The 72,089-nt window shown below is 39.7% G+C and overlaps 2 pseudogenes; one reads left to right on the top strand and one right to left on the bottom strand.

The window, feature by feature from the left end:
• The first annotated feature begins 38,881 nt into the window (after nucleotides 1-38,881).
• Nucleotides 38,882-39,556, top strand: LOC148691518 (uncharacterized; annotated as a pseudogene).
• A 1,045-nt stretch (nucleotides 39,557-40,601) lies between these two features.
• Nucleotides 40,602-49,838, bottom strand: LOC148691517 (uncharacterized; annotated as a pseudogene).
• Nucleotides 49,839-72,089: the final 22,251 nt, after the last annotated feature.

Here is a 72,089-nt window from a genome sequence, read left to right as displayed (position 1 = left end):
CATGTTATACTTGCATACAAAATGACTTCTAGTTGCTTTTCAATAAACCATGAATTCTCAACACCCCAGGTTAATTAGGTCCGTTTAAATTAACCGTCAAGTTTTCCTTAAGTTAATGAATTGGATGATTGCATACGACAACCCAAAGCATTCCCCACAAGTTCCCTACATGAATTGCATAATAGAGATACAAGCAAGAATCATTAAGTTCTTTGAAAACCATAAGTGTTGACGAGACATTCGTTACTATGATTGCATGAAACTTATGCCAAGAATTTACTTAACGCGATTGTTTATAAGCAACCTTCACTACTTGTGAATATAAGTTCATAACTATTAGGTGAAACTCACTTATATTCTAGCGTCATATTCATGCATGAAAATTAAGCGTGCACTCTCAATAAACATACATAAATAGGTTATCAATCAAATAGTTAAACAAATTGAATCCACAACTTATGAAACGCAATTAGAAGTAATCAAATCATATATAAACATGTATTTCGAATCCCCCCTAGCCAAGGGGGGGTTTAGTTCCTCATACGTACAAGACAAAGAGAATTGAAATTAAACATTGTAATCGAGGAAAAGCAACACCTAAAAATTCCAACAACTCAACTTGAATTGTATGAACGTTTAGGCACTCTTCTCCTCCTCTTCGTTGTGGCACAAGGTCTAAGGATAGGTTGATGGTTGGATAGTGTTTTGGAGGGATGGGGAGTGGTGGAAATGGAAGGAGGATGCTGGAAAATGGAAGGGGGACTCACGGCTAAGGAATGGATGGGAGAGAATGGATGGGAGAGCATGTGAATTGCAGCTAGGAATGATTAAAAGGGTGTTGCTAGGTTGGAAATGCATGTGGAATTGCAAGGAGGAAAGCTGAAAATGGCATAAGGGATGCACGGTACAAGGCTGTTTTGGTGCTTGAAATGCATGTGAATGCATGTAACTAGGTTGGAAAGGTGTGGAATGTGGCTGCAATATGAAAAGAATGACTAATTAATGTATGTAGGGTGCAGCTAAGTTGGAAAGGTGTGGATTGTGGCTGCAATTTAGGGAAAGGAAATAGGTTTAATGCATAAATAAAAGGGCAAAGTGGCTGCAATGATGAAGAAAAGCTGGAATTGGTGTGGAAGGCACGGCAATGGTTGTGTTTGGTGTTGGAAATGCATGTGTTTGCATGTGAATGTTGTTTGTGTGAAGTGTGTGTGAATGCATGTGGATTAAAGAGTGAATGGTGGCTGCAATGATGAATACATGTGGCTGAAATGAAAGGGAAATGCAAAGGGATAGGAGTGCACGGCAAAGGTAAGTGTTTGGTGATGGGTGCATGTGTTGGCTGATTTTTGCATGGCTTTGATGGATTGTTTGATTGGGCTAGAGGTTTTGCATGGCTCAAAGGATTGTTTGATTGGGTTAGGCCCTTTGTTTTATGTCCGAAGTGCATACAAGGCCTTCAATTTCGTCCAATCCTTTTGCTCCAAGCATATGCTATCCATTCCAAGCCCAATTTTGCTCCAAAATGCTCCAAAATGCACCTTTTTGCTTCCTTAGCCATTAGGACCTAAAAACAAACGAAAATAGCTTAAACTACTAAAACAACTATGAATTAACAACATAAATGCACGAAAACAAGCTAAGTAAGTCGCCTAAATATGCTCCTATCACTCCTCTCACTCAATCACTCCATTATATTTTATTACAGTTTTCTTACCTACAGTATGGGGGTGGTCCAAGCAGCATAGAGGAACAAGTTGATCCAACACTATCCAGATCCAGTGTATGTAAGAACTTCTTGTATGGGTATTACAAACATCAAAAGGATGCACTAATATAAGTATAATGAGTTGTATTTAAGTTGGACTCAATTAAGGTTTTGTAACGGGACTAAAACCTTCTTGTATGAGTATTACAAACATCAAAAGGATGCACTAATAACTGATGACAATCACTTCCTTAATGGGTGGAAGTAGTTGACATGATATATAGAATCAGGATTGGTCCCTCTTCTCGGTATGTTGGTGGTTTAGTTTGAAGGAAAAATTTTGTCCTAGCTAAGAACATGTAAGAACATTTGAATACATATGCAAACTAATAACACTTTAAAGTAGGCATGCATTCAAAAACAATTCATAATACCCATGACTTTCAAAGCCTAGTATATGGTGAACCATAAGACTCTTTAACAATATTAAAGAGAATAAGAATTTAGAGATTCTTTACCCTTGAAGCTCATCCTTGATTGCACAAGGGATTCACCCAAGTGGAGGGCCTTCAAGTCACCTCCTTTCTCCTTGGATCTTCCTTGTGATTTCCTCCCTTTTAGTGCTCCTTTCCTTCTTTGAGGATTTGAGGATTTGTTCTCCAAAACACCAAAGGTTAGGTGTCTCTAAGTCTCCACACCAAAGATGTAGTGTGAAGATGAAATGGATGACTTAGGGAAGAAAAGATTGCTAGATGTCCCTCCCCTAAGGTGGCCGGCCTCTATGTAGAAAATGAGAGAAAATGTCTCACCCAAATTCTATTAGAAAGCCCTAATTTGAAACAAAGCTATAATGTTGATTTTATACTTCATTTCATGTGAGTGGCAAACTTGTAATTAATACAAGTTTGCTACCCCTCACCCTTATGGCCGGCCTCTATGTTGTTATTGGGCTTAATTGCCCATTTTGTTTTAGTTGTCATACAACTTAAACATAATGGGCCTTGTGGACCAAAACGTTTTTTTTGTGCCCCGAAGCCCAAAACTAACTTAAACGCCCAATACGAACGTTTCGTATAATTAATTAACTATTTAATTAATCTTGACCATTCTTCAATTAAACCAATTAATTGCTTATCCATTTCATATAATTTCTTCACTTATATCTTTACTCGGTGTACGATCCATTAGGTTCCAATTAGCGAGGTAGTGGGCGATGTTACTCTTAACGATCGATTGTGAATTGAAACCACATTTCAATTCTCCCTTAAAATTAGTGTTTGCTAATCTTTAGGGCTTCCATAAACCATGGGTGACGCCTAGCAGCATGTCATGGTTACCCAAGCTAAGTAGAAGTGGTTGGAGAAACACAATTGTCGTCTTTGTTTTGAGTAAAACCAAACGATTTGATTTCAGTATCAAAACGAATGTTCCAGCTCCTGGAGGCTTGCTTAAGTCCATAAATGGACCTCTGAAGTTTGCATACCTTAGTCTTTTCAGACTTGGACACGAAACCTTCGGGTTGAGCCATATAAAGCTCTTCCTCTAAGTAGCCATTCAGAAAGGCTGTCTTCACGTCCATTTGCCATATTTCATAATCATGGTACGCAGCTATAGCAAGCAAAATCCGAATGGACTTAATCATGGCTACAGGAGAGAAAGTTTCTTCATACTCAATCCCTTCTCGTTGCCTGTAACCTTTGGCTACTAGTCTAGCCTTATAAGTCTCCACGTTCCCATCAACGCCTATCTTCCTCTTGAATACCCATTTATTTCCAACAGGTACTATACCTTCTGGAGGGTCTACAAGAGTCCAGACCTGATTTTGATACATGGAATCCATCTTGGATTTCATGGCCTCATGCCATCTCTTTGAATCAATGTCGGACATTGCTTCATTGTAGTCTCTAGGGTCCTCCTTTGTGTCATTGTCACCTAGAAGGTGCAATTCCGCAAAGTCATTGTCTAAGCCATACCTCCTAGGTGGCTTACTAACCCGTTCAGATCTACGTGGAGCTAGGGGTTCAGGAACAGGGTTGTCAACATGTCGTGTGCTTGTTTGTGGTTCATCATTAATCTCATTAATTTCCATCGTTTACCTTATAGTTTCTTTGAGAACAAATTCGTCCTCTAGAAACTTACCAGTTCTGGCGACAAAGACTTTCTGGTCGTCATGATGGTAGAACTCATATCCCATAGTTTCTCTAGGATATCCCACAAAATAGCACCTTTCTGATCTCGCTTCAAGCTTAGTAGCTTCAAGCTTCTTGACATATGCTTCACAACCCCAAATCTTAATGTGATTAAGACTTGGCTTTCTTCCATGCCATATCTCATAGGGCGTTTGTGAAACTGATTTGGAAGGTACTCTATTAAGCAAGTAAGCTGTTGTATATAGAGCGTATCCCCAAAATGTTACTGGCAGATCAGCGGAACTCATCATAGAACGAACCATGTTCATCAAGGTTCGATTTCTCCTTTCAGAAACTCCATTAAGTTGTGGAGTTCCCGGTGGAGTCCACTGTGATATTATTCCACACTCTTTGAGATAATCTAGGAATTCATTACTCAGATATTCACCCCCTCGATCTGATCTTAGGATTTTTATCTGTTTCCCAGTTTGCTTCTCAACTTCATTCTTGAATTCTTTGAACCTTTCAAAGGATTCTGACTTGTACTTTATAAGATACACATAGCCAAACCGAGAGTGATCGTCGGTGAATGTGATATAGTAGGAGAAACCTCCTCTCGACGTAGTAGACATAGGTCCACATACGTCAGTGTGGATTAACCCTAGAATTTCAGTGGCACGCTCTCCTTTCCCAGTGAATGGAGATTTGGTCATCTTCCCTTTCAAACAGCATTCACAAGTACCCATCTGGTCATTACCTAATGGGCGGACATATCCGTCTTTCGACATCTTGCGAATCTTTTCAAGGTTCACATGTCCAAGTTTAAGATGCCACATCCTTTCTTGGTTAACTTCTTCTCTAGCCCTTTTGGGTTTTGAGGTATTCCCGCTTTCAATACAGTGCATCCCACTATTCGTCTCTAGGTGAAAAAGTCCCTCTATCATATTACCATGAGAGATAATACGACCGTTCAAGTATAAAGTGCAACTCATTTTGTCAAACAATACTAAGTGCCCATCTCGTAAAAGCTTAGAGATAGAAATCAAATTCTTTATACATGAAGGAAAATATAAACAATTTTTAAGTTCCAGGACTTCCCCAGAGGGTAGGTTAAGCATGTAGGTGCCTATTGCTTTTGCAGAGATTTTAGCGCCGTTCCCAACTCGCACAACCATCTCCCCATTGCGTAGTGTCTTGCTCCCTGCTAGTCCCTGCATCGTATTACAGATATGTTGACTAGCGCCTGAATCAAATATCCAGGAATTGGAGCTCACTGTAAAAGCACTTTCTATGACCGAAATAGTCTCTTCAAAAGTTCGTGTCATAAGGCTCGCAATGCGCACCCTGTATTTCTTCTTCCAACGTTCATCCTTTCCACAATGAAAGCATGTTCCTTTGGATTTCTTTGCCTTCTTCTTACGTAACCTTTTCCTTGTTTTTGCATTCTCACTCCCACTGTCCTTTTTGAAACCTTTTTCAAATTTACAGCACATATCAATCATCTCGTTAAAAGTATGATCGAATCTATTCACTTTATAGTTTACAATAAACTTAGTGAAATCATCCGAGAGATATGCAAGGAAAAAGTCTTGGGCCATTTTGTCAAGTATAATGGTGGGTAGTATTTTAGGCATGTCGTTAACTACATAACATAATAGAAATCGTATTAGATTGTTGATTAGCTACTTGATTGGGTCTTGAATCAAATAGTACCACCCACTATTTTTGGCAAACTCCACATCCCTCAATGGAATTCGAGAGTTATATTGAACTCTTAGCGGGGCATGGGAGACTCACCATTACCAAGCCCACCTCACGATGATACGATGTTGGTTAGCAAAAATAATGATGAGAGAATAACGCTTTACTCATTTACAACGTTTGTAATTACCCATCTTGTTTGGCCTCTAGAGAATGTTGCCTCATGATGATACGATGTTGGCACTATTGCACTTAGTTAAGTTATTCCCACCATGCTTAGTTCGTGTAGGGGTTCAAGAATAACCTCACGATGATACGATGTTGGCTATCCTCGTTGCCTACACTTACCTCATCATATGTTTATGGACTCCTCCTGAGTGCAAGCATGCACTTTGTACTCCCCCATGATAGGGTGAAGCCGGTGTACAAGTCACAAACGATTGGAGCCCACCACGGTGGAAGGCCTACGAAGAAATGTTCAAAACATCTCTCGTTTATCAACTTAATATTCGTTTGTTGAGGGAGTAGTTTTGGGCTACATCAAAAACATTTTAATCATATTAAAAGAACATGGCCCTATCATAACTATTGGTCCAAGTTAATATGATTTAGTAGCATATAATACTCCCACTGTTTCGTTTGAAACAAGCGAGACTATATGGAACTACTAACGAACGCATTGCATCCTCATATGGACTATATAGTCATATTAGGTTTTAGGATGATTATGAACCGTTTGATTTGATCCAACACGAGCCTTGTGTTGGACCTTGGGTTTAAGGTAGATAGTTGTTGATTTTAGTTACGCGTTTAATCCAATTAAACCGTTATTTCCTATTGGGCGTTGGACCCAACTATTCCAATTTGCATACATATAAACAAAGAGGAATACATGAAATAATAAGAAGGGCTTATGCCCTTTTACAACACAAATAATGGGCTTATTCCCTTTACAACAAATTGAAGGACTTATGCCCAATACAACAACTTGAATTAATCAAATTACATTCAAATCTACATTACTTAAAACCCAAGCATTCATAATGTAAATCGGCCAATCACATAGCTCAATTATCGAGGCCTTTGGTTCATAATCACCCTTTTTCTTAATCAATCAAATTAACTAAGAAAGCAACTTTAAACAATTGGTTTTTGGATCCATAGAATTGATTTAAATGGAACTAAACATAATGAAAATCCAATTCTCATTAAAGAGACAAAACAATTTTTGTTCTCATTTTATTTGGGCCATTTTGCAAAAAACACAAACTTTTGGACCAAAATACAAATACACAAAAGTATCAAAACTTTATATAATTGCACAAAAGTACCCCACTAGAGGGGTGGCCGGCCAAGGATAGAAACATTGAGATTTTTGATAAAAAAAAATTTTGTAAGTGGATTTTGGTGGGTGAGATTAAAGATGGTGGGGATGGTTTGAAAAGAAAATATATCTTTGATATAATTAAAGCCATTTAATCATTTCTTACCAACAATCATCACCCATCAACTAATATTCAAAAATATATCTTTGACATAATTAAAGCCATTTAATCATTTCTCACCAATAATCATCACCCATCAACTAATAATCAAAACTTTATGTAAAACATAAAACTTTTGAATCAAAACTTCAAAACTTTTTGTTCTTGGTAAGAACTTCAAGAAATATGAAGAACATACATGAAAACTCATAATAGCTCCATGGATGTTTTCTTTCACCAAAAACTCAAATTTTCACAACTCAAAAGAGGGTTAATATCCTAGGGTACTTAGGGGTTCCAAAAAGCACTTTAAAACCATTTTAACAAGACTAACAAGAACCCAAAAAATCACCCTTTGGATTTGGCCGAAAATCCCAAAACACTTGGCACCAAATTTTAGTTCCAATATTCATGCTTATATGAACTACATCTACAACATTTGAGATGCTAAATTTTCAAACAAAATTTATATTCAAAGCAAGAACAAAGCTTGTAACATTTACAACATTTAAATCACATATTATGAAAAATCACAAAACCCAAAAGGATCCACCATAAACTAGGCCTAGGCTCTGATACCACTTGAAGGAAAAATTTTGTCCTAGCTAAGAACATGTAAGAACATTTGAATACATATGCAAACTAATAACACTTTAAAGTAGGCATGCATTCAAAAACAATTCATAATACCCATGACTTTCAAAGCCTAGTATATGGTGAACCATAAGACTCTTTAACAATATTAAAGAGAATAAGAATTTAGAGATTCTTTACCCTTGAAGCTCATCCTTGATTGCACAAGGGATTCACCCAAGTGGAGGGCCTTCAAGTCACCTCCTTTCTCCTTGGATCTTCCTTGTGATTTCCTCCCTTTTAGTGCTCCTTTTCTTCTTTGAGGATTTGAGGATTTGTTCTCCAAAACACCAAAGGTTTGGTGTCTCTAAGTCTCCACACCAAAGATGTAGTGTGAAGATGAAATGGATGACTTAGGGAAGAAAAGATTGCTAGATGTCCCTCCCCTAAGGTGGCCGGCCTCTATGTAGAAAATGAGAGAAAATGTCTCACCCAAATTCTATTAGAAAACCCTAATTTGAAACAAAGCTATAATGTTGATTTTATACTTCATTTCATGTGAGTGGCAAACTTGTAATTAATACAAGTTTGCTACCCCTCACCCTTATGGCCGGCCTCTATGTTGTTATTGGGCTTAATTGCCCATTTTGTTTTAGTTGTCATACAACTTAAACATAATGGGCCTTGTGGACCAAAACGTTTTTTTGTGCCCCGAAGCCCAAAACTAACTTAAACGCCCAATACGAACGTTTCGTATAATTAATTAACTATTTAATTAATCTTGACCATTCTTCAATTAAACCATTTAATTGCTTATCCATTTCATATAATTTCTTCACTTATATCTTTACTTGGTGTACGATCCATTAGGTTCCAATTAGCGAGGTAGTGGGCGATGTTACTCTTAACGATCGATTGTGAATTGAAACCACATTTCAATTCTCCCTTAAAATTAGTGTTTGCTAATCTTTAGGGCTTCCACAAACCATGGGTGACGCCTAGCAGCATGTCATGGTTACCCAAGCTAAGTAGAAGTGGTTGGAGAACCTATCCAGTTACAACTACAATGCAATACGGTCCTTCTCTAATACAATACTCTTAATCACATTGTTTAAGTGATAGTTTGTTTCATGTCTACTATCCAATGTGATACTTCTCTATATGATTCAATTGAATAAGATTTGGAACAAGCTTCCTTAGTCATATTCATATGCTTTGCTCAAAGACTCTCGAATCGTATCTTAGAGTATTCTCCTTCCACCATGGAAGGTTAGAGATCCCTTGTTGTGCATTCATATGCCTACATGACTAGATAGCTTGACCCCAACAATGCCGTGGAAATTCCAATGGAATGCCGTTGACATAATCAAAGATCAAGGACCTAACCATTAGACATCAATGATGCCTAAGGTCAAAGGACTACTTTGCATATTGCAACTATTGAGTTCTCACATGACATGTATGTTCGAACTCTCGTTTGATCGTTGTTCAGTGTACTCGATTACTCTTTCGAGCACCTATGTGTTTGCCTTAGTGTCCAACACCAAATGACTTGAGACTAGCTCATACTCACGCTTGAGTCGACATAACACATACTAACCTTAGCGGATTGTCAATGCCCAATTGGCAATCCTATGGCTAGGAACGTTTTAGGAATGAACATAAGAGAAAGGTCTCGTTAATTTAACTAACTTAAATCACTTGTCTCTTAGATCAAATACATTCCTTGGATTCCCTTATTGCTTAAACACAAGATACAATAAATAGTGATTAACAATAAGTTTTGCCCTTCATTAAACATATAAAAGTTTAATACATTAAGTATTCCAAAAAGCTATTACATCAAATGAGTGGCTTTGTGGGCATACTTCCAACATAGTTTGCATGCTTGCCCCATTGATGGCTTGAGAACCGTTATGTGTGTACAAGAGGAGAAGGCTAATTTCCTATAGTAGCACCATGTCTTCAAGTGCAGGTCAGATCAAAGCTTTGTATAAACGGTATTAGGGTTCATGTTCTTCCTGCGCTGTCATTAATGATAAACATAGTCTAGGATTTGGTTGATTGGATTCTTTTATGAAAAATCTTACAAGTAGTATCAGAGCCACCTAATTTCAAATCCTAAACTCGAACTTATATATGTTAATGGTGTTGAATCTTCCGTTGTTCATTATGCTGATGCACAAAATCAGCGAGGACTTTGGCACAACAGAAAGTGTCAAGTTTGTGACCTTCACTAGATTGCTCTGGTCATTAGTGTGGATAAGTATGTAAATGGATAGAGACAGGGAAGCAAACAACACAAGATGTACGTGGTTCACCCAAATTGGCTACGTCCACGGAGTAAAGGAGTTCTCATTAGTTGTGAAGGCTTTACACAAATACATAGGTTCAAGCTCTCTTTTAGTGAGTTCTAGTGAATAGTATAGTACAAATGACATTAGGGATTATTGTGGGAGAATGATCTCCTTTTATAGAAGAGAGTTTCTAGCTTTGTTTTGACATTGCCATGTGTCGTGTTGTGATTGGCCTCTGATACCGACATGTGTCGCGTTGTGATTGGCCTCTTGGTTGAAGGAAACGTCTTGTGGGTCCTTGATGGTATACTGTTGACCTGTACTCAGTAGTTTCGGGATTGGTCAAGTATGGTACAAACAGTGCTCCCCTAAGTTCCCGAGTGAGGGAAACTCCTCGGTTGAGGACTTGCAAGATCCAAGTGATGCGAGAATTATGCGCACACAAATTAAACCCTCTTTTTGTCAATTGTAGTGAAGTGTATAAGTAGGGATCGTTCTGGACCGGGGATTAGGAGGGATTGTTAATCACTTGGATTTGACTTAAAAACGTAAAAACACAATATAAAACACTATTTAATGCTCGAAGAAAGCAAAACTAAAAATAAGAAAGATTAAGACTAAGACTTCAACGAAATAGGGGGGAATTGGATTTGGACGAAATTAAACTAAAATGGATACTTGGAAACAAAACAAATTGTAAATATGGATTTGACGGAAATGAATGGATGGGAAGCTAGCTAAGGGGTTCATCTCTATACATGTTATACTTGCATACAAAACGATTTCTAATTGCTTTTCAATAAACCATGAATTCTCAACGCCCCGGGTTAATTAGGTCCGCTTAAATTAACCGTCAAGTTTTCCTTAAGTTAATGAATTGGATGATTGCATACGACAATCCAAAGCATTCCTCACAAGTTCCCTACATGAATTGCATAATAGAGATACAAGCAAGAATCATTAAGCAACATGAAAACTATAAGTGTTGACGAGGCATTCGTTACTATGATTGCATGAAACTTATGCCAAGAATTTGTTTAACGCGATTGTTTATAAGCAACCTCCACTACTTGTGAATATAAGTTCATAACTATTACGTGAAACTCACTTATATTCTAGCGTCATATTCATGCATGAAAATTAAGCGTTCATTCTTAATAAACATACATAAATAGGATATCAATCAAATAGTTAAACAAATTGAATTCACAACTTATGAAACGTAATTAAAAGTAATCAAATCATATTGCAAGCATAAACATATATTTCGAATCAACCCCTAGCTAAGGGGGGTTTAGTTCCTCATACTTAGAAAACAAAGAGAATTGAAATTAAACATTGAAATCAAAGAAACGCCTAAACATTCCAACAACTCAAACTTGAATTGTATGAACATTTAGGCACTCTTCTCTTCCTCGTTGTTGTAGCACAAGGTCTAAGGATAGGTTGTGTGATGGTGTGAAGTGTTTTGGAGGGATGGGAAATGGTTGGATAGTGGCTGCAATGGAGGAGAAAAACTGCACAGAAATGAAGAGAAGCTCACGGCTAGGGAGAAGATGGAAGTGTTTGTGGTGTGTTGTGTTTGAAATGAGATATCAATGAATGCATGAATGCAAGGGTATTTATAGGAGTAGTGGAGGTGTAAATGGCTGTTTGTTTAAGCATGCAAGTGGCTAATTAATGATGAACAAACAGCTAGGAAAGCATATGCAAGCTGGAATTGCATGTGAAGTGTTGGAATGTCAATGTGTGCCACGGCATGGAGTGGAATTTGTGTTATTTTCTATCTACATGATGAAAGGTTAATGAATATGCATGTAGGTGGCTGCAATGATGAATAATGAGTGGTGGAAATGAGAGGGAAAGCTGAAAGGGGTTGGTATACACGGCACAAGGGTGAATGGTGCTGTTTTGTGTGTGAATGGTTGTTGTTTTGCATGTGAAGTGTGTGTGAATGTATGTGGGTTAAATGATTAAAGGGGGTGGAAGATGGTTGAATGATGGATTGAATAATGAGGCTCTAGGGTGGAATAAATGGTGATGCATGAGATGGAATGATGAATGAATGGAATAAAGTGTGTATGCACGGTTTTGGTGTGGAGAAAGGGGTGAATGTGCATGTGGCTTTGTGGTTTTGTATGATTAAAGGGTCATGCAAAAGGGGAAATCTGCAAATGGGAGATGGAATGGGATGTATGTGAATTATGTTGGAAAGGCTATGAATGTGCATGGCACAAAGGTGTGGATGGTTTATGAGTGCATGTGGGTGAATGATTTGTGGTGCAATGATGAAGAGTTGCATGTGGAAAGGTTTAGAAAGAATGGAATGCACGGCATAGAAAGTGTTTGGAGAATGAATGCAATGATGAAGAGTGAATAAAGAATGCATGTAGGGTTAGCTAGGAAAGTGGGAATGTGGTTGAATGATTAAAGGGACATGCATGTGGCTTGTTTGATTGCTTGGTGAGAGGATGCACGGCACAAAAGGGGTGAATGGTGTGTGTAATTGCATGTGTTGAATTGGTGGTGCATTGATGAAAGAATAAGTGCATGTGTGTGTGAGTGGTGGTAGTGGGGTGAATGAATGCATGTGGAATAAAGATGGAGAAGGTGGTGTAATGATGCATGCTTGTAGTTTAGGGTGTTGAATATGGATTTGCATGGCTTTTGAAGTGATTGTGGGCTTTGGAATTGGAAGGAAATGCATGGCCTTGGGGTTGGTTTAAGAGAGAATGGGCTAGGCCCTTTGTTTTATGTCCAAAGTGAATACAAGGCCTTCAAATTCGTCCAACACTTTGGCTCCAATCATATGCTATCCATTCCAAGCCCAATTTTGCTCCAAAATGCTCCAAAATGCATCTTTTTGCTTCCTTAAGCCCTTAGAACCTGAAAACACACAAAAGAAGCATAAAGGACTAAAATAACTAGAGAAACATAATGTAAATGCATGAGAACAAGCCATTTAAGTCGCATGAATATGCTCCTATCAAACTCCCCCACACTTATCTTTTGCTAGTCCTCGAGCAAAACAGAATAAAAACAAATAAACAAAACGACACTAAACACGTAAAACACAACCTACACCTTCCAACAATCGTTTCAGGGATTTCCAATGCACATGACAAGTTAAAAATCATTATTCCCACAGAATTTAGTCATCTTCACACTTAAGTACATTCTTAATCAGAGTCACCACATACTATTTCACAATTAAGCATTTAAAACCATATTTTGAATGTAGTAACATGCCTTAGAGAATTTGCTCAATTCCTCACAAGATATGCACTCAATTTCACTCAGATTTTCTGACTACACACCCTACACTAAGTATATGTGAGAAGATTGATGTAAACATGAAAACGAACACTCACATATATGTATCACAAAGAACGCAATTTCTGGAGTTAATAAGCATGTTTAGATATGATCTCATGAATGGAATGCTACTACTTAGACGCGAGAACCAATGACACCATATGCTCATACCAAGTTCAAACTCCACAAATTGAAACACATAACACTCAAGATTGAAGTCACGGGTTGTAATGGGGTTCGGGGCGTGTGGATAACAAAGAAGGGATATGGAAAACAAAGGTTCTTAAAGAAATATTGAGCAAGGCAATTGAATCAAGTTAGAATTCACTTTTGAATGAAAACTCAACTTTTGAACAAAAAGGGAGAATTTAGACAATTTAGGGCCAGAATAGATGTTTTGAACCCTTTCTTCAATCACTATTTTTTTTTTTTTTTTTTTTTCTTTCTTTCTTTCTTTTTGAATCTCAAAACATACATAAACACTTAAACATTCTCTCCCCCACACTTATTTTCTTTCATAATGTAACTCAAAAGGAATTCATTTAAGTCATGCTCACTATCTTTTAAGAACAAGGGTGGGAATTGTCCTAAACTAGGCTAGGTGAGGAAAATGTGGGTAAACAAAGAATAAAGGCTAAACAAAACTCAACGGGGGTAAAACTTACAACATATACGAAATATGGGAAGGGAGGCTATTTGGCTATGGTGGCAACTACACAACTTCATCTTGATATATGTTATGCAAATCAATAATATGCTTTGAATGAAATGGGCATGAGTTCTAGCATTTGGAACTATATGATGAAACGCCTTCTAAGTAGTAACCAAGCAAAGAATAATGAGATCATGCAACGACTTTAGAAAACAATAATGCACAGATTATACTCTCCAAAGAACGTTATAGGCTCAAGTCTCTCAGGGTTGTAGCGTTTGTTTGAGTTCCTTCCTTCAAGCATGTTACATAACTAATTTTTTTCTTTTATGATTGCATGTGAAGTCATACATTATAACCATAACCAAGCATATACCAAGAGTAAATCAAACTTTTCTCCATGTTTCTAACTCTTTTTAACAGTCATGCAATTAGAAACCAAATCCTTATCATTGTGTTGGAAGGTGACCTACGACACAAAAACGACTCAAAACACTCTTTTTAGGCTTTTCAAAACATGTTTTTCAAATTTTTATGTGATTTTCGAATTTTTAACTCAAAACACACTAAACACACTTAAAAACAGCAAGAAACAACATTTGAAGTTATGGTGGATAAAACCCTACGAATTTGCATCAAAACACTTTAGTAACTCCCCCACACTTAAATCAAACATTGTCCTCAATGTTAAAAACCACACTAAACACAAACAAACATATAAACAGAAATTAAACATACTAAACATGGCAGAATGTATCTAACAAAGATAAGAGTTTAGAGGTGCAAATCTGGTTATGGAGTGTTTGTTCCATCTTCTCCTTGGTGATTGCAGTGAGGCTTGGATCTTTGTGATTCCACAGGCTTACTCTTGAACTGCGCTGCTCCCATCGTTGATTTTCCTTTGTGCTACTCTTGAACTGGGCAGCAGGCTTCCTTTGGTCTCCCCCGAAGGTCTGAGCTTCCTCCTCTTATCTGTTTCTTTGTTCAATCTCTCCAATTTGTATTGAAGAGGGTTAGAGGATAGCTCAGCAAAGCTAGGTAAGCAACCAGGGAATAGAGTCCAGATAGACTCCAAGTGCCGGCTGATTGCTTCTTTCACTTTGCCATGCAAGTAATATCAAGGACAAAGGAAAAGACAGGGAAAGAGCATGATATGAGATACCTTTGCTTTCGAAGAGGCAGCGAATGAATCCACATGTTTCGATCCACCGTTTCCTCTTCCTCATTCGTACTGCAGGCATTTGGTATCTTCTTTGGGGGATACATCCATGGTTGAAAGTGTGTTCTCAAGAGAAGGAGAAAACTGAACATGTTTGAGAGGGTTGGTTGCAGCTTACATTTTCGGCCGAGAAAGAAAGTTATGCATTTGTCGGTGTATGTCTTGCCATGAATGTTGATGTATATAGGAATTGTAATGGCAAATGGCAGTGCGGATGCGGCAATGTCCTCCACGCGTCTTCTGAAAAGCCGGGAGCTTTTGACAAATTTGCACACGCTTTTTGAAAAGTCGGGAGCTTTCGACAAATTTGCACACGCTTTCTGAAAAGCCGGGAGCTTTCGGCTTTGTCACCCACGTTTGTCGGCTAAAGTGTGCAGCTGATTTCTCGCCTTCCACTCGTCTTCTGAAAAGCTGGGAGCTTTTGACAAATTTGCACACGCTTTCTGAAAAGCCTGGATTGCGTCTGAAGAGCTGGCGATCTTTACGCCGGGAAATCCGATTTTGAAGAGTGGTGTCTCTTCATTTCTGAATCGGTGAACGCCTCTCCTTTAATAGAGGTGATCGATCACCTCTATCTGCACACTTTGAAGACTTCCCAAAAATCATCTTCGGCCCGTCGAGATTTTCCTCCATCTAACCCTTTTCTTTTAACTTCTTGAACAATGGCTAGCTCATCCAACCCATCGAACATTTGCTTAGATTTGAGTCTAAGCAGTGACCCGGTCGCGCCTCGTCAGGGTAAGGTATGGTGCCCGTCTTTCTTATCTTCCCATGGCCCTCTTACAGATGAGGACTCTGTGATGACGGATCCCACAACGGCTACGATAGTGGCTCGGAACCTCCTCACTCCCAAAGACAGTCAGCTGCTTTCTGGACGGTCCAATGAGTTGGCCGTTCAAGAGTCCTTGGCTCTTAGCGTTCAGTGCGCTGGCTCTGTGTCCAACATGGGCCAACGCCTTCTTGCTCGCTCCCGTCAGGTTGAATCCTTGATGGCGGAGGTGGAGAGTCTTAAGCAGGAGATCAAACAGCTTAAGTACGAGAACCGAAGTTTGCACGTGCTTGCCAACAATTATTCGACAAGCATGAAGAGGAAGCTTGATGAGCTTGATGACCGTCAACGGTTTGCAGCTTTCTTCCAGAGGCACCTCTTTCCTGGGTCATCCAGCGTTCCACCAAGGTTTGGGGCCTTGAATGATCTATCTTCGGTGCCTCCCGCTCCGATGCCTCCTGTTCCGAGAGTGTTGCCACGTAGTGGGGCCTCAAGTACATAACCTTTGTGAAGGCTCCATCTTTCTGCCATGTTTTTTTTTTTTTTTTTTTTTTGTAATCACTCGGAAATCAATAAACAAGCTTTATTCACTGTATTGGGTTGCCTCCCAAGTAGCGCTTTCTTTTACGTCTTGCAGCCGGACAAAGAACCCAATCACTCCAAATTGGAGCCCACGGCACCCAAGGGAGTGTCATCCACGGTGTGCTCCACAAAGTTCTCATAATAGGCCTTCAAACGATGCCCGTTCACCTTAAATTCATGTCCCGTTTTCAAGCTCTGGATTTGGACTGCACCATGAACAAAAACATTAGTAATAACAAACGGTCCAATCCACTTGGAACGTAACTTACCGGGAAACAAACGTAAACGGGAATTGAACAATAGCACTTTCTGCCCAATGGAGAAGGATTTCCCACGGATCATGTTATCATGGAAAGCTTTGGTCTTTTGCTTGTAAATGCTTGCATTCTCGTACGCCTCGTGCCGTATTTCATCAAGCTCATTCAATTGGAATTTCCTATGGCTTCCCGCTTCATCTAAGTGCATGTTGAACTTCTTGATGGCCCAAAGAGCTTTATGCTCCAACTCCACGGGAAGATGGCACGCCTTGCCATAGACAAGTCGAAAAGGGGACATCCCAATGGGGGTTTTGTATGCCGTACGATAAGCCCAAAGTGCATCATCTAACCGTAAACTCCAATCCTTTCTTGTTGGCCCAACGGTCTTTTCTAGGATTTGCTTGATCTCTCGGTTGGAAACCTCGGCTTGGCCATTTGTTTGAGGATGGTAAGGTGTAGAAACCCTATGGTTGACACTGTATTTCCTCAATAATGCCTCAATGGTCCGGTTGCAAAAATGGGACCCTCCATCACTAATGATCGCTCGTGGCATGCCAAACCTTGCAAAAATGTTAGTTCTAATAAAATCTGCAACCACTTTAGAATCATTAGTCCGGGTGGCTTTTGCTTCCACCCACTTCGACACATAATCAACCGCAAGCAAAATATACAAAAAACCATATGATGATGGAAAGGGACCCATAAAGTCAATACCCCAAACATCAAAAATTTCAACATTTAGGATAGAAACCTGCGGCATTTGGTCTCTTGCACTAATACCACCCATTCTTTGGCATTTATCACATGTTAGGCAAAACGTTCTAGCATCCTTAAAAATACTAGGCCAATAAAATCCACATTGTAACACTTTGAGGGCCGTGCGTTGTGTGCCAAAGTGCCCTCCACATGCATATGTATGACAAAAACTCAAAATTGAATGACATTCAGAATCATGCACACAACGACGTATAATCTGATCGGGACAAAATTTCCATAAGTACGGATCATCCCATACATAAAACCGTGCATCATGCCTAAGTTTGTCACGTTGGTGCCTATTGAGCTCATTTGGAAATTGTTTAGCCACCAAGTAATTCACTAAATCTGCATACCATGGTTCACTTACCTCAATGGATAGCAGCTGCTCATCGGGAAAAGTTTCAGGGATAGGTACGGCATGTTCATGCTCCTCGTGGATCATTCAGCTTAAATGGTCAGCCACTACATTCTCGCTTCCTTTCTTATCCCTGATTTCAATATCAAATTCTTGAAGAAGAAGAATCCAACGGATAAGCCTCGGCTTTGCTTCCTTTTTCGTGAGCAAGTACCTCAAAGCTGCATGATCAGAATAAACGATTACTTTAGTACCAATTAAATATGAACGGAATTTATCTAAAGCAAAAACCACAGCTAGAAGTTCTTTTTCCGTCGTGGAGTAGTTCAATTGGGCATCATTGAGAGTCCGAGAGGCATTGTATATGACATGCGGCCGCTTGTCTCTTCTTTGTCCTAGAACAGCTCCTAATGCATAGTCGGATGCATCGCACATGAGCTCGAACGGAAGGCTCCAATCTGGAGGTACAATAATGGGGGCCGAGACTAGCTTCTCCTTGAGTTGGTTAAATGCCGAATTACACTCTTCATCAAACTTGAATGGCACATCTTTTTGAAGCAATCGGGAAAGAGGGTTAGACATCTTGGAGAAGTCCTTGATAAAACGCCTATAGAACCCTGCATGGCCAAGAAACGAACGTACCTCTCTAACCGAAGTAGGAGAGGGTAAGTGATGTACAAGGTCTATTTTCGATTTATCTACTTCAATTCCTTTTTCTGAAACAATATGTCCTAAAACTATACCTTGTTTCACCATAAAGTGACACTTCTCCCAATTCAAGACAAGGTTAGTTTCAACACATCGTTTCAAAATTAAGGTCAGATTATCCAAGCAATTATCAAATGAACTCCCAAACACACTGAAATCATCCATGAAAACCTCAATGATCTTTTCAACAAAATCGGAAAATATACTTACCATACACCTTTGGAAAGTGGCCGGTGCGTTGCATAAGCCAAATGGCATGCGACGATAAGCAAATGTTCCAAAGGGACATGTGAATGTGGTCTTCTCTTGATCATCCGGGGCTATCACAATTTGGTTATATCCAGAGTATCCATCAAGAAAACAGTAAAAAGCATGACCGGCTAACCTTTCGAGCATCTGGTCGATGAATGGCAAAGGAAAGTGATCTTTCCTAGTCATGGCATTTAGCTTCCGGTAATCGATACATACTCACCATCCAGTCTGAATGCGTGTAGGCACGAGCTCATTCTCATCATTCTTGATAACAGTTACTCCGGACTTCTTGGGAACGACTTGAACTGGAGAGACCCAACGGCTATCGGAGATAGGGTAGATCACTCCGCAATCTAAAAGCTTGATTATTTCCTTCTTCACCACTTCCATCATCGGAGGGTTGAGACGGCGTTGAGCCTCTCGGGATGGCTTAGTCCCCTCCTCAAGAAGTATACGGTGCATGCATGTGGTAGGGCTTATTCCTTTAATGTCGGCCAAAGTCCACCCTATGGCCGTTTTGTGTTCTCGCAGCACCCTCACAAGCTTCTCCTCCTCCATTGCCGTGAGACTTGATGAAATGATGATGGGCAATGTTTCGCCCTCTACCAAAAACACATACTTCAAATGGTCCGGCAACGGCTTAAGTTCAAGCGATGGTGCCTGAACAACAGAAGGTAGCATCTTAGTGGAAACTGAATTTGAAAGTGAGAGTGGAACCTTACCATATTGTTGTGGCAATGACTCAAGGGCTGCCACAACCTCAATTATTTCTTCACTAGAACCCATGGCAAAGAATTCCTCCTCCTTGCCGTGGCCTTGCATTGGCCCAAATCCTTCATTTTTGCACTCTATGGCCTTAGTGATGGTTGTTTCCAGGGCGTCCTCGTTCAATTCTTCAAGGTATACCTGCACCAAAGAATCGATAACATCAATGGAAAAACAAGAATGGTCATCAACGGGATATCTCATAGTTTCAGAAATATTAAAATTAATCACTTCCCCATCGAATTCCATTGTCAAGGTGCCTTTGTATACATCAATCTTCGTTCGGGCCGTCTTCATGAATGGCCTACCAAGGAGAATCGGCAAAGATGTAGAATGGGCTGAATCCTCCATGTCTAGGACGTAGAAATCAGCAGGAAAAATTAAATGGTTCACCTGCACAAGCACATCTTCCAAAACTCCTTTTGGATACGCGTTAGAACGATCGGCCAATTGTATAATTACACCATCTTGTTTTAATTCACCCAAATTCATAGATGCATAAATAGAATAAGGCATGACATTTATGGATGCACCTAAATCAAGCATGGCATGTTCAAAACGATTATGTCCAATCACACAAGGAATCGTGAAACTACCGGGGTCTTTGCACTTGGTAGGCAGTTTACGTTGCAAAACAGCGTTCACATTCTCGCTTACCTTCACTACCTCTTTATTTGCCCTTCTTCTCTTTGTATTGCATAGGTCTTTGAGGAATTTAGCATACTTTGGAACCTGTTTGATTGCATCGAGAAGCGGTATGTTCACTTGCACCTTCCGGAACGTTTCAAGAATGTCCTTCTCGCTTTCTTCCTTTTTTTCTTGCATGAACCTGCGAGGAAAAGGTACATTGGGCAGATTAGGATGTGAAGTACATGAATTTGAACTTAAATTACCTGATTTGACCGAGTTAGGGTGATTGGGGGCCTGCGGCATTGGGTTTTTCACCCTTTCCTTGGGTGAGCTAGACACTTCCTCAGGTTGTGTCGTCTCTTCATCTACTTTCTGGGCAGATTTGGGATTGTTTGGCTCGGTCCCAACTTCTTTTCCACCCCTTAGGGTGATGGCCTTGGCAGATTCGAATCCTCCCTTTGGATTGACTGTGGTTGAGCTAGGAAGCTTTCCTTGCTCTCTAATCTGTCCAAGGAACTCAGAAATCTGCCCTATTTGTTTCTTCATATCCATCATCTCCTTCTCGTTATTTTCTATCCGGTTGTTTTGATTTTGCAACCCCTGCGAAATAGAGGTTAGTAATTGCATAGCTTGATTACTTTCCAAGGACATACCTGAATGAGATGATGCCGAAGGTTGTTGGGATTGTTGGGGTGCATACGGCTTGGAATAAAAACCAGGGGGGTTTGGCCTAAATCCTCCTTGTTGGGCAGCTTGTTGTGGTTCCCTCCATTTGAAGTTTGGATGGTCCCTCCATCCGGCATTGTAAGTGTTCGAGTATGGGTTGTTTTGATTTTATCTTTGGAAACCAATTGCATTGGCAGATTCCCACCCACCATTCTCGATTAGTTGAGGGCACTTGTCGGATGGATGCCCTTGAATTGAGCATACGCCACAAACTTGGTGTTCTTGTGCTTTTGGACCAATCAAAACCTGAGAAACAAGAGAAGTAAGATTAGCAAGTTGTGATTGAATTTCAGAAATAGCACTCACCTCATTTACACTTTGTTGCCGTGGGGCTTCCCTTTGGCCCACTCCTTCATATTGTTGAGCGTTGAGCGCTCGGTTGGCTATGAGAATCTTGGCATCCCTTGGTGTTTTGTCCACCAATGCTCCTCCTGCTGATGCATCAAGCATTTGACGTTCGATAGGAAGGAGGCCCTCATAGAAATATTGAAGGAGAAGTTCCTCCTTCATTTGATGTTGAGGACATGAAACTACAAGGCCCTTGAAGCGCTCATAATAAGCCGGGAATGTCTCACCATGATTCTGTTGAATACCACTAATTTTCTTCCGTAGGAGAATCACTCTCGAAGTAGGGAAGAATTTCTCCAAGAAAGCACGCTTCATACTCTCCCACGACGTCACAGTTCCCGGGGCTAGTTCGTAGAGCCAATCTTTGGCCTTGTCCATAAGTGAAAATGGAAAGGCCTTCATCTTCAATATACTCCCATCCACAGTGACGGGGGTCATGCTCGAACAAACCACCTCGAACTCCTTCAAGTGTTTGTTGGGGTCTTCCATAGACAAGCCATGGAACTTCGGAATATGGTGTAACAAACTGGATTTGAGTTCAAACACCTCAGTCTTCCCCTCTGCAGCCGTGGGGTATTGGATACAAAGAGGCAATGCATTATCCAAACCTGAGGCCGAAAGCTCCTTGATGGTTCTATTATCTGCTGCCATGGCTTGTTCTTCTTCAAAAATCTGATCTGTGGGCTCTTCTTCTACACCTACTTTGTCTTCTTCAAGCCCAGGTTGTGGTGGAGGTTGTGGTGGCTCTTGTTGACTCCTCGTTCTCCTCAAAGTGCGTTCAAAATCACCGTCAAAGCTCGAGATGTGTTCACGAATCGGATGAGAACTCCGAGTCATAAACTAGTACCTAAAACAAGAAACAAAACAAGATTAAGAATTTGGAATAAAATAAAAACAAAAGAAAATAAAACAACCCAAGAGATTAGCAAAGTTGCTAATCCCCGGCAACGGCGCCAAAATTTGATGCGAGAATTATGCGCACACAAATTAAACCCTCTTTTTGTCAATTGTAGTGAAGTGTATAAGTAGGGATCGTTCTGGACCGGGGATTAGGAGGGATTGTTAATCACTTGGATTTGACTTAAAAACGTAAAAACACAATATAAAACACTATTTAATGCTCGAAGAAAGCAAAACTAAAAATAAGAAAGATTAAGACTAAGACTTCAACGAAATAGGGGGGAATTGGATTTGGACGAAATTAAACTAAAATGGATACTTGGAAACAAAACAAATTGTAAATATGGATTTGACGGAAATGAATGGATGGGAAGCTAGCTAAGGGGTTCATCTCTATACATGTTATACTTGCATACAAAACGATTTCTAATTGCTTTTCAATAAACCATGAATTCTCAACGCCCCGGGTTAATTAGGTCCGCTTAAATTAACCGTCAAGTTTTCCTTAAGTTAATGAATTGGATGATTGCATACGACAATCCAAAGCATTCCTCACAAGTTCCCTACATGAATTGCATAATAGAGATACAAGCAAGAATTATTAAGCAACATGAAAACTATAAGTGTTGACGAGGCATTCGTTACTATGATTGCATGAAACTTATGTCAAGAATTTGTTTAACGCGATTGTTTATAAGCAACCTCCACTACTTGTGAATATAAGTTCATAACTATTACGTGAAACTCACTTATATTCTAGCGTCATATTCATGCATGAAAATTAAGCGTTCATTCTTAATAAACATACATAAATAGGATATCAATCAAATAGTTAAACAAATTGAATTCACAACTTATGAAACGTAATTAAAAGTAATCAAATCATATTGCAAGCATAAACATATATTTCGAATCACCCCCTAGCTAAGGGGGGTTTAGTTTCTCATACTTACAAAACAAAGAGAATTGAAATTAAACATTGAAATCAAAGAAACGCCTAAACATTCCAACAACTCAAACTTGAATTGTATGAACGTTTAGGCACTCTTCTCTTCCTCGTTGTTGTAGCACAAGGTCTAAGGATAGGTTGTGTGATGGTGTAAAGTGTTTTGGAGGGATGGGAAATGGTTGGATAGTGGCTGCAATGGAGGAGAAAAACTGCACAGAAATGAAGAGAGGCTCACGGCTAGGGAGAAGATGGAAGTGTTTGTGGTGTGTTGTGTATGAAATGAGATATCAATGAATGCATGAATGCAAGGGTATTTATAGGAGTAGTGGAGGTGTAAATGGCTGTTTGTTTAAGCATGCAAGTGGCTAATTAATGATGAACAAACAGCTAGGAAAGCATATGCAAGCTGGAATTGCATGTGAAGTGTTGGAATGTCAATGTGTGCCACGGCATGGAGTGGAATTTGTGTTATTTTCTGTCTACATGATGAAAATGAGTGGTGGAAATGAGAGGGAAAGCTGAAAGGGGTTGGTATACACGGCACAAGGGTGAATGGTGCTGTTTTGTGTGTGAATGGTTGTTGTTTTGCATGTGAAGTGTGTGTGAATGTATGTGGGTTAAATGATTAAAGGGGGTGGAAGATGGTTGAATGATGGATTGAATAATGAGGCTCTAGGGTGGAATAAATGGTGATGCATGAGATGGAATGATGAATGAATGGAATGAAGTGTGTATGCACGGTTTTGGTGTGGAGAAAGGGGTGAATGTGCATGTGGCTTTGTGGTTTTGTATGATTAAAGGGTCATGCAAAAGGGGAAATCTGCAAATGGGAGATGGAATGGGATGTATGTGAATTATGTTGGAAAGGCTATGAATGTGCATGGCACAAAGGTGTGGATGGTTTATGAGTGCATGTGGGTGAATGATTTGTGGTGCAATGATGAAGAGTTGCATGTGGAAAGGTTTAGAAAGAATGGAATGCACGGCATAGAAAGTGTTTGGAGAATGAATGCAATGATGAAGAGTGAATAAAGAATGCATGTAGGGTTAGCTAGGAAAGTGGGAATGTGGTTGAATGATTAAAGGGACATGCATGTGGCTTGTTTGATTGCTTGGTGAGAGGATGCACGGCACAAAAGGGGTGAATGGTGTGTGTAATTGCATGTGTTGAATTGGTGGTGCATTGATGAAAGAATAAGTGCATGTGTGTGTGAGTGGTGGTAGTGGGGTGAATGAATGCATGTGGAATAAAGATGGAGAAGGTGGTGTAATGATGCATGCTTGTAGTTTAGGGTGTTGAATATGGATTTGCATGGCTTTTGAAGTGATTGTGGGCTTTGGAATTGGAAGGAAATGCATGGCCTTGGGGTTGGTTTAAGAGAGAATGGGCTAGGCCCTTTGTTTTATGTCCAAAGTGAATACAAGGCCTTCAAATTCGTCCAACACTTTGGCTCCAATCATATGCTATCCATTCCAAGCCCAATTTTGCTCCAAAATGCTCCAAAATGCATCTTTTTGCTTCCTTAAGCCCTTAGAACCTGAAAACACACAAAAGAAGCATAAAGGACTAAAATAACTAGAGAAACATAACGTAAATGCACGAGAACAAGCCATTTAAGTCACATGAATATGCTCCTATCACCAAGCCATTGAGTAATCACGAAACTTCCAAGTATCGAAATGTGGTGTTGCCTTTACTTGCATTCATTGTCCTGTAAGTAGATGTGGCATCTTCTCTTGGAAGTACTTTTCCTTCATCCAGGAGTGGTATCTTTAGTTGGTGTTGATGCACAAGGTAATGTATCATTTGTATTTGAAGCTTACTTGTAGTTTCGGGTTTGGTCAAGTGTGATACAAACCATATAGTAGGAGTCCCCCAAGTCTCTAAGCAAGGAGATCTGCCGAAAGAGGTGACAGACAAGGTAAGCAATCAGGGTTCCAAGCAATCAGTCTCAGATCGATAGGTTGATCTTGGGTTCCAGCTGATTGTACTCATTCTCCCTGTCTCTCATTCAGCAACAAGGATAAATAGAAGAAATAGGGAGAATAGATGATATGAGGTACTTTTGTTTTTGGAGAAGACGAACAAATCGGCACGTGCTTTCTTGTACTTGACTTTCCACAGGTGTATTCTTGAACTGGGCTGGAGGGTTTTCTGGTTTCCTCCAAAGGAGTGAGCCGACTCCAGAATTTAAAGGTCAAAACAAGTCCGTCAAACCTAGAGTATGTTCGATCCTGATGATATAGGATACTTTTGTTGTTTGACAAAGTAGTAGATGTGGTATGGCGAAGCTTTGTTCTTCGATGACGGTGCCAGCAAAGGTTGTTGAGGCTTCTCAATCTCTTCAATTAGAGCAATGATGCCGAGCTTGGATTTGAGTTAGACTCTTCCGTCTGGATTGTGTGGTTCCACAAGAAGGGCATCGTGCTGTAGTGATCTGTTCTAGCTCGCTGTTGAACCTTCTGCTTCAATTTTTTGTATAGCAAAAATAGTACGCAACCTTTGCATTTAAATGGTCCTTTAGAGAACTACTTCTCAGTGACTCATCTATGCTTGGCAGCTTTAGTGTAAAGAGCCAATATCGTACCAACTGTTCTAAGGTATTTGCCGAAGGAATTCGTGACCTTGACAACAGTTGAGGATGAGTACTCGAGAGCAATGCTAGGTAAGCGACCAGGCAAAGGTTCCAGGCAATCAGTTCTAGATCAGAAGTTTGATTTCAGGTTCTGACTGATTGCATTCTTTCTCCTTGTCCTACAGGTAAGAGCAAGGGCAAAGGAAAAGACAGGGAAAAAGCATGATATGGGATACTCTTACTTTCAACCTTGATGATATGAGATATTCTTGCTCTGATGTGGCTGGTTGGCATGGGTATTATCGAGGGAGAAGAAAACGAAGTATTTCGAGAGGCTAGATTGGGAGTGCTATTTCATAGGAGCATATTCATGCGACTTAATTAGCTTGTTCTCATGCATTTATGTTGTGTTTACTTAGCTATTTTAGTGTTTAAGGCCACTTTTGTATATTTTCAGATTATAAGGCCAAAGGGTGCAAGAAGATGCAAATTGGAGTCTTTTGGAGCGAAAGAGGAATGAATGAGTTGAAGACTTGAAGAAACGACGAATTCCTACTCCAACGATGAATTCTTACCAAAACGAGGAATCCTACTCAAACAAGGTTTCCTACTTGAAGTAGGAAAGTTAACCCTAAGTTTCCCGTTTTGGTAACCTTTCCTAATCTTAAACGTCCGTATTTTCTAGCCACTTTGAAGTCCTTGTAGGCGCTTTAGGACACAAAACGAAGGCCCTAGGGCCCTTAACATCCAATGTCGTGGGCCTTAGCCCAAGTCCCTTTCCTTGCCGTGCAAGGGGGGGTATTTCTGGCCCAATTCATGCTTTAAACCCTAACCCTAAACCCTAATCATCCTAATTACATGCAGCCGCACCCTATTCCCTGTCATTCTTTTAATTTTCAGCCACAATCCCTTTTTCCCACTCTAGCCGCACCCTCTCATACTCTTCCTTTAATTCATAGCCTTTGATTCATTCATACAAAAATCATCTCAGCCATTCTCTCCAATTTTTTATTCATTAGCCGTCACTCCTCATTCCGCAGCCACTATCCCATTTATTTTCTTACCTTTGCTGTGCATTCCAGAATCATGCATCCTAATTCTCATTAATCCCACCATTCCATTTCAGCCGTGGCCCCCCCCATTTACCATTCATGCCATTTTTTTTATTCAGCCACCATATCCCATTTTTATTATCAGCCGCATTCTCCCATACACTAAACAGCCGCACCCTAATTCTGGGGGTTTTTCACATAATTCATTCAGCCCCTTCACACATATTCCTCTCTAGCCGCACCCCCCTCTCATTCATTCCATATTCATTCAGCCACTTTAACCTAATTTTAACCCTAAGCCGTGGCATATTCATTCATCATTCTCCCATTCATAAATTATTCAGCCACTTTTTCCCATAAAAAACCCAATCAGCCGCAGCACCATATTGGAGAATTCTTTCTAGCCGCACCTTTTCCCTTCCAGTGCAGCCACCATACCAGCCTTCCTCCATCATTCCACCACTCTCCATCACCTTACACACCTTCCTACACCACCACACCACCTTGCCGCACCACCCAACCTCCATAAATCCATCCCTAAACCCGCAAATCATCCACCAACACCATTTAACCAATCTGCCGCAGAAAGGAGAAGAGGAAAGAGGAGCTTCGACGCGCACCAATTCACGTGGATTCGTTGGGCGTTCTAGGTGTAATCAATCCTTTGTGCTTTATGTTTAAATTCATTTGTAATTCTCTTTTTGTGACCATGAGAGGCTAAATCCCCCTAGTTAGCTAGGGGGTATTCGAAACCATGTTTATGCTTGCAATATGAATTGATTACTTTTGGTTGGAATTTCATGAATGATTGATTCAATTCGTTTAACTGTGTGATTGATAACTTGTTTGTGTATGTTTATTGAGAGTGCACGCTTAATGTTCATGCATGAATTTGACGCTAGAATATAAGTGAGTTTCACCTAATAGTTATGAACTTATATTCACAAGTAGTGGAGGTTGCTTATAAACAATCGCGTTAAATGAATTCTTGGCATAAGTTTCATGCAATCATAGTAACGAATGCCTCGTCAACACTTATAGTTTTCATGATGCTTAATGATTCTTGCTTGTTTCTCTATTATGCAATTCATGTAGGGAACTTGTGGGGAATGCTTTGGGTTGTCGCATGCAATCATCCAATTCATTAACTTAAGGAAAACTTGACGGTTAATTTAAGCGGACCTAATTAACCCGGGGTGTTGAGTTTCATAATTTATTGAAAGACCAACTGAAAATCAAAGTGTATACAAGTGTGACATGTGTGGAGAAGAATCTTCTAGCTAGCATTCATCCATATTTTCATCACATTCATATTTACATTCTGCCTTAAATTTACAATCTGTGCATTTGATTTATTTTCGTCAAAACCTCAATCCCCCTTTACCTTAGTGTCTAATTTAGTTAGAAAGTATCTTAATTTGTGTTTATAAGTGTTTTGTATTCTTTGAGTCTTTTGGTTTGTTTTAGTGTTTTATTGTTTAGTTTTGCATTCTTTGAGTCTAGTTTAGTGTTTTTAACGTTTGTTTTACGTTTTTGAGTCAGTGTCCAAGTGATTTAGTAATCCCTCCTAATCCCCGGTCTAGAACGATCCCTACTTGCATCTTTACTACAATTGTCACAAGAGGGTTTTAATTTGTGTGCTTATCTAGTTCGCATCAAATTTTTGGCGCCGTTGCCGGGGATTAGCAACTTTGCTAATCCCTTGGATTGTTTAATTTCTGTTTATTTATTTATTTTGTTGAAGTTTCTGATTTTGTTTTGTTTTCCTTGTTTTAGGTACTAGTGCATGACTCGGAGTTCTCAACCGATTCGTGAGCATATCTCAGACTTTGACAGCGATTTTGAGAGAACTTTGAGACGAAGGAAGAAGCACCACGAGTCGAATCCACCAAGCCCAGAACCTGAGCTTGAAGAACAAGGCCTAGAAGAGGAAGAAGAGGCCACGGCTGGGATCTTTGAGGAAGCCACGGCAAGGGCATTTGAAGAGCCACAAGACATGGCTGTAGACAACAGGACACTTAAGGAGCTTTCCGCTTCGGGATTGGCTAATGCAGCACCTTTGTGCATCCAATATCCCCCACCGGCCGAAGGGAAGACCGAGGAGTTTGAGTTGAAGTCAAGCTTGCTCCACCACATTCCGAAGTACCATGGGATGTCCATGGAGGATCCGAACAAGCATCTGAAGGAATTCGAGGTGGTGTGCTCAAGTATGACTCCCGTCAACGTTGATGGAAGTATATTGAAGATGAAGGCTTTTCCATTTTCTTTGATGGACAAAGCCAAGGATTGGTTGTATGACTTAGCTCCCGGAACCGTTACATCGTGGGAGAGCATGAAGAGGGCCTTTCTGGAGAAGTTTTTCCCAACTTCTCGAATCATCCTTTTACGAAAAAGGATAAGTGGATCCAGCAAGAAGATGGTGAGTCTTTTCCTACGTACTATGAACGTTTTAAATCTCTTGTTGCTTCTTGTCCACAGCACCAGATGAAGGAGGAGTTGCTTCTGCAATACTTCTACGAGGGGCTCCTGCCAATTGAACGACAAATGCTTGACGCATCGGCGGGTGGAGCATTGGTGGACAAGACGCCCGGGGATGCCAAGGTCTTGATCGCGAACCGAGCGTTGAACGCTCAACAATATGAAGGAGTGGGACAAAGAGGACCCCCACGGCAGCAGGTTCATGAGGTAAGTTCCGCACCTGATATTCATTCACAGTTAGCTAATCTTACCTCCATTGTGTCTCAGATGGCCGAAGGCATGAGGATGCAAGGACCGGTTGTATGCGGGGTGTGTTCGATCCAAGGACATGCTTCTGAGAAGTGCCCGCAACTCATAGAAAATGGTGGTTGGGAAAGCGCCAACGCGATTGGATATCAGGGTCAAAACCAACCGAGGAACGACCCATATTTTAACACTTACAATCCGGGTTGGAGAGACCACCCAAACTTCAAATGGAGAGAGCCCCAACAACCACCACAACAAGGGGGCTTTAGGCAACAACCTCCGGGCTTCTTCACCAAGCCATTCGCACCCACACAAGCACCTCCACAACCTGCCCAAACAAGTTCAGGTAACACGTTAGATAATGATACACTTCTGAAGTTACTAACGAATTTGTCTCAGGGGCAAGAAAATCAAGCCAAAGCGATGCAGAATCAAGAAAAGAGGGTGGATCAATTGGAAAAACAAATTGGCCAGATTGCGGAGTTTGTAGGGCAATTCCGAGACCAAGGCAAGCTCCCTAGCTCAACCATTCCAAATCCGAAGGGAGGCTTTGAGACCGCCAACGCAATTACCTTGAGAAGTGGCAAGGAAGTTGGAACCACCCCACAACCACCAAAATCAAGCGAAGAAGAGGAGGAAAAGCTGCAAAATGAAGAGGAGGATGCAAGCAAGCCCACGGCAAGGGTACAAACACCCTTGGCGCAACTACCTAGGGACATTAATGCACCCAACTCATCCCATTCGGCCACCAAAGGTAATTTGGGTTCAAAATTGATTAATTCTAACTTTGTTCCACCCAATGTTCCTTTTCCTAGCAGATTTATGCAAACAAAGAAGGAGGAGCAGGAAAAAGACATTCTGGAGACGTTTCGGAAAGTCCAAGTAAACATTCCTTTACTTGATGCCATTAAGCAAGTGCCCAGGTATGCAAAGTTTTTAAAAGAGTTATGCACAACTAGGAAAAGAATTGCAAACAAAGAAGTTGTGAAAGTGAGTGAAAATGTATCAGCGGTTTTGCAACGAAAGTTGCCCCCAAAGTGTAAGGATCCAGGGAGCTTTACTATCCCATGCACAATTGGAAACACGAGATTTAAACAATGCATGTTAGATTTAGGTGCTTCTATTAATGTCATGCCATATTCCATTTATGTATCGATGAACCTTGGTGAGTTAAAACAAGATGGCGTTATAATTCAACTGGCCGATCGTTCTAATGTTTATCCCAAGGGAGTCCTTGAGGATGTTTTAGTGCAGGTCAATCATCTCATCTTTCCTGCAGATTTTTATGTCTTAGAAATGGAGGATTCGAGCCATGCTCCATCATTGCCACTCTTGCTAGGCCGTCCGTTCATGAAAACGGCTCAAATGAAGATTGATGTGGCCAAGGGAGCACTAACAATGGAGTTTGGTGGTGACATAATTAAATTCAATGTTTATGATTCTGTTAAGACTCCTAATGATAGCCATTCTTGTTTTGTCGTAGATGTGTCTAAGGACAAAGGGCCGAAAGGATCCACACTTACCACGAAGGATGTATTGAGAACTACCGTTGGAGAAGAACTTGGAGTGATTGCCCTACAACCACCAAATATGGCCGAAACTTCAAATAGAAACATTGTTGATAGGGCGGCCACTTTTGAGCCCTCACCACACTATTTTTGTAAGTCTTCAATTCCAATCTCAATTCCTATTTCAACTAATAGGTTGTTACCTTTGTTGATGCAAGAGCCCAATCGATATAAAGGTGGTGGGAGCAGTTACATGGAGTGTCGGAACCGAAATACCACCAGCAGGGAGGATCACTATCCCCTCCCATTCATCGAGCCGTACTACGAGAAATTTCAAGGAGTATACCGTGGAGGACATAACCTTCCATTCCGTGAGCCAGAGTGAAGAGTAAAAGAAGGTTTCGTCCGGCTGGAAGACGTTAAAGCAAGCGCTTCGTGGGAGGCAACCCATGCAATCAACAAAGGAAGAACTTGGGAATCGCTCCACACTCAGATTTGCGTCCCTAAACCCTTTCCTTTGTTGCTTACGTTATGTTATGTGTATTGTGTTTTTAATTGTGTCTAAAACATTGAGGACAATGTTTAGTTTAAGTGTGGGGGGGTAACATTCTGTTTTGATATAGTTTTGCATGAAATTCGTAGGGTTTTACCACCTAGCATGTCTAAACTTGTTTCCCACTGTTTTTAAGTGTTTTTAAGCTATTTTAGAGTGTTTTAGAGTGTGTTGACTTAAAAATCCGAAAATACCATAAAAATTTGAAAAATTGTGTTGAAAAACCCAAAAAGAGTTGTTTTTGTGTGTTTGTTTGTGTCGTAGGTCACCTTCCAACACAATGATGAGGATTTGGTTTTTAATTGCATGACGGTTAAAGAAAGTTACAAACATGGATGGACGTTTGATATACTCTTTGGTTTATGCTTGGTTGTAGTTATAGTTTACGAATTCACATGTAATCACAAATAGAAAAAAATCAGTTTTTGTAACATGCTTGAAGGAAGGAACTTAAACAAACACTACATCCCTGTGAGACTTGAGCCTAAATGTTATTTGGAGAGTTAAAATCTGTGCATTAATGTTTTCTAAGTCGTTGCATGATCTCATTATTCTTTGCTTGGTTACTACTTAGAAGGCGTTTCATCACTTAGTTCCAAATGCTAGAACTCATGCCCATTTCATTCAAAGCATGTCATTGATTTGCATACCACATATTCAAGATGAAGTTGTGTAGTGACCACCATCAAAGCCAAACAGCCATGTGCCCTTCACTCATTTTGTGTTTAAGTTTAACCCCATTGAGCCATGTTAGCCCATGTTCTTTGTTAACCCACATTATCCTCACCTAGCCTAGATTAGGACCATCCGTACCCTTGTTCTTGAAGCATAGTAAGCATGAATGAATTCCTTTTGATTATGGTGTTGCAGAAAATAAGTGTGGGGGAAAGATTATTGATGTGAGTTTTTGTGCCATAGGCACGGTTAGTAAAAAAAAAAAAAAAGAAAGAAAAAAAAAATGAAAAAAAAAAAAAATTGAAAAGTATTGGTTGTTGAAGTAAGGGCCCAAAACAATGAATTTGGCCCTAAGAGTTGTTTGAGTTTCCCCTATTTGTCTAAAAGTTGAATTTTTGCATTCTAAGGGAATTCTAGGTCTTAATTTCATTGCTTTACTTGCTATTGCTTAAAGAACTTTTGTTTTTCCCTACCTTTCCTTGTTCGCCAATTCCCCAAGCCCCGTTACAACCGTTGACTTCTATCTTGAGTGTTGTGCATTTCAATTGTGGAGTTTGAATTTGGTATGAGCATATGGTGTCACTGGTTCTCGCATCTAAGTAGTAGCATTCCATTCATGAGATCATATCTAAACACGTTTAATTACTCCAGAAATTGCTTTCTTTGTTATAACGTATGTGAGTATTAGTCTTTCATGTTTATATCAATCTTCTCACATATAACTAGTGTAGGGTGTGTAGTCAGAAAGTCTGAGTGAACATTGAGTGCATAACTAGTGAGGAATTGAGGGAATTCTCTAAGGCATGTTACTACATTCAAAATGTGTTTTAATTGATTGAATGCGAACTAGTGAATGGTGACTATGATTAAGGATGTGCTTAAGGGGAAATAAGACTAAAAGCTATGTGAGTAATGATCTTTGACATGTCATGTTTCATTGGAAATCCCTGAGGCAAACGTTGGAAGGTTTAGGTTGTTTTCTTTGTTTTGTTTCGTTTTGTTTACTATAGTTGTTTTGTTTTGCTCGAGGACTAGCAAAAGTTAAGTGTGGGGGAATTTGATAGGAGCATATTCATGCGACTTAATTAGCTTGTTCTCATGCATTTATGTTGTGTTTACTTAGCTATTTTAGTGTTTAAGGCCACTTTTGTATATTTTCAGATTATAAGGCCAAAGGGTGCAAGAAGATGCAAATTGGAGTCTTTTGGAGCGAAAGAGGAATGAATGAGTTGAAGACTTGAAGAAACGACGAATTCTTACTCCAACGATGAATTCTTACCAAAATGAGGAATCCTACTCAAACAAGGTTTCCTACTTGAAGTAGGAAAGTTAACCCTAAGTTTCCCGTTTTGGTAACCTTTGCTACTCTTAAACGTCCGTATTTTCTAGCCACTTTGAAGTCCTTGTAGGCGCTTTAGGACACAAAACGAAGGCCCTAGGGCCCTTAACATCCAATGCCGTGGGCCTTAGCCCAAGTCCCTTTCCTTGCCGTGCAAGGGGGGGTATTTCTGGCCCAATTCATGCTTTAAACCCTAACCCTAAACCCTAATCATCCTAATTACATGCAGCCGCACCCTATTCCCTGTCATTCTTTTAATTTTCAGCCACAATCCCTTTTTCCCACTCTAGCCGCACCCTCTCATACTCTTCCTTTAATTCATAGCCTTTGATTCATTCATACAAAAATCATCTCAACCATTCTCTCCAATTTTTTATTCATTAGCCGTCACTCCTCATTCCGCAGCCACTATCCCATTTATTTTCTTACCTTTGCTGTGCATTCCAGAATCAGGCATCCTAATTCTCATTAATCCCACCATTCCATTTCAGCCGTGCCCCCCCCCCCCCCCATTTACCATTCATGCCATTTTTTTTATTCAGCCACCATATCCCATTTTTATTATCAGCCGCATTCTCCCATACACTAAACAGCCGCACCCTAATTCTGGGGGTTTTTCACATAATTCATTCAGCCCCTTCACACATATTCCTCTCTAGCCGCACCCCCCTCTCATTCATTCCATATTCATTCAGCCACTTTAACCTAATTTTAACCCTAAGCCGTGGCATATTCATTCATCATTCTCCCATTCATAAATTATTCAGCCACTTTTTCCCATAAAAAACCCAATCAGCCGCAGCACCATATTGGAGAATTCTTTCCAGCCGCACCTTTTCCCTTCCAGTGCAGCCACCATACCAGCCTTCCTCCATCATTCCACCACTCTCCATCACCTTACACACCTTCCTACACCACCACACCACCTTGCCGCACCACCCAACCTCCATAAATCCATCCCTAAACCCGCAAATCATCCACCAACACCATTTAACCAATCTGCCGCAGAAAGGAGAAGAGGAAAGAGGAGCTTCGACGCACACCAATTCACGTGGATTCGTTGGGCGTTCTAGGTGTAATCAATCCTTTGTGCTTTATGTTTAAATTCATTTGTAATTCTCTTTTTGTGACCATGAGAGGCTAAATCCCCCTAGTTAGCTAGGGGGTGATTCGAAACCATGTTTATGCTTGCAATATGAATTGATTACTTTTGGTTGGAATTTCATGAATGATTGATTCAATTCGTTTAACTGTGTGATTGATAACTTGTTTGTGTATGTTTATTGAGAGTGCACGCTTAATGTTCATGCATGAATTTGACGCTAGAATATAAGTGAGTTTCACCTAATAGTTATGAACTTATATTCACAAGTAGTGGAGGTTGCTTATAAACAATCGCGTTAAATGAATTCTTGGCATAAGTTTCATGCAATCATAGTAACGAATGCCTCGTCAACACTTATAGTTTTCATGATGCTTAATGATTCTTGCTTGTTTCTCTATTATGCAATTCATGTAGGGAACTTGTGGGGAATGCTTTGGGTTGTCGCATGCAATCATCCAATTCATTAACTTAAGGAAAACTTGACGGTTAATTTAAGCGGACCTAATTAACCCGGGGTGTTGAGTTTCATAATTTATTGAAAGACCAACTGAAAATCAAAGTGTATGCAAGTGTGACATGTGTGGAGAAGAATCTTCTAGCTAGCATTCATCCATATTTTCATCACATTCATATTTACATTCTGCCTTAAATTTACAATCTGTGCATTTAATTTATTTTCGTCAAACCCTCAATCCCCCTTTACCTTAGTGTCTAATTTAGTTAGAAAGTATCTTAATTTGTGTTTATAAGTGTTTTGTATTCTTTGAGTCTTTTGGTTTGTTTTAGTGTTTTATTGTTTAGTTTTGCATTCTTTGAGTCTAGTTTAGTGTTTTTAACGTTTGTTTTACGTTTTTGAGTCAGTGTCCAAGTGATTTAGTAATCCCTCCTAATCCCCGGTCTAGAACGATCTCTACTTGCATCTTTACTACAATTGTCACAAGAAGGTTTTAATTTGTGTGCTTATCTAGTTCGCATCACTATTTCGGATGTGAAGAAGGTCTGCCTGGCTGTGGAGGATGGAGGTCGACATATATAGGAATTGTCCCAACAACGAGTAGTAATGCTGTTCCTTTACCCTTCTCAGTCAGAGTAATGTAGTGGTCGCTGCAAGGTTCACGTGTTTTAACTTTTTCAGAGCACTTTGAAAAAGTGGTCTGTGGTATCCAAAAAGCTGATGTTGCGTGTGAGGATTGTGGAAAAATTTTATTCAATGAAATCCGACTCTCGAAGTTCGTGGAGCGGTGCTTCTTCGATTTCTGAGCACGCAATGTTGTTGGGCATATGGTTCTCGAGATTCGGAGAGTGGTGCCTCTTCGATTTCTAGGCAAGTGATGCGAGATTTATACGCACACAAATTAAACCCTCTTTTTGTCAATTGTAGTATAAGTATAAGTAGGGATCGTTCTGGACCGGGGATTAGGAGGGATTGCTAAAACCTTGGAAACTGACTCAAAAACGTAAAAACAAGATAAAACACTAAACTAGACTCAAAGAATGTGAAACTAAACGTTAAAACACTAAGACAAACCAAAAGACTCAAAATGCTTTAAAAACACAAACTAAATTGATTTCTAACTAAATTGAACAATAAAGTAAAGGGGGATTGGATTTGGACGACTTTAAACTAAAAAATGGAAACTTGGAAATAAAACAAATTGTAAATATGGATTTGACGGAAATGAATGGATGGGAAGCTAGCTAAGGGGTTCATCTCCACATATGTTATACTTGCATACAAAACGATGTCTAATTGCTTTTCAATAAACCATGAATTCTCAACGCCCCGGGTTAATTAGGTCCGCTTAAATTAACCGTCAAGTTTTCCTTAAGTTAATGAATTGGATGATTGCATACGACAATCCAAAGCATTCCTCACAAGTTCCCTACATGAATTGCATAATAGAGATACAAGCAAGAATCATTAAGCATCATGAAAACTATAAGTGTTGACGAGGCATTCGTTACTATGATTGCATGAAACTTATGCCAAGAATATGTTTAACACGATTGTTTATAAGCAACCTCCACTACTTGTGAATATAAGTTCATAACTATTACGTGAAACTCACTTATATTCTAGCGTCAAATTCATGCATGAAAATTAAGCGTTCATTCTTAATAAACATACATAAATAGGTTATCAATTAAACAGTTAAACAAATTGAATTCACAACTTATGAAACGTAATTAAAAGTAATCAAATCATATTACAAACATAAACATAGTTTCGAATCACCCCCTAGCTAAAGGGGGTTTATTTCCTCATACGTACAAAACAAAGAGAATTGAAATTAAACATTGAAATCAAAGAAACGCCTAAACATTCCAACAACTCAATCTTGAATTGTATGAACGTTTAGGCCCTCTTATCTTCCTCTTTATTGTAGCATAAGGTCTAGGGATAGTTGGTTGGGGGGATGGAAGTGTTGGGAAATTATGGAAATGGATGAGGAGTGGTGGAAATGGAAGATGGTTTTTGGATTCTAAGGGAGACTCACGGCTAAGGAAGGTGGATGTGTTTGTGGTGTTGTGTTGTGTTGTGAATGAGATCATATTTGAATGAATGAATGCAAGGGTATTTATAGGAGGAGTGGAGATGTATATGGCTATTTGTTTAAGGTGTTTGTGGTTGCAATGATGAAGAATTGCATGTGGAAATAAAAGGGAAAATGTGGTGAAATGATGAAGTAGGAAGGTGGAAATGCATGTGAGATGTTGGAAAGGAAATGGGAATATGAGTAGGCCATGGCATGGGAGTTGTTTTGTTGGTGTAAATGTGCCATGGTTGCAATGATGAAGAATAAAGGGTGCATGTGGGGTGGAAGTGATGAATGCAAAGTGAATGAATAATGAAATGAGTTAAAGAGGGAGAATGTGGTGAAATGATGAAGTAGGAAGGTGGAAATGCATGTGACTTGTTTGTGGAATAAAGAATGAATGGTGGAATGATGAAGTGAATGCATATGGAATTAAAGAGGGAGAATGTGGTGAAATGATGAAGTAGGAAGGTGGAAATGCATGTGAGATGTTGGAAAGGAAATGGGAATATGAGTAGGCCATGGCATGGGAGTTGTTTTGTTGGTGTAAATGTGCCATGGTTGCAATGATGAAGAATAAAGGGTGCATGTGGGTTGGAAGTGATGAAGAAAATGCATGTGAAGGGTTTGAAAGAGGTGGGTGTGCATGTGAGTTGAAATGCATATGTTTAAATGGTTGAAATGTGTAGATAATTATGAGTATGATAAGTGATAAATGTATGGTTATGATAAGTGAATGGTGAATGATATGTTAAGTGATAAATGAATGATATGTGGTGAGTGATAAGTGAATGGAAGTGATAAGTGATAAATGTATGATATGATAATTGAATGATATGTTAAGTGAATGATATGATAAGTGAATGCTTTAAGTGTTTAAAAATAGGGAACAAAACCCTTCCTTGCATGGCAAGGAACGGAGACACAAGGAAACACACGACAATGTCCTAAGGTTGCAAGGAATGTTGTTTTTGTGTTCTAAAATGCGTAGGAGTTTTCAATGATGCTTAAACATGAGGTCTTTTAGGATTTAACTTTCCTACTTCAAGTCTTTAATTTCGTCCATCCTCTTGGCTCCAAGCATATGATATCCATTCCAATCTCTAATTTGCTCCAAAAGGCTCCAAAAGGCATCCTTTTGCATACCTTGCCCTTAGAACCTGAAAACACACAAAAGAAGCATAAAGGACTAAAATAACTAGAGAAACATAACGTAAATGCACGAGAACAAGCCATTTAAGTCGCATGAATATGCTCCTATCAGCAAGCAATCTTGTTAGGAGTGTTTTCTCAGATGCGAAGAAAGGTTGGGCATTTTTGCAAGTCTGCTTTGCCACGGAGCACAGAGGTTGACACAAATAAGAATTTTCCAATAATCATGTGCTGTTTCTTTATCCTTTGGGTAATAGTAGGGTAATTGGGCCTTCAACATTTACCTGTCTTAACTTTGTCAGAGTTCTTTGGCAAAGTTGTCCTTGGTATCTGAGGACCTGATGTCGCATGTGAAGATTGCTAATAAATTTTAACTCAGGAAATCTGCTTCTTGAAATTCGGAAAGTGGTGCCTCTTTGATTTTTGAACAAGCAGCCCTGTTAAAGATCTGACTCTTTCTTTTATAGGAGCACCAATTAAGTTCAAGGACTACGTTCAGAAAGTTATTGCTTGTAGGAATTTTTCCCTTATTTTCGTACTTCTGAGACTGACTGTACCTCATTTTTTTCTTCATCTTTTCTGAGAATGTCTGGCCCGTCCGACCATTATTTGAACTTGAATGTTGTAGAAGAGGTAGCCATGTCTCCTTAGGATAACATATGGCACCCATCTTTCTTATCTCCTAATGGTCCCCTTACTATTGGGAACTCTGTGATGAAGAATGATATGACCGCTGCAGTGGTGGCCAAGAATCTTCTCAATCCCAAAGACAACAGACTACTTTCCAAACAATCTGATGAGTTGGCTGCTAAGGATTCTCTGGCTTTCAGTGTTCAGTGTGCAGGTTCTGTGTCTAATATGGCCCAACGCCTATTTGCTCGAACCCGCCAAGTTGAATCGTTGATGACTGAAGTGATAAGTCTCAAACAGGAGATCAGAGGGCTTAAGCACGAGAATAGACAGTTGCACATGCTAGCACATAGCTATGCTACAACCATGAAGAGAAAGCTTGACCAGTTACAGGAATCCGAGGGTCAAATTTTAAATGATCATCAAAGGTTTGTGAGTTTGTTTGAAAGGCATTTACTGCCTTCGTCCTCTAGGGCTGTACCACATAATGAAGCTCCAAATGATCAACCTCTGGTGCCTCCTCATTCTGGGGTTCTGCCCAGTACTGAGGCTCCAAATAATCACCCTCCGGTGCCTCCTATTTCTGGGGCTTTGCTGAGTGTTGAGACTTCTCCTGAGCAACCTTTGTGAAGGCGCCCTCCTGTTTGTTTGTTTTGATTCATGTGTATGCACATATTTGTAATTTGTTGAAGTTTGCATGTTGAAACTTTGTGGGTGGATCCTGTAGGTTGAAGTAGTGCTCCCTTAATTTCTTGAGTGAGGAAAAATTCTCGGTTGGGAACTTGAAAAATCCAAGGCACTGAGTAGTCGCGAAATTTCCGAGTACCAAGGTGTAGTGGTATATGGTAGGAGTTCCCCAAGTCTCCGGTCGAGGGAGTTGACGAGGGAGGTGTCTTTCTAGTAAGCAATTTTCCAAACAAAACTTCACCATTTTCCTTCATATATATATATATATATATATTTTCCAAACAAAACTCCTCCTTCATATATATATATATATATTTTTTTTTTTTTTTTGACGGTTGCTAGGCCCAAAGAATAGGAGGCCCGGGTCTTTTTTTTTTTTTGGTTTTCGTTTGGTTGGCAAACCCAAAGATAGGAGGAGGCCTGTGCCTTTGTTGTGAAATGCAAGACTAGCACCCTTCTTGGGCTATTGTTTGACGGTTGGCTTGAGGACCCAGGGCCCAAGGCCTGCTCTAAACCTAGTTTTGTCAGAATGCACCACCCGTGCATTCTTCCTCAGTTTGTCTCCCTTTCTGCACAGCTTCCATTGTTCTCCTCTGTAGCTCTTCAATATAACACCATCGTCTGTAGCTCAAATCGCAAAGTTGTCTTCATGAAAGTTGTTCCTTAACTCGTGAACTACAACATATCCAAATTTGAGGTCCATCGAAGTGGTACAACTCCAGAAATTCAGGTATGATAAGTGACTGTTCGTTATTTTCCTGTCAACCCGTCAGACCCGTTGTGGGCTTTGAAACTCCATTTTCTCTTGGTCAGATCAACATACTTTCTTCATCAAAGTTGTTTATCATCTTTTCTTCTATAACATATCAAAAATTCAGAACAAGCTAACGGTTAAATATTTCCAGATCCTTGAAACACTGCGGCAGCTTCGAAGTTTGTAGAAATCTGACCATCATGTTTGGAGCTTCAATACTCTAACTTCCGTTGCTTAAACAGAAACAGTTCCTTCTTGAAGGTTGTTCACCTGCTCAAGGACTATAAGATATCCGAAATTCAGCTCCATTGAAGTAGAGCAGAAGTTGCAGAAATTTGATAGATAAAAGGGGACGGAAGAGGGAGAGAAAGAGAAAGGCTGCTTGGGTTGGATTTCTAGTTTGGGGGAGATTCCAATTTTTGTAGCTCCTTCATTACTGGTGGATTTCTTGTACTTTTGTTCACCATTAAATGTGAAACTTTGACTTGTTAGTTACTCTATTATAATATGTTTGGAAGCATATATAAGTAAATAGGTAAGGTGTATTGGTTGTGGGTTTTTGTTTGGGTATATAGCTTGAATGATTGAAGCTATTTTAGGACACCGCACTTGATTTAGCTTCACGCTATCTTGATCAAGAGTGTGTGAAGCTTTTGACATTTGTTGTTGCTCTCCATTTCGTGAAGCTTTGTAGGTGAAGCTTTGTGGTTGAAGCTTTGTAGTTGAAGTTTTGTGGTTGAAGGTTGAAGCTTTGTAGGTGAAGCTTTATGGTTGAAACTTGTAGGTGAAGCTTTGTGGTTGAGAGTTGAAGCTTTGTGTTGGTCACCATAACTTGGTTTTGCTTCACACTATCTTGATCAAGAGTTGATGCGAGAATTATACGCACACAAATTAAACCCCCTTTTTGTCAATTGTAGTAAGTATGTAAGTAGGGATCGTTCTGGACCGGGGATTAGGAGGGATTGTTAATCACTTGGATTTGACTTCAAAAACGTAAAAACAAGTTTAAAACACTATTTGATGCGAAGAATGCAAAACTAAAAATAAGAAAGATTAAGACTAAGACTTAAACAGAATATGGGGGGGGGTTTAGGTTTGGACGAGATTAAACTAAAATGGATAGATTGCAAAGAAACCAAATTGTAAATACGAAATTGACGGAAATGAATGGATGGGAAGCTAGCTAAGGGGTTCATCTCCACACATGTTATACTTGCATACAAAACGATTTCTAATTGCTTTTCAATAAACCATGAATTCTCAACACCCCGGGTTAATTAGGTCCGCTTAAATTAACCGTCAAGTTTTCCTTAAGTTAATGAATTGGATGATTGCATACGACAACCCAAAGCATTCCTCACAAGTTCCCTACATGAATTGCATAATAGAGATACAAGCAAGAATCATTAAGCATCATGAAAACTATAAGTGTTGACGAGGCATTCGTTACTATGATTGCATGAAACTTATGCCAAGAATTTGTTTAACACGATTGCTTATAAGCAACCTCCACTACTTGTGAATATAAGTTCATAACTATTACGTGAAACTCACTTATATTCTAGCGTCAAATTCATGCATGAAAATTAAGCGTGCACTCTCAATAAACATACATATATAAGTTATCAATCAAACAGTTAAACAAATTGAATCCACAACTTATGAAAGGTAATTAGAAGTAATCAAATCATATTGCAAGCATAAACATATATTTCGAATCCCCCCTAGCCAAGGGGGGGGGTTTAGTTCCTCATACGTACAAGACAAAGAGAATTGAAATTAAACATTGAAATCGAGGAAAAAGCAACACCTAAAAATTCCAACAACTCAAACTTGAATTGTATGAACGTTTAGGCACTCTTCTCCTCCTCTTCGTTGTAGCATAAGGTCTAAGGGATGTTGTTGGTTTGGTGTTTGTATGGAGGAATGGTTGAGAAGTGTTTTGGAGGGATGGGGAGTGGTGGAAATGGAAGGGGGATGCTGGAAATGGAAGGAGAACTCACGGCAACAAGGTTGCTTGTTGTGTTGTGGTGTGTTGTGAATGGAATTAGATGTGTTTAGGTAATGGGAATGCAAGGGTTTTTATAGGAAGAATGAAGGTGTAAATGGCTGTTTGTTTAAGCATGCAAGTGGCTAGTTAATGATGGAAAAACAGCTAGGAAAACATGTGAAAGCTGGAATTGCATGTGAAGGTGTGTGTATGTGCTGGAATGGTGTGTGAAAGCACGACAAGGGTGTTTCTTGCTGATTTTCTGGCTACATGATGAAAGGTTAATGAATAATGCATGTAGGTGGCTGCAATGATGAAAAATGAGAGCTGGAAATAAAAAGGAAAGCTGGAAAGGCATGTGAAGATGCTAGAATTGCATTGAAAGCCCACGGCAAGGAGTTTGGATGAGCTGGAAATGCATGTGAATGCTAGAATTGGGAGTGAAAGGCACGGCATTGATTTGGGAATGAATGATTAAATGTGCATGGCTGGAATGATGAAGAATAAAGGGTGCATGTGGGTTGGAAATGATGAAGGAAATGCATGTGAAGGGTTTGGGAATGCACGGCAAAGGAAGTGTGAGTGAATGATTGAATGTGCATGTGGGTGAATGTGAAGGGAATGCATGTGACTTGGCTGAATTGAAAGAGAATGCACGGCATGGGATGTTGTTGGTGTGTGAATGCATGTGAGTGGCTGATTTGTGGTGCAATGATGAATGCATGTGAATAGGTTGGAAAGTGGTGGATTATGCATGGCAAGGTGTGGAGAAAGAATGTGTGGCTGCATGATGAAGATTTAGGGTGTTGAATATGGCTTTGCATGGCTTTTGAAGTGATTGTGGATTTTGGAATTGGAAGGAAATGCATGGCCTTGGGGTTGGTTTAAGAGAGAATGGGCTAGGCCCTTTGTTTTATGTCCAAAGTGAATACAAGGCTTCAATTTCGTCCATCCTCTTTGCTCCATGATTAAGCTATCCAATCCATGCCCAAAAATGCTCCAAATAGCCTCAAAATGCACTTTCTTGCTCCCTAAGCCCTTAGAACCTGAAAACACACAAAAGAAGCATAAAGGACTAAAATAACTAAAGAAACATAACGTAAATGCACGAGAACAAGCCATTTAAGTCGCATGAATATGCTCCTATCAAACTCCCCCACACTTAGCTTTTGCTAGTCCTCTAGCAAAACAAAAAAACAAAACAAAACCTAAACCTTCCAACAATCGTCTTAGGGATTTCCAGTGCACATGACATGTTAAAAATCATCATTCCCACAGATTTTAGTCATCTTCACACTTAAGTACATTCTTAATCATAGTCACCACATACTATTTCACAATTAAGCATTTAAAACCATATTTTGAATGTAGTAACATGCCTTAGAGAATTTGCTCAATTCCTCACAAGATATGCACTCAATTTTCACTTAGATTTTCTAACTACACACCCTACACTAAGTATATGTGAGAAGATTGATGTAAATATGAAACTAAACACTCACATATGTATATCTCAAAGAAAGCAATTTCTGGAGTTAATAAACATGTTTGGATATGATCTCATGAATGGAATGCTACCACTTAGATGCGAGAACCAGTGACACCATATGCTCATACCAAATTCAAACTCCACAATTGAAATGCACAACACTCAAGATAGAAGTCAACGGTTGTAACGGGGCTTGGGGTATTGGCTCACAAGGAAAGGTAGGGATAAACAAAAGTTCTTTAAACAATAGCAAGCAACGTAATGAGATTAAGGCTTAGAATTCGCTTGGCAAGCAGAAATCAACTTTTTAGACATAAGGGGGAGATTCAACAACTCTTAGGGCCTAATTTATTGTTTTGGGCCCTTACTTCAACAAACAATACTTTTCAACTCTTTTTTTTTCATTTTTTTTTTCTTGTTGGCCGTGCCTATGGCACATCAACTCACATAAACACTCTTTCCCCCACACTTATTTTCTGCAATACCTTAATCAAAAGGAATTCATTGCTTACTATGCTTCAAGAACAAAGGTATGGGTGGTCATACTCTAGGCTAGGTGAGGATAATTGCGGGTTAACAAAGAAAGTAGGCTACACAAGGCTCAATGGGGTTAAATCCTACAAAACAAATAAAATTGGGAAATATGGCAATTTGGCTTTGGTGGTGGTCACTACACAACTTCTTCTTGAATATGTGTTATGCAAATCAATAACATGCTTTGAATGAAATGGGCATGAGTTCTAGCATTTGGAACTATACGATGAAACGCCTTCTAAGTAGTAACCAAGCAAAGAATAATGAGATCATGCAACGACTTTGGAAAACAATAATGCACAGATTTTAACTCTCCAAATAACGTTTAGGCTCAAGTCTCACAAGGTTGTAGCGTTTGTTTGAGTTCCTTCCTTCAAGCATGTTACAAAAACCAATTTTTCTTTTATGATTGCATGTGAAGTCATACATTATAACCATAACCAAGCATATACCAAGAGTAAATCAAACTTTTCTCCATGTTTATAACTCTTTTTAACAGTCATGCCATTAAAAACCAAATCCTTATCATTGTGTTGGAAGGTGACCTACAAACACACAAAAACGACTCAAAACACTCTTTTTAGGCTTTTCAAAACATGTTTTTCAAATTTTTATGTGATTTTCGGAGTTATAAAACAAAACACACTAAAACACTCCAAATCAGCTCAAAAACATTTTAAAACAGCAAGGAACAACACTTGAAGTTATGGGTGATAAAATCCCACGAATTTGCATCAAATATACTTAGTTACCCCCCCCCCCCACACTTAAATCAAACATTGTCCTCAATGTTTCAAGCATAGACTCACACAAATAACAAACAAACAAACAAAACAACATCTAACAACCTAACATGGCATAAACAAAATCAACAACAAAGAGAAGAGTTTAGGAACGCAAATCTGGAATTGGAGTGCTTTCTCGGCCTTCCTTTGTTGAATGCATGGGCATGATCTTGGTGATTCCATAGGCTTACTCTTGAACTGGGCTGAAGATTCTTTTGGTTTCCTCCGATCGTTGATTTTCCTTTGTGCTACTCTTGAACTGGGCAGCAGGATTCTTTTGGTCTCCCCCGAAGGTCTGAGCTTACTCCTTTTATCTGTTTCTTTGTTCAATCTCTCCAATTCGTATTGAAGAGGGTTAGAGGATAGCTCAGCATATGCAGTTGTTGCTTGTCTCCACATGCTTCAATGTATCATTTTCACTTGTCTTACTTGCTCCCCTTTGCAGAAGTGGTCCCTTCTTTGGAAGTGTATCAACCGTTGAAGATGACTACTCGAGAGCAACGCTAGGTAAGCAACCAGGGAATAGATTCCAGGTAGTTGGTTCCAGATCGGAAGACTGACTCCAAGTGCCGGCTGATTGCTTCTTTCACTTTGCCATGCAAGTAATAACAAAGACAAAGGAAAAGACAGGGAAAGAGCATGATATGAGATACTTTTGCTTTTGACCTTGATGATATGAGATACCTTTGCTTTTGAAGAAGCGGTGAATGAATCAGCACATGTATTTGTTGTGCTTGTCTCTATATGCTTCGATCTACCGTTTCCTCCTGGCTCATCTGTGCTCCAGGCATCTGGTACCTTCTTTGGGGGATACATCCATGGTTGAAAATGTGTTCTCAAGAGAAGAAGAAAACTGAACATGTTTGAGAGGGTTGGTTGCAGCTACATTCTCTGCCGAGAAGGAAAGTTATGCGTTTGTGGGTGTATGCCTTGCCATGAATGTTGATGTATATAGGAATTGTAATGGCAAGTGGCAGTGCGGATGCGGCAATGTCCTCCACGCATCTTCAGCTTTGTCAGAGAGCTTTTGACAAAATGGCACGCGTTTTCTGAAAAGCCGGGAGCTTTTGACTAAGTTGCACACGCTTTCTGAAAAGCCGGGAGCTTTCGGCTTTGTCACCCACGTTTGTCGGCAAAAGTGTGCAGCTGCTTTCTCGCTTTCCAAGCGTCTTCTGAAAAGCCGGGAGCTTTTGACAAAGTTACACGCTTTATTTGAAAAGCCGGGATTGCGTCTGAAGAGCTGGCGATCTTTACGCCGGTAAATCCGGCTTTGAAGAGTGGTGTCTCTTCATTTCTGAATCGGTGAATGCCTCTTCTTTAATAGAGGTGATCGATCACCTCTAGCATGCACACTTTGAAGATTGCCCAGAAATCGTCTCCGGCCCGTCAAGATTTTACTCCATCCAACCCTTCTCTTTTAACTTCTTGAAAAATGGCTAGCTCATCTAACCCATCGAACATTTGCTTAGATTTGAGTCTAAGCAGTGATCCAGTTGCACCTCGTCAGGGTAAGGTATGGTGCCCGTCTTTCTTATCTTCTCATGGCCCTCTTACAGGTGAGGACTCTGTGATGACGGATGCAACAACAGCTACGATAGTAGCTCGGAACCACCTCACTCCCAAAGACAGTCAGCTGCTTTCAGGACGGTCCGATGAGTTGGCCGTTCAAGAATCCCTGGCTCTCAGTGTTCAGTGCGCTGGCTCTGTGTCCAACATGGGCCAACGTCTACTTGCTCGCTCCCGTCAGGTTGAATCATTGATGGCGGAGGTGGAGAGTCTTAAGCAAGAGATCAAACAGCTTAAGTACGAGAATCGAAGTTTGCACGTGCTTGCCAACAATTATTCGACAGGCATGAAGAGGAAGCTTGATGAGCTTGATGACCGTCAAAGGCTTGCGCCTTTCTTCTAGAGGCACCTCTTTCCTGCATCATCTAGCGTTCCACCAAGGCTTGGGGCCTTGAATGATCTATCTTCGGTGCCTCCCGCTCCTATGCCTCCCGCTCCTATGCCTCCCGCTCCTATGCCTTCCGCTCCGATGCCTTCTGCTCCGAGAGTGTTGCCACGTAGTGGGGCTTCACGTGCAGAACCTTTGTGAAGGCCCCATCTTTCTGCCATGTTTTTTTTTTTTTTTTTTTTTGTAATCTCTCGGAAATCAATGAACAAGCTTTGTTTTATTCACTGTATTGGGTTGCCTCCCAAGTAGCGTTTTCTTTTACGTCTTGCAGCCGGACGAGACCTTCTTAGGCTCAATTGGAACCCATGGCATGGAATTGATCGGGTACCTGCACCAAAGAATCAAGAATATCAATAGAGAAACATGAGTGATTATCATTAGGAAATTTCATAGTTTCAGAAATATTGAAATCAATCACTTCCCCATCGAATTCCGTCGTTAAAGTGCCTTTAAACACATCTATCTTTGTTCGGGCTGTCTTCATGAATGGCCTCCCAAGAAGAATCGGTAAGGGTGGAGCATGGGTGGTTTCCTCCATTTCAAGGACATAGAAATCCGCCGGGAAAATCAAATTATTCACCTGTACTAAGACATCTTCCAATACGCCCTTTGGATAGGCATTAGATCTATCGCCCAACTGAATAATCACACCATCATTTTTCAATTCACCAAGGTTCATTGAAGCATAAATAGAGTATGGCATGACGTTAATTGAAGCACCTAGATCTAACATGCATTGTTCAAACTTAGTATTACCAATAACGCACGGAATTGTAAAACTACCCGGATCTTTGCATTTAGGGGGTAATTTCCTTTGTAACACAGCAGAGACATTCTCACTTACCTGAACCACCTCTTTGTTCGAGATCCTTTTCCTTGTTGTACAAAGTTCTTTTAAAAACTTAGCATACCTTGGGACTTGCTTAATCGCATCAAGGAGCGGGATATTGACTTGAACTTTCCGAAAGGTCTCTAGAATGTCCTTCTCGGCTTCTTCCTTCTTTGATTGCCTAAACCTGCCAGGAAAGGGCACGTTTAGTGGAATAGAACTAGAAATAGTCGAATTGGGACTTACCTTGGTGGTTTGGGATGGTTTAGGGGGACTCGATGAATTCAGCAAGGTTTGGTCATCCTTGGCCGTGGGCTTTGCTCCCTGTGCTTCTTCTTGCAACAACTTGTCCTCCTCGTCTTGACTTGATTTTGGTGGTTGTGAGGTGGTTCCAACTTCCTTGCCACTTCTTAAGGTGATTGCATTGGCGGTTTCAAAGCCACCCTTTGGATTGACAATTGTTGAGCTTGGAAGCTTGCCTTGATCTCGGAATTGTCCCACAAACTCCGCAATCTGCCCTATTTGCTTCTCTAATTGGTCCACCCTTTGGTCTTGGTTTTGCATCGCCTTGTTTTGATTTTCTTGTCCCTGAGACAAACTAGTAAGTAACTTAAGAATTGTAGCATTATCTAAAGACGTACCTTGATGGTTTTGGATGGATTGTGGTTGGTTTTGGTCTTGGCTGTGGGTTCTGGTGTAAAACCCCGGGGGTTGTTGTCTAAAGCCTCCTTGTTGTTGAGGTTGTTGGGGCTCCCTCCACTTGAAGTTTGGATGGTCTCTCCAACCTGGATTGTACGTGTTGGAATATGGATCATTCCTTGGTTAATTGTGGCTTGGAAATCCAATGGCATTTGCACTCTCCCATCCCCCATTCTCAATCAATTGTGGGCACGTGTCTGTAGGGTGTCCTTGCATGGAACATACGCCATAAGGAGCTACGGTTTTTACTTTTGGACCTTCCACCACCTGAGAAAGCAACGTAGTAAGGTTAGCCATTTGATTTTGAAGTTCGGTTATGGCACTTACCTCGTTGACTTGGTGTTGCCGTGGGGGGTCTCTTTGTCCAACACCTTCGTATTGTTGTGCATTATGTGCTCGGTTGGCAATTAGAACTTTTGCAGCCCACGGAGTTTTATCCACCAACGCACCTCCCGCCGAGGCATCAAGCATTTGGCGTTCCATTGGAAGGAGTCCTTCGTAGAAGTATTGAATGAGCAGCTCCTCCTTCATTTGATGCTGTGGACAAGAAGCAACAAGTGATTTAAAACGTTCATAATAAGACGGAAACAATTCACCTTGATTTTGTTGGATACCACTAATCCGTTTCCTCAAGAGAATGATTCTTGAAGTTGGGAAAAACTTCTCCAAGAAAGCTCTTTTCATACTATCCCAAGATGTAACCGTTCCGGGTGCTAATTCGAAAAGCCAATCCTTCGCTTTTTCCAAAAGTGAGAATGGAAAAGCCTTCATCATCAGAATGTTCCCGTCGACATTTATGGGTGTCATGCTCGAACAAACAACCTCGAACTCCTTGAGATGCTTGTTGAGATCTTCCATGGAAAGCCCATGGTATTTCGGAATGTGGTGCAACAAGCTTGACTTCAACTCGAATTCATCGGTCTTGCCTTGGGCAGCCGCAGGGTATTGAATGCATAATGGTGCGGCATTGGCCAATCCTGAAGCAGAAAGCTCCTTGATTGTTCGGTTGTCTGTTGCCATGTCTTCTTCACCCACTGTTGTCTTGGGTTCTTCTTCAGATTCAGAAACGGACTCGGAGCTTTCACTTGATTCGCTAGGTTCTGAGTTCTTTCTCTTTCGTCTCAATTCTCACTCGAAATCAGCGTTAAAGCTCGAGATATGTTCACGAATCAGATGAGAACTCCGAGTCATAAACTAGTACCTAAAACAAGAACCAAAACAAGATTAAGAATCTGGAATAAAATAAAAACAAAAGAAAATAAAACAATCCAAGAGATTAGCAAAGTTGCTAATCCCCGGCAACGGCGCCAAAATTTGATGCGAGAATTATACACACACAAATTAAACCCTCTTTTTGTCAATTGTAGTAAGTATGTAAGTAGGGATCGTTCTGGACCGGGGATTAGGCGGGATTGTTAATCACTTGGATTTGACTTCAAAAACGTAAAAACAAGTTTAAAACACTATTTGATGCGAAGAATGCAAAAATAAAAATAAGAAAGATTAAGACTAAGACTTAAACAGAATATGGGGGGGGGGGGTTTAGGTTTAGACGAGATTAAACTAAAATGGATAGATTGCAAAGAAAACAAATTGTAAATACGAAATTGACGGAAATGAATGGATGGGAAGCTAGCTAAGGGGTTCATCTCCACACATGTTATACTTGCATACAAAACGATTTCTAATTGCTTTTCAATAAACCATGAATTCTCAACACCCCGAGTTAATTAGGTCCGCTTAAATTAACCGTCAAGTTTTCCTTAAGTTAATGAATTGGATGATTGCATACGACAACCCAAAGCATTCCTCACAAGTTCCCTACATGAATTGCATAATAGAGATACAAGCAAGAATCATTAAGCATCATGAAAACTATAAGTGTTGACGAGGCATTCGTTACTATGATTGCATGAAACTTATGCCAAGAATTTGTTTAACGCGATTGTTTATAAGCAACCTCCACTACTTGTGAATATAAGTTCATAACTATTACGTGAAACTCACTTATATTCTAGCGTCAAATTCATGCATGAAAATTAAGCGTGCACTCTCAATAAACATACATAAATAAGTTATCAATCAAACAGTTAAACAAATTGAATCCACAACTTATGAAACATAATTAGAAGTAATCAAATCATATTGCAAGCATAAACATATATTTCGAATCCCCCCCTAGCCAAGGGGGGGTTTAGTTCCTCATACGTACAAGACAAAGAGAATTGAAATTAAACATTGAAATCGAGGAAAAAGCAACACCTAAAAATTCCAACAACTCAAACTTGAATTGTATGAACGTTTGGGCACTCTTCTCCTCCTCTTCGTTGTAGCATAAGGTCTAAGGGATGTTGTTGGTTTGGTGTTTGTATGGAGGAATGATTGAGAAGTGTTTTGGAGGGATGGGGAGTGGTGGAAATGGAAGGGGGATGCTGGAAATGGAAGGAGAACTCACGGCAACAAGGTTGCTTGTTGTGTTGTGGTGTGTTGTGAATGGAATTAAATGTGTTTAGGTAATGGGAATGCAAGGGTTTTTATAGGAAGAATGAAGGTGTAAATGGCTGTTTGTTTAAGCATGCAAGTGGCTAGTTAATGATGGAAAAACAGCTAAGAAAACATGTGAAAGCTGGAATTGCATGTGAAGGTGTGTGTATGTGCTGGAATGGTGTGTGAAGGCACGGCAAGGGTGTTTCTTGCTGATTTTCTGGCTACATGATGAAAGGTTAATGAATAATGCATGTAGGTGGCTGCAATGATGAAAAATGAGAGCTGGAAATAAAAGGGAAAGCTGGAAAGGCATGTGAAGATGCCGGAATTGCATTGAAAGCCCGCGGCAAGGAGTTTGGATGAGCTGGAAATGCATGTGAATGCTGGAATTGGGAGTGAAAGGCACGACATTGATTTGGGAATGAATGATTAAATGTGCATGGCTGGAATGATGAAGAATAAAGGGTGCATGTGGGTTGGAAATGATGAAGGAAATGCATGTGAAGGGTTTAGGAATGCACGGCAAAGGAAGTGTGAGTGAATGATTGAATGTGCATGTGGGTGAATGTGAAGGGAATGCATGTGGCTTGGCTGAATTGAAAGAGAATGCACGGCATGGGATGTTGTTGGTGTGTGAATGCATGTGAGTGGCTGATTTGTGGTGCAATGATGAATACATGTGAATAGGTTGGAAAGTGGTGGATTATGCATGGCAAGGTGTGGAGAAAGAATGTGTGGCTGCATGATGAAGATTTAGGGTGTTGAATATGGCTTTGCATGGCTTTTGAAGTGATTGTGGATTTTGGAATTGGAAGGAAATGCATGGCCTTGGGGTTGGTTTAAGAGAGAATGGGCTAGGCCCTTTGTTTTATGTCCAAAGTAAATACAAGGCTTCAATTTCGTCCATCCTCTTTGCTCCATGATTAAGCTATCCAATCCATGCCCAAAAATGCTCCAAATAGCCTCAAAATGCACTTTCTTGCTCCCTAAGCCCTTAGAACCTGAAAACACACAAAAGAAGCATAAAGGACTAAAATAACTAAAGAAACATAACGTAAATGCACGAGAACAAGCCATTTAAGTCGCATGAATATGCTCCTATCAAGAGTGTGTGAGGCTTTTGACATTTGTAGTTGCCCTTCATTTGTTGAAGCTTTTGTTGGCACCATAAATTGGTTTTGCTTCACACTATCTTGATCAAGAGTGTGTGAAGCTTTTGAGATTTGTAGTTGTCTTCCATTGATGAAGTTGCTATGTTCCCCCCCCCCCCCCCCCTTTTTTTTTTTTTTTTTGAAGTGGGGGAACTGAAAATGTGAAGTTTGAAATTCCCTGGCTGTGGAAGTTTGAAGACTTTCCATGTGGGGCTTTCTCATGGTTTGAATTTGAATTTTGAATTTCTTTGGTCCTGTTGAACTTATATAAGAAGGATAAGTCTCCACTCTTTACCTTGCCTTCATTTGCTCATTTTGTAGTTATTTTGGAAGATAGAGTGTTCTCTGGTTGAGAGGGATTACAGCATTGCTTTGCACCATTTTCAGGTTGGCAGTCTTCTCTACCAGATCGCATGCTTTCATTCTTGTTGAATTGTTTGAGTGTTCATGTATTTGGTTAAGAACGTGATGAACTGGTTGAGCTTTTCCTCATGCCTTAGGAACTTCCTTATGTTTCGATCTTTCATGTAGTGGTAGAGTTTGTTTCTGTTTGTTGTAGATGTCAGAGTCTGGAAGTCCTAGTGATGAGGGCTCCCCTAGCTCTAGCTCTAGGTTTGAGCTTGCAATGTTAGAGTCTTTAGGGCCTTTGTTGGAGGCTTGTACCAAAGAAACGTTGGATGATTTTCGCAATTGTCAAACTTTAGCCAATATTGGTTCTTCCTCCTTCATGTTAGTGGGTAAGCGGGTTGTTTTTGACGCCATACCCATATTTCGCTCTGAGTTCACAGCGGACCTTTTAGAGAAAAACTTGTTAGATAGCGAAAGGCAGGTTGAAGCCCTAAGGCAATCATGTAGTATCCCCCGCAGTGTAGGAATGTGTTTGGTACATCATGAAGAATGGCCTTCTGAACCGCCCAAGGGTCATGTTATGTTCTATACCCAAATATTATTGACCTTAGGGGTGAAGTTGCCTTTGCACCCTTGGTAGCAACGGATGCTATCTTTCATTGGATATGTGCTTGGGCAACTCAATCCTAGTTTTTGCGATACCTTGATCGGGTTGTATATTATTTGGATGGAATGTGGGTTAGGTGAGCCTTCCTTCAATCAGTGGCGCTACTGCTATAAGATGCGCCCAGTGAAAGCGTGCCCAGGGTATGCCGAGTGTGCATGTCGGAGTGAGAGAGAGCGTATTGTCTTTGGTAAGAAAAAGGCGTACTGCACTTGGAAAAATTGTTGGTGTTTTCTTTATAATGATTGGGAGCATGTTAGGGGTGTCATGCCTGAGCGACGTGTTCTCACTCACTTCCAGACTGTAGGTTGTAATGTATACATTGTTCGCATTGTTTGCTATTTGTTGTAGTTTCTTCTTGCGTCTAACATTTTCCTTCATGCAGTAACTCGAGGCAACATCAAATTGTCCAGACGGGAACTGGCTAATGTAGAGAAGGTGTTAAGGGTGCCTAAGGAGGATAGACATTTGAGCGAGCTATGGCCTTTGTTTTGAAAGTACGGTTTCCAACCCCTAGTGTCGGAGTGCCAGAGAAAAGCAAGTAAGTTGTATCCTTCATTTCGCCCCCTCTTTCTTTGCATTCTTTACTTTGATTTTTCTTGTTCAGTGGAGAAAATGAGCAAGAAAGGGGGACTAGCACCCAGAAAGGGAAAGCACCCATGTTAGTTCCTGTAGATGACATTTTGTTTCACAAGGGATCTCGTAAATACCGGGTGAGGCTAGCCCCTAGACCTAAGTCGCAAGAGGAGGTCCTTAAGATCACTGCCTCAAAGAGAGCTGAAGTTGAGGCTATCGGGTGTGTTGCTGCCATAGTTACAGGGGAGGAGAGATGACTGTTGCCTCCTCTTCCTACCATCGATCCCATCTTTCCTCCAACCATGAAGTCCACTGACTAAGAAGGTGACCCTAGCTCCAGTCGTAAGAGGAAGTATAAGGAAGAGGTTGGCAATATCCATTGGAAGGATTTGAAGGTTGCTATGCAGCCAAGTAGTTTAAGGTATGTCAATAATTGCTTGGCAGGACATCGATCCACTATTAACGAGCTTGGCGAGCTGCTAGATGAGAAGGAATCAGATCGTGGCCGGATGATGAGGCTATTTTCTTATGTAAGTGTTATTCTGTCATTTCTTTATTTTTTTTTCCCTACTTTGTACACGTGTTCTTGTTTCATTCGTTACATAATTTTCATGTTTACAATTATTATAATATTTTTGGGAAACCATATATTTGTTTTACAGCGAGGGGTTACACTTTTCGAAAAGGTTTTACAAAACTTTATTTTTAGGCCCACTCACCCTTGTTTTTCGCCCTTCCAGGATTTTAGTTGCAGATGTTTCTTGACGATAAGGATTGTTGCTAAAAGCTGTTATGTAGGAGACTCCTTCTTTCGGTATAAATGTCCTTACTCTTCTTTTACTGCAATTTATTTGTGCTCTAACATCACTTGTGGGATATGGGTTCAGTCCTGCTCACATGCGCACTCTAAATTAGTCATTTTTAGGTTTTAATTTATTCACATTTTCCACATGACTACACTTTATGGCTTTGTCACCTTCCAAGTGTTGGCCAGCTCATCGCGATTCGGGTGTCCAAGTGGACATTCTGGGTCGAGGTGTGTCATTTGTGTTATTGTAAACTGACCCCAAAAGTTTGTGTTTTGCAATATAGCCCAAAACTTGAGGTACTGCACTTTGGCCCAAATTAAGTGGAGAACAAAATAGTTTTGTCTCTTTAAATGAGAATTGGATTTTCATTTCATTTAGCTCTATTTAAATCAATTCTATGGATACAAAAACCAATGATGTTGTTGCAATCTAGTTTAATTAGTTAAAGCATTAATTAATTAAAGAAAGGGTGATTATGAACCTAAGCCTACGATAATTGAGCTATGGGATTGGCCGTCTCTCAAATTTGTTTAAATCATGGGAATGTGTACATAAGATTTTGGTTGTAATTTGATTTGATCAAATGTTGTAAAAGAGCAAAAGCTCTTCTTTACTTTAAAGTACTCATTTCTTATTTTATTTGATATGCATGAAATTGGAGTAGTTGGGTCCAATGCCCAATAGGAAAAACACGCCTTAATGTGATTAAATACATAACTAAAATCAATCACCATCCCTAGACCAAGATCCAACACTAGGGTCATGTTGGATCAAATTGAAGGTTCATAGTCCTCCTAAGGCCCCAAGGCAACTATATTTTCCATCAATGATTGCAAAGCTTATGTTAGTAGTACCATATACTCTGGCTTTAAAAATCATTTTACAAGCATAGTGGGAGTACCATATACTACTAAATCAATCACATGGACCAATAGTTGTGATAGAACCCAATTGTTTTAATGTGATTAAAATGCATGCTTATATGTGATAAGACCTAAAGACCCTTAACCAAACCATTATTAAGCTGACAAGTGTGAAAGTGCTTTGAACACTCTTTCATGGCCTTCCATCGTGGCAAGCTCCGATCGTTTGTAACTCATACACCGACTTCATACTATCATGGGGGAGTACAAAGTATGTGGTTACACTCAGGAGGAGTTCTATACGCATACATGATGTTATGAAGGTAGGCAATGAGAATGATCAACATCATATCGTTGTGAGGTTGTTCTTGAACCCCTACCCAAACTTGCATGGTGAGAATGACTTAACTAAGTGCAATGGAGCCAATATCATATCATTGTCTGGTAACGTTCTCTAGAGGCCAAATAAGATGGGTACTTACATGAGATATGAATGAGTAAGCGTACTCTCTCATTATTATTGATACTAACCAACATCATATCATTGTGAGGTGGACTTGGTAATAGTGAGACTCCCATACCCTACTAAGAGTTTCCTCTAAAACTCTCGAATTCCTTTGAGGGATATGGAATTTGTTAAAATAGTGGGTGGTGTTATTTGATTTAAAGACCCAGATCAAATGGCTTAAAATCAATCAATTTATATTCGTTATGTGTTTGTTTACCAATATATTTGCAAACGCCATCCAAAACTTGACAAAGAAAAGCCAAAGGCTTTAGTTTCCATACTTAGTACCACAATCCCACTATTGTCTTGATTGGATTGTATATGAAGCAAACACAAGATGTACGTGGTTCACCCTAAGTTTGGCTACATCCACGAAGTAGAGGAGTTCTCATTAATAGTGAAAGGTTTACACAAATACATAGGTTCAGGCATAATCATCATTAGTTGATTCTAATGACTAGTTTAAGTACCATAATGACATTTTTTCCTAATTGTAGAAGAATGGTCTTCTTTTATAGTTGAGGAAAGTCTCTGACTTTCTTCTGCGATCGATGTGGGACTCTAGGATCTTTAATATGACGTTGACACGTGTCATATTGTGATTGACCTCCTAGGTGGAGGGAAACTCTTATGCCTCAGCATGAACCCTTCAATGGATCCTTGAAGTTTTGAAGTTGACCTGTGCTCAGTAGTTTTAGGATTGATCAAGTATGGTACAAACAGTGCTCCCCTAAGTTTCCGAGTAAGGAAAGCTTCTCGGTTGGGGACTTGAAAAATCTAAGTCACTGAGTAATCACGAAACTTCTGAGTACTAAAATTTAGTAGCATATAGTGGGAGTCCCCCAAGTTTCCAAGCGAAGAGGATAGCCGAAGGAGGTGGCTTGATATTCTTGATCATTGAAGAAAAAAGACTACTAAAATGCTCTCCTCCTTTTTTTCTTTTGGATGTAGCCCAAGTATATATATTCTTTCTTAAGCCAACTTAAACCAATTCCTTCTTACTTTTTGGTGAGAAAAGAAAAATGTGCTTAAAGCTTTTTCCTTTAGGCACATGGCTTGAGTGGTTGAAGTTTTAAAGGTGAAGCTTTTTGGTTGAAACTTTGTAGGTCAAGGTTTTTGGTTGAAGCTTTGTAGGTGAAACTTTTTTGAACTACATAAATAGCCTTTGCTTCCACACTCTTGAGCAAGAGTGTGGACGGCTTTTTTTTGTGTTTTTTTTTTGGTAGTTAGGCAAAGTGTGAAGCTTCCTTCTTTCAAAGTGTGGGAAGCTCAACCTTTCAAAGTGTAGGAAGCTTTCTCCCTTCAAAGTGTGGGAAGCTTCCTTCCTAGACCTGGCATTTGTGTCATGTTGTTTGTGTTCGTATCGTTTTCGTGTCATACCTGATATCTTAATGGGTCGTGTCGTGTAACACCCATTAAAATAAACGGGTAATATGACTCGACCAGAAATCGACCCGTTAATATTATCAGGTAATATGATTCGACCCGTTACCCATTAAAGAAAATATATTTTAAATCAATAAATAATGAAAATAAAAACCATAATTTGACAAAAAAAAATATAGAAAAGAAAATACTAAATTAGTATATGCATACCACATTGTCACATAAATATTACTTCAAAACATAAAAATTAAAAAATAAATAAAAAAAGAAAACATTTGTCTCTCAAGTATTACATACTCCAAAATAAGAGCCTAATAACATTAGTACGGTACTAAAAAAATATCAAATGTTCAAGGATACGAAAAATGAAGGGGGTTGCATTCGAAGGTTGAGGAACCTTGCACATTTATATATGCTTTCATATTTTTTAGACTTGCACATTAATGATTAGGAATTTTCTTTATTTTGAACTCTCTTAAAAATACCATTCATGAGGGTTTGTATGGTTTTAAAAAATTCAAACAATAAAGGACCCATACTTATAGCGTAGAGGATGCGATCACGAGCCTTTACATATTTTTTAACATTTTTTTCGCACTTGTAAATTAATTATTATAATCTTTTAATGTGTTTGGTATTTTTAAATTACTTGATACTTTTATTTTTAATGTGGTTTTATAATTTTTTAGTCTCACTCTTTAGTATACTATAAAAATAAATAAATAAGTAAAACTTAAATTGTCACATCATGACTCGGGCCCCCACCATATCCCGGGCTCAACTCCACCGTAACATAATATTGTCTGCTTTAGGCCCCAACCACACCCTCACGGTTTCGTTTCTGGGAATTCACACGATAACTTCCGAGTGGGTCACCCATCCTGGGAATGCTCTTGCGCGCTACTCGGTTAACTTCGGAGTTCCGATGGAACCCGAAGCCAGTGAGCTCCCAAAAAGCCTCGTGCTAGGTAGAGATGAGAATATACATATAAGGCTTACAGGATCCACTCCCCTGGGTGATGTGGGATGTGTTACAATCCACCCCCCTTAAGGGCCCGACGTCCTTATCGGCACGCATCTGGCCAGGGATTGGCTTTGATACCAAATTGTCACATCCCGACCTAGGCCCCCACCATATCCCGGGCTCGACTCCACCATAGCATGATATTGTCTGTTTTGGTCCCGACCACGCCCTCACGATTTTGTTTCTAGGAACTCACACGATAACTTCCCAGTGGGTCACCCATCATGGGAATGCTCTCGCACGTTACTCACTTAACTTCAGAGTTCCGATGGAACCTGAAGCCAGTGAACTCCCAAAAGGCCTCATGCTAGGTAGAGATGGGAATATACATATAAGGCTTACAGGATCCACTCCCCTGGGCGATGTGGGATGTTACATAAATTTGTTAAATTTATGTAGAATAATCATGTGACATCCCGTCCTGAAATTTATTGTATTTTATTCTCAGTAGTAGTGAAATTATCAAAATACCCCTGAGATACCACGTAAGCCTTCCACGTGAACCTCAATTTTTCCTTTTACTTTTCCACTCTTATTTTACTACTTCCGAATAATACTCATTTTTAAGAACATGTGGCCGCAGACAGAACTCAATTTAGAGTTATCACGAACCAGTTATGTTTGAAATTATGTAAAACTACCGGGACAATTTTAAAACTTGAATTGTGACCTTGTGTAGTATGCATCACTTCCTTGTTGTGATGAGAGACTGATTTTGTGTAGTACACCCAAGTGAATCTTACCCTTAATATTTCTATAATATATTGTGGCAAATGGATATTAAAATAATGGTTTATTTGGGTTTTGAACACCTCACTGTTCAACTACATCTAACACCATCATTTTCCTTCACTGTAGCCGACTCTCCTTCTCCCACTACCTCACTCACTCTCTCTTTCCTTCTCTAAAACTCTTTTTCTCTCTCGAACTCACTCTCTCTAGCACAGAGAGAAGAAAGCTCTCACTCTCCCACTTACCTTCACAAATCAACCCCAACCTTAGTATATTCGAAGTCTGTGGGATGCAAAGATCACAATGGTTGTCTTACATGGGGGATCAGTGCAGTGTGGACCTCGACACCATTAATGCCCGAGAGCTTTAAGCTCTCAAACTCAAACCCAGGTGAGGTCTCTACTTACTTTTGAATTTCTGGGTTTTAATCTTACTCTGTGATGCTAATTTTGTGTTGAAACTCAAGGGTTTCAACCTTTGCAACTTCTGCGTATACGAACCCAAACCCCAACGACAAATTCCAGCAATGTTGTCGAGTTTGGAGTCGACTGGTGTTAGTTATGCATCCATTCTCTCTCTGTTATTTTTGGGATGTTTGGCTAAGGATGTTGAACTATTTGTTGACGTTCTAACCCCTGTATGCACCCTCATTTCTATTTCCAGTTTCCAGCAAGAAAAGGAGGACAAACTCTAGCGAATTTGAGCCATGATTTACCCCCAATCCTTCTACATGTGGTATGGGTAAGTTCTCAGTCATGTGTGTGGGATTTTTCTTGAGTTTAATGCGGTGAGTGGCCTCAAATTTGATGCATGCAAACTCTTTGTCACCCTCTGTAGTTTTCGGCAAGCTTCTCCGGCAGAACTGCAACGAGTTCTAAATCAAACCCGTCACAAACTATGGAATTTCTCATCTGAGGTAATGTCCTGAAACCCTTATATGTTGAATTTGAAGTGGAATTGAGGTTCCTAACTTCTAAAAATCGTTTTTAGAAACCGAATGGTGAACATCTTGAACTCTAGTAATGGAATTGTCGAATTTGGGGTCCTGCAAGCTCGTATGGGTTTCCAACAAACCTAGGGTAATGTTCTTATGCTTTGCATGTTAGATTCGAGTTGAGATTTGAAGGTTTTAACCCTAGGAAACCCTATGCTCATTTCCCTTGCTCTAACCTAAGCCCAAACCTTTGGGCCATTGTTCCAGCCCAGCCCATGTCTGAAATGGGCTTAGAATATTCTTGTGTTGACTTTTTTGAAATTTTTTCGGAAACCCTCCTAGGCTAATTTTGATGCCCTGAGTCCATTTTTGACATCCATTTAGTGAAATTCCAAATTTTTAAGGTAGTTGACCGCCTCGGCATCTCAGTTGACTTTTTAGGGTTGATCGTTGACTTTATTCAAAATTTGCCCGAGGACCCATCTTAGCCTAATTTGACGCTTTGACTCCAAATCTGCCATTCGTTTTTCCAAATTAAATCATTTTAGTTGAGTTTTATTGATAGGACCCAATATTTATGCTTAGGGGCAATTACTATAGGAGACTTCGGCTGTCCCAACTCAAATAGATGTGACATCGTAAGTACTTGTGATTGGGTCTTTTCGTTGTTATGTATATATATGTGTGTGATTTTCCCAACAAATTCTTTTATATACTATGATGTGACATGCCAATGTTTAGCTTTTCAAATAGACTTTTCGTACAATTCATGTTTTTAATATTATTTGTGAGCATAAACTTGTGGCATGACATCCTTCCATTTTATTTGCTCAAAAAAAAAATATCTAAGCCTTGGGCTACATACATGTCCTAGTCTACGATGCCACAACAAAAAAAGGGGGAGAGAACAACACCAGACATAGCGGAAACGGCAAAAGACTGAGGCAAATGAAGTTTCTCCAAAAAAGAGAGCTTGCCAACTCTATGGTCCTTCCCAATTCCCTTAAGGGCCTATCGCATGATCTTGTTCAAGACAGGAGGTAGGAGAAAAGTGAATATAAGCATTTTTTTTTCAAGCCGGAAAGAAGATTTACTACATTTTTGTACGGTGTCTCTTAGTTATTTGTACTGTCTTCGGCCAAGGGCCAAGTTCACGTGTAGTTCACATGCACCATTTACATTCTCTTTGGATCTAATGTTAGGTGCCAACCTGTCCTTTTGTGTGATGTTTTGTACTCGTATGTGATGCGACTAGTGCAGCTGATGTGATGTAGTACTTGAATGTAAAACCTACACCCAGCCTGTTCCATTGTTTGAATATGTCTATAGCGGACTTGTGTGCCAACATAAATTAATGAGCAATGATTTCCTATACTAACGAATTGAGATTTGATGTTAAGATACCTTGTTGTTGTGCCTACATCCAATAGCTTACATGTGATGCAGGATACCTGTTACATACTATTATTACAATATTTTTAGGAAACCATATACTTATTTTACAGCGAGGGCTTACACTTGTCAAAAAGGTTTTACAAAACTTTATTTTCAGGCCCACTCACCCTTGTTTTTTGCCCCTCCAAGATTGTAGTGGCAGAGGTTTCATGATGACAAGGATTGTTGGTAAAAGTTGTTATGTAGGAGACTTCTCTTTTCGGTATAAATATCCTTACTCTTCTTTTAATGCAATTTATTTATGCTCTGACATCACTTGTGTGATATGCGTTCAATCCCTCTCACATGTGCACTCTAAATTTGTCACTTTTAGGTTTTAATTATTCACATTTTCCACATCACTATACTTTATGGCTTTGTCACCTTCCAGGTGTTGGCCAGCACATCGCGATTCGAGTGTCCAGGTGGACATTCTGGGTCGGGGTGTGTCAGTTTAGTATCAAATCATAGGTTAGGCAGTATCGCATTCATCACGCACATGATGTAAACATTCTTGGTTCTTGAATTCTAACTTCATAATTATTCCACCTCGTCGTTCACGAAACATGCTAGCTTTTCATGAGTTTTGGGCAACTTGGAATGAGTATTGCTGACACTCTTCTATGACTTACCGACCTTTTAGAAGAACGCGTTGGCGACCGCCGTTAGACTTTTAAATGAAGAACCTCTATGCCAAGGAAACACCCGAATTGAAGACACATTGTTGATCTTGAAGTAGGGTAGTCGTATCAATAATTATGTACCACCTGAAATTTATCGATCAATCCTAACTAAAACGCAACCATTGTTACCAACCCTTCTTTGTTAGGAAATGGAAAGCGCTTTCATCCTAGGCAATCTTCATTTTTTGTGCCACCTCCCAAAATTTTCTCGAGGTTTTGCTTCACCTCGAAGTCTCCGAAAATGTCTTGAGTGACTATGTTAGTGCCAATGTGGTTGCAGTTAATGGAATAACTTCTGGGGGAGACAGTCACATTTGGTCCCCGACAACGTCAATCTTTCAAACATATCAGTTATGATTTTAGATCTTTAGGAGGAAGATCGAATTCTGATAAAATCCCATTCTGGGGTATAGTTAACCGCATTTCCCACACTCGAGCTTAGGGCAAGTTCACCATCACTGGCTTCCATAATTAGTTTCGGTGGAGTAACCGTCACTATGGGGAATTTTGGTACGAGAGTACACGATCTTATACCCATGGTTAGGAGAAAGACCAAAAACAGTTGTTAGTGTTCCCGAAAGCAACAAAATTAGCTCACTAGAGCAGCCTTCTTGTAAAATCTTACTTACTTTTCCGATTATGCCTTAGGTAGTAGCTAGCCTAGGTGACGCTAATTGTCACGAGAACAAGACTGTCCAGTATCTAGGAGTTGTGAACTAGTACCTAGGTGGTATGATCTCCTTATATTGAAAATACATTGTGATATATGGTTATCATACCTCATTGCTAGGACACTGGTTTACAGTTTCATGGAGGAACATTACTAGAATACCATAAAAACGTTAGGTTGCAGCACCACCAACATACACATGTATCATGACACGTTGAGCCAATAGAACCACGATCATAAAAACTTAGGAACAAGCCATGCAGGAGAACAGCAAACTCATAGTCATGTCAACAACATTAAGCACTAGTCAGTCCTATTATCCATGTTTGTTCGAATACTTCAATGACATGGTACCTTAGTCGGGTGCATCTCGAGAATTCCAATGCCATAAGGCAAGTCTGCTATGTCAGTGCGAGTGTAGTGGTTGCACCATTTCCATTACCAATCTGGTAATGCCAGTTAATCTTATTCTGTTGGATATTGTGGAATTCCACGTAATCCAAGAGATGGATCGACTACATTATTATTATTTCTTTGGTGGAGCATCGACCATAAATAGTTATTTTTCGATGATGTGTTATCCCTATGGTCAGCTCGACTGGCAAACATCAGAAACTGAAGCACAAATTAGTCCCCGCCGTAAAGGCAAAACATTTATTAAGAAAAGTTGTTAAGGCTTATTAGCATATGTTGTAGAGGAAGTTGACAATCCAGTACAGCTGGAATTGTGAACCTAGTCAAACTAAATTCCTGACATCATTCCTAAATATCTACCTGTGATACCACTAGAGTGAGATGTGTGAGGCACCATTGATCTACATCCAAGTATAACACCAATTTTCCTTGAACCTTCTTTGTAGAGATCTCTGCTTCCATTCATGAAGAGGAAAGACTAAACCTTAAGATTGAACATTATTTACTAGCAATTCAATTGGCTGACGATTAAAAACTGTTAATCCATGTCTTGAATTGATCTCTCTGACCAACTCTATGGAACTTGAGCTTTCTTGAGATTGATCTGAAGTTTGGTTACAATCAGCTGAAGATCAGAAATAATGATTTTCCTAAGAGGATGTTCAAGACTCGACATGTTCATTATGAGTTCCTTGTGATGTTATACGGGTTGACGAATGCTCCAATATCATTCATGAACCTAACAGTCTGTGCATTCTGCCCATATCCTGAGACATTCGTGATAACCTTATTGAGAACTTCTTTGATATGAGCAATTTCAAGGCGAATCAGCTTTAACTAAATTACTCAAATGCCAATTTTATTTATATCATGTTTCTTTTTGGGAGACGTGAGCTCAGTAGATGACATTCTTGTCAATCTCCAAAAATATTGTAGTTGTAGAAAAATTGGAAACCCCTACAAGGTGTTGCAAAATACGAGGTATCCTTGGTCTCATCAATTACCATTAACATTCTATGCTAACTTTCTCCACTTTAGCCTTATTCCTTACAATTTGACCAGGAAAGAAATTAGTTCCATTTGAGTTGTGAATGTGATTAAATTTCTAACAACTGAGGTGTTGTCTTTTTCCGACTATTGTTCTCACACTTCTCGATAACACCAATAATTTTCAAATCTGTAGCGATACTTCACTGAATGATCTGGATGTGTGTTGATGTAGCATGGTAGGGTAACTACTTATGTCTTCCAACAACTGGAACCACATGAAGTGAATTATCTTACCTACAACTTAGAGTTGACAATTACTGCCTTTACACTAGAAAACTTGATGGATTCTCTATGGAGAAACGTGCCAAAATCTACATCGACTCCCTCAAACCCCTAAAATAAATCTTCATTTGGAAGGAGCTCGATTGTAGATGGTGACGATGGAAGAAATTAATCAATGTCAACAATTACACCATCGTGTATTACCCCGATTGTGCAAACGTAGTTACTGATGACCTCAGTAGAAAAGCACATGGATGACTCAGTTGTTATATCCCACTTCAGTTACAACTCATGAGTATTAATGTGATGTTACTTAGATATCATCAAGAAACCTCGTCAACTAATTTCCAAGTCCGACCCTTTCACTTTTGACTTGGGATGGAAAGAGAGATTGCTTAGGCATTAAGCAAGAACTTGATTTGTCAACTAGTCAAAGTAGGAAAAAAGAAATCATTCGAGTTGTTACAGTCACTCCTTATATTTGGATGGATATGAGAGAATATAACCATGGACTTCATGTACGAATAACCTCGTACACATGGAGACTGTGATGATACTTCGGTGATTGTCAATTGACTTATTAGGGTGCCCATCTTTTGTTGGTCCACAAGGACCACTTGATAGAATCCTGTCCCACATTTATTCTTATTTTATTCCCTAACGCTGGGAATTTACAAACACCCCTGGGCGCCTACATGGATTTCTTGCATGGGCATTTGAGTCCTTGTCACCTTTTGCCCATTTTCTCATATTTCTAGGTCATACGTGTTCTTACAAACACGTGTGCACGAACGAGGTATAAATTGCACGATTTATGCACTTTTCCAAATGAGGGGCAAAATGGTAATTTTGCACTCTCTTGGTACCATTACTTGTTTATCGAGATAGCAGTCGATTGTCGGTATTGCAGGCTGTAGACTATGATATTGATGACTTATTGGTTGGGTTCGTTAAGTAAGTGGGCAAGTAGGCCCATCTCCGGTAGTATTTTATCAATTAGGCCTCATGCCTAATTAATTATTGTTTGGGCTTGACCCAAGGACTTACACACACACACACACACACACACACACACACACCTACTCTAGTAGTGCTCGTCACTACGATCGCATGGACGCAAGTGATGAAGAATTCAGAGAAACCATTATGTTGAAGAGGCTACATGAAAACAGAGAAAGTGTGAGAGACTTGTATCCGTACTTCTTCTTTGATTAAATTCAATTGGTTTTAATTTTGAGGATCAAATTTTCTTAAGGGGGTAGATTGTGACATCCCGTCCCAAAATTTATTGTATTTTATTCTCAGTTGTAGGGAAATTATTAAAATACCCCTGGGATGCCACGTAGGCCTTCCATGTGGACCTCAAATTTTCCTTTCACTTTTCAACTCCCATTTTACTACTTCCGAATAGTACTAATTTTTATGAAAACGTGGCCATAGACGGAAATCAATTTGGAGTTATAACGAACAAGTTATGTCCAAAATTATATAAAAGTACCGAAACAATTTTAAAACTTGAATTGTTATCTTGTGTAGTGTGCATCACTTCCTGGTTGTGATGGGAGACTGATTTATGTAGTACACCCAAGTGAATCTTAGCCTTAATATTTTTATAATATATTGTGGCAAATGGATATCAATTTTTCAACTCCATCAGACACCATCACTTTCCATCACTGTAGCCGACTATCCCTCTCCCACTCTTTCTCTCTCTCTCTCTCTCTCTCTCTCTCTCTCTACCCATTCAACTCGTCCCTCATTATTTTCAGAACTCTCTCTAAAACTCTTTTTCTTTCTTGAACTCACTCTCTCTAGCACCGAGAAAAGAAAGCTCTCACTCTCCCACTTACCTTCACAAATCAACCCCAACCTTAGCATATTCGAAGTCTGTGGGATGTACAGATCACAATGATGTACTTACATGGGCGATCGGGGTAGTGTGGACCTCAGCACCATTAACGCCCCAGAGCTTGAAGCTCTCAAACTCAAACCCAGGTGAGGTCTCTACTTACTTTTGAGAATAAAGATGTCACCATTATACATGATTCTCAATCATGTGGTTCAGTCTCTCATTTGAGTTCAGATCTTGACAAGACCTTGATTCCCTGGCTTGAGCTATCGCCCCATTAGTGTCGTGGTATGGGTACACTAGAGACACTTTTTGGTTGGAACCAAATGAAGAGTTCATAAATGAACTTTCCCATCCAAACAACATTGTTGTAAGCTTCTATATGGCGATGTATTTTGCATGCATAATGGAACACACTAAAGTCATTACTTAAAATGTTTCCACCCAAATATCTCTTTAGTCATAATGAAGAGATATCCAATTATCTCGTCATTCTTAATGAAGAGACATACAATGATGATACGATATTAGATTCATAATCTAATACATTTACGCTTCCATTGCATTACTCTAATTCTTCCTCATTCTTGAGGAATCTATCCTTTAGTATTTCCTAAATACTTAAGATTCACTTGATAGTTGCCATGGTTCTGATCCTAGGTTTGCATTGATATCATCTTGCCTGGGACCCCTCTTAGCGTAATTCGACGCTCTAATTCCAAATTTGTCATCTATTTTTTCAAATTAAATCATTTTAGTTGAGTTTCATTGCCGAGACCCAATATTTGTCCTTATGGGCAGCGATTACTATAGGAGACTCCAGCTTTCCTAGCTCGAATGGATGTGACATTGCAAGTACCTATGAGTGGGTTATTTCGTTTTTATGTATATATATATATATATATGTATGTATATGTGATTTTCCCTACAACTGCTTTTATATATTATGATGTGACATGCCATGTTTAGCTTTACAAATAGACTTTTCGTACACTTTATATTTTTAATATTATTCGTGAGCATAAACTTGTGGCATAACATCCTTGCATTTTATCTACTCAATACTACATGTTTGCATGGTGTCTTTTTGCTATTTGTACTATCCTGGGCCAAGGGCCAGCTTCACATATAGTTCACATGCACCATTTACATTTGCTTTGAATCCAGAGTTAGCTGCCAGCCTGTCCTTTTGTGTGATGTTTTGGACTCGTATGTGATGCGACTAGTGCAGCTGATGTGATGTAGTACTAGAATGTAAAACCTACACAGCCTGTTCCATTGTTTGAGTATCTCTGGAGTGGACTTGTGTGCCTACATAACTAATGAGCAATGATTTCTTATATTAATGAATTGAGATTTGATGTTGAGATACCTTATTACTGTGCCTACATCCAATAGCTTACTTGTGATGCAGGGTACCTATTACATACTATTATTATAATATTTTTGGGAAACCATATACTTATTTTACAACGAAGGGTTACACTTTTCAGAAAGGTTTTACAAAACTCTATTTTCAGGCCCACTCACCCTTGTTTTTCACCCCTCCAGGATTGTAGTGCCTGAGGTTTCGTGACAAAAAGGATTGTTGGTAAAAGCTGTTATGTAGGAGACTTCTCCCTTCGGTATAAATATCCTTACTCTTCTTTTACTGCAATTTATTGACATCACTTGTGTGATATGGGTTCAATCCCGCTCACATTCACACTCTAAATTAGTCACTTTTAGGTTTTAATTTATTCACATTTTCCACATCACTACACTATACACTATTGACTATTGTATTTTATAATAAGTTTTTTTAGTAGTTTAAAAAAATTAAAATCATCAAAATAACTTTTTTCTTAACGTGTCGAAACAGGTTACACGCATGTCACCTTCGTGTAAACCTGTGAAGGACCCGTGATTAATGGGTTCTTATCGTGTGACCCGATAACAACTCGATTAGTTATCGTGTTAACCTGAAACCCATTATTTTTGTATCATTTACATGTGTTAACAGGTTGATCAAAGTGTGGCATGCTCCATTCCCTCAAAGTGTGGGAAACTCAACCCTCCAAAGTGTGGGAAGCTCCCTCCCTTCAAGAGTGTGGGAAGCTCTACCCTTCAAAGTGTGGGAAACATTTTATAGGACTCCATAAATTGATTTTGCTTCCACACTCTTAAGTAAGAGCGTGGAAGGCAATCTACATGTTGTAGTTATCTTCTATGTGTTGAAGCTTTGTTGGCCTTCTCCACATGTCATAATTAATATCTAATTAATTGTTCAATTGATAATTAACAATTAATTAAATAATTAATAAATAGATTTTGCTTCCACAATCTTGAGCAAGAGTATGGAAGGAGATCTACATGTTGTAGTTGTTGAAGGTTTATTGAACCATATGATATGATTTTGCTTCCACACACTTTAGCAAGTGTGGAAGGCAATCTACATGTCATAGTTAAAAGTTGGGAGGAACCATATAAATAGATTTTGCTTCCACACTCTTGAGGCAATCTACATGTTGTAATTGTTGAAAGTTCGGAGGAACCATATAATAGATTTTGCTTCCACACTCTTGAGCAAGAGTGTGGAAGGCAAACTACATGTTGTAGTTGTTGAAATTTCGGAGGAACCATATAAATAGATTTCGTGGAAGGCAATCTACATGTAGTGGTTGAAAGTTCGGAGGAACCATATAAATAGATTTTGCTTCCACACTATTGAGCAAGAGTGTGGAAGGCAATCTACATGTTGTAGTAGTAGAAGGTTTGTTGAACCATATAATGCAAAGGCTTTGTTGAGTTTGTACATGCCTTTTTTGAGTTGTAAGGCTTGAAAACTTTTTACTTAAAATTTTCGACTATTTATGAATGCTAAGAATCCACAGGTGTAGGTTGTACTGTACTTCCCTAGTTGGTGAAAATAAGGTAAGTTCTTTCATCACCTAGTTGGTGAGAAGAGTGGTGAGTTGTCGACGCACAGATGTTTATTAAAGTACTAGTTGTATCTTCCACCACCTGGTTGGCGATACGAAGGTGAGTTCCTTCATAACCTAGTTGATAAGAAATGTGGCAAGTTGCCGAAACTCAAAATTGTTTATTAGAGTATTGGTTGTGCTTTTCATCACCCGGTTGGTGATATAAAGGTGAGTTCCTTCATCACCTGGTTGGTAAGAAGAGTGGCAAGTTGTTGAAACTCAAAATTGTTTCTTAGAGTATTGGTTGTACTCTTCATCACCTGGTTTGTGACACAAAGATGAGTGTCTTCATCACCTGGTTGGTGGAAAGAATGATAAGTTGCCAAGGCACATTGTAGCATGTGTCGAAAGGAAAAAATGTATGTTCACACCCTTTCGTAGCTCAGTAGGCTTATGTATGAATGTTTGGAAGTGTATGCAGTTTATGTTGATTAACATGAGTGATGCTTATGACATGAGTGATGTTCATGACATACATGTTGTTTATGAATGTTTTGCTATGCATGAAGGAATCCATTGTTTAGATATGTGAACCGTGTTGGTTATTCCACTTAGTTTCACTTACTTGTTGAAGTACGTATGTTGAAGCTTGAAGTTAAAGTTAGACCAAGTGTTCCAGTGTTAGGAATGCAAAAGACTTAGACAAAGTTATCTAAATTGCCTCTTCATTAAATATTTGCTTAATGGTTTGTGTTATAAAGGATGCCAAATGGTTGAAGGTCGAAACATTTGTAATGTGTATACCTTTCTATGGTAGCCTTTTCTTTAGTACCTAGTCCTCCACTTTGAAAAAGTGATTCTTGAATACGCTTGGTCTCTTGGCAGGTTGCTATGTGGGGCAGGAGGGGATGCAATGAGTGTCTAGATGACCAAAACCTTCTCACTTGGTAGAACTTGACATTCGCTCCCCACTTGTTGATAAGGGTTTACCATATAAGGATTCCCTTGGTATGTCCTTGCCTTGGCAAAGGCATGAATAAGCTTGCATCATCACCTCAGAGTAAGTCTTCCAAGTGTTAGCATTGATCATGTACTTGAAGAAGCATTCGCAAATGCCTACGATGAAGATCCTGAGTGTTGTTTTATCATCTGCCTCGATGCAATGAGAATATTTGTGGTTAAAGCGACCGGCATATTCACACAATGACTCGTCTGATTTCTGATGAATGGTGTATAACTAATCAATATAGTGTAAGTGATTACCTTAAAAAATGTGTTGAGCCACAAAGAGTCTTATTAGCTCGGTGAAGAAATCTACCTTATCAGGTTGAAGATGACAGTACTAATTAAGTACTTCACCCGAGAGAGTGAAGGGAAAATGAGACATCGTTCCTAATCACTGTGTCTCCAATATGCCTTGATGGATTCAAAGAGGTGGATATGTTCAATTGGATCTTCCCTCCCAATATATGATTGCAAGCCAAGCTTTTGTTTCATGCATCTTTATAGATGGGTGCAGAGAATCTTCCTTATCAAAGGGCCTGGCCTTGGCTAATTCCAGTCAGGTATCCTAGCCTGATGCTCGGCCTTCATCTTGTTCACTTCCTCAAGGAGCTGCAGGATAAGGGGATCTTGAGTGGAGTCAGGCACCATTGAAGCTTTCTTTTGTAAGTTTCCATCATTTCTTAAAAGTAGGGAAGATTGGTCAATGACATGTGGCCTTTCCTTGGACTCAACATACTAGTTGTCAGAATGTGCCTATTGAAAGTCCCCTGGATTAAGGGCTAGCATAGGTTGCGGTAAGGAAACAAGTCCTTCAATGATTCTTAAGCATATGTAGTTAAGTTTTTATCGACACTGCCTCAAGAAGTCTCAACAATCACGATAAACAGCTCGTGACCCTTCCATTCTATTACATGAATGTATGTACCTTTGTGTGGAAGCTTGAATGTCAACACGCTCCTCCAAACACGAATAAGTGCTTTGTTCTTCCGTGCACGTCTAGAACCTCGAAGGTCGTCGGGTTAGCTAGAGTATGTTGAGTTGCCCCTTGGTTTTTGCCTCCCAAGACGTAGGGCAAATAATGATAGCCTTAGAGACCTAACTAGAATATCACACAAAGCATGATAGGAAAAAAGAAAGTCTTGGGTTTGTTAAGCAGAAGGTGAACTTTATAGAAAACTCTTGTGTTTCTCTCACACTAGTTTCTCTCTTCCCCTAAGCCTTCTTATATAGCTTTAGGATGAGGATGATATGATGAATGAAATGCCATTCACATTCCAAACTGAAATGGCTTTAGACATTCATCTAATTACTACATTAACAATTAGGATGTTAATATCCTCATGTGGGTGGACTCTTCACCTTATGGAATTTATCATATTAGATAAATCCTACATCTCCCACTCACCCACATAGGGTGTGGCATAATATCAATCAACATACTTAGTTCACATCCATTCTAGTCTATCTCCTCATACAAGAAATGGGACACACAACCTCGCAAGAAAGAATGTACATAACTAGGAGCACTATGATTAAGCTATTACTAAACTAACAATAATGCATCACTCGGAAGTTCATCGCTTTATACCCCAGACTGTTTGTCATACACCAAACTTGACATTCTTTACCCCTGGTTTATAAAAAAACGATGTCATGTCTCACAAGTATCGTGTATCCATGTCTTATGTTTGATAACATATATCAAAAAGACGTTGTTTAGCTAATGAATC

Source organism: Pyrus communis, chromosome 13, assembly GCF_041283825.1.
Source record: "Pyrus communis isolate YQ-2024b chromosome 13, ASM4128382v1, whole genome shotgun sequence".
Classification (NCBI taxonomy): Eukaryota; Viridiplantae; Streptophyta; class Magnoliopsida; order Rosales; family Rosaceae; genus Pyrus; species Pyrus communis.
The sequence above is the reverse complement of the archived record's forward strand: the minus strand, read 5'-3'. Positions and strand labels throughout refer to the sequence as shown.